This window comes from Peromyscus eremicus, chromosome X (genome assembly GCF_949786415.1).
Source record: "Peromyscus eremicus chromosome X, PerEre_H2_v1, whole genome shotgun sequence".
Lineage (NCBI taxonomy): Eukaryota > Metazoa > Chordata > Mammalia > Rodentia > Cricetidae > Peromyscus > Peromyscus eremicus.
The window spans coordinates 16,107,212-16,177,823 of NC_081439.1; the positions used below are offsets into that span (position 1 = coordinate 16,107,212).

Sequence of the window (70,612 nt, forward strand, 5' to 3'; positions counted from 1 at the left end):
GGCTGGCCTCAATCTCCCTATGTAGCTGAGCACAACCGTGAACTGTCTCTACCTCCTCAGTGCAGATTACAGCATGTGCCACCACACCCAGTTTATGCAGTGCTGGGGTTCAAACCCAGGGCACTGTGCACACTAGGCCAAATACTCTCCCAAGTGAGCTACATCCCTAGTCCCATTTCTCTTTCTTTCTACTGGATCATTCCCAGCATAAAACAACCTGGCATCTCCCGTTCTTAGAAAAAAATCACTCTTGCTGTGCATAATGGCTCATGCTTTTAATTCTAACACTCAGGAGGCAGAAGCAGGCAGAGCAGGCAGAAGTAAGTTCAAGGCTAGCCTTGTCTACATTGAGTTCCTGGATAGCCAAGGTACATAGTGAGACCCTGTCTCAAATATAGATAGATAGATAGATAGATAGATAGATAGATAGATAGATAGATAGACAGACAGATAGATCATTCTTGGGTTGGACATGTTGGAACATTCAGGAGGTTGAGGGTGGGGGATTATGAAATCAAGGCTAGCCTGATCTACATAGTGAGACCCTGTCAGACACAGAAAAAAAAATAATTATTTACCTATCTCCTAATATGACCCTGTTTCTTGACTCTGTTTTCTTTTACAGCCTAGTTTCTCAGGGGGGAGGGGTGTCTACATACCTAGCCCCACTTCAGTGAGGAGGAGGGAAGGGGTTCTGTTTCTTTGACCCCAGTGCTCTCAGTCCTGTTTGTAAAATATAATGCATATTAAACTGGGGTGTGGCAGCTCACACCTTTAATCCCAGCACTTCAAGGCAAAAGCAGACAGATCTCTATAAATTCAAGGCCAGCCTGATGTATATAGTGAAGTGAATTCCAGGCCAGCCGAAGCTACATTTGTTTTTCATGATATACATTATAATGTTTTGAATACTATTATATGTACAGTTTGAATACACAATAAAACAATTACCCTTCCACCAAGCTTCAAAACTAGATTATTTACTAGTGACAAAACCCCCTTTGGAACCTTCCCCGATTGCATCTCTCTCCTACTTGAAAGGTAACTACTGTCCTGGAATTTTCCTTTTTCCTTTCCTCTTCTGTATGCTTTTAGAACATATTGCTGCATTCATGGATGGTTAATTTGCATGTATTTCTTTAAATATATTTCCGGTAACTTTTAAAATTAGCATTAGATTTCCAAATCTTGCCAACATGTAGCTACACTTCATTATTATTTTTTATTTCCTTTCCGTGTTCTAATATATAAAAGTGTCTCACTGTATTCATTTTGTACTTGCCTTTCCAGTTTCTTGCTGTAATAAATAGGCTTTTGTGAACTTATTATGTACTCTCAGTATGTATGTGCAAGGGAATTCTGTAGGGGACAGTTCTCAAACTCTTGGTCCCTAGGTTCACTTTCCATTTTTGAGATAGAGCTTTGCTCTGCTGTCCAAGCTGGCATGGAACTCTCCAGCGCAACTGATCTGCCTGTCTCTGGTTAGCAGGGAAGTGTTGTGTACCACCATGCCTGGTTCCCATTTTAAGAAGATTCATATTTACTTGTGTGAGTATGGGTGTCTGTGTGTGCCACGTGAGTGAAGGTGCTGGAGGTATTGGATCTTCTAGAACCAGAATTACAGGCAGCTGTGAGCTGTCCAAGAGAATTGAATTGAGAGCTGGGAACTGAACTCAGATCCCCTGAAAGAGCAGCAAGCACTCATAACTGCTGAGCCAACTTTCCAGGCTCCTGGTTTACATTTGTTTTTTATAAATATTTTTTCCTTTTTTTAATTTTTTTTTTTTTTGCGATAGAGTTTCTCTGTGTAACAACTCTAGCTCTCCCAGAACTCACTCACTCTGTAGACGAGTTTGAGGTTGGCCTCAGACTCAGAGATCCGCCTGCCTCTACCACAGCTAAACTATTGATCTCCCCTTGAAAGACTGTTCCTCTTTCTGTTTTATTTCAAATACCAAATAATAATAATAATAATAATAATAATAATAATAATAATAACCAGCTGAGTATGGTGGCACATGGGTTTAATCCTAGCACAAGGGAGGCAGAGGCAAGGTGGATCTATTTGAGTTCAATTCCAGCCTGGTCTACATAGTGAATTCTAGGCCAGCCAGGGCTACAGAGTAAGACCCTGTGTCAACAAAACAAAGTAATAAATGAAGATAAATAGTAAAAATTATTTTTTCAATAAAAAAACTATGATATACTACTTCATTTTGGGGGGGCTTTTGTTTGTTTCTTGGTAGTGAGGATTGAACTCAGGGCCTTGTACATACTAGGCAGCCACTACCATCTATTTTTACTTTTTTTATTTTGAGACAAGATTTCACTAAATGGTACAAGCTGGCCTTGAACTGAACATAACCCAGGCAGGCCTTGAACTTGGGATCCTTCTACCTCAGCTTCCCCAGAAGTCGAGATTACAGGCCTGTGCCATCATGCCTAGCTCCACTATATTCTCTACTCATTTCTCAAATTGGCTTTCGTATTTTCCCAAGTTTGATCCACAACTAAAATGACTACTTCATGGGCCAGGGAGATGGCTCAGTTGGTAAAAGTACATGCTTTACACAAGCCTGATGATGAACTCAGTTTGATCCCTAGAACTCAGATAAAGGTAGAAGGAGACCAACTCTCACAAGTTGTCCTCTGACCTCCATATATGTACTATAGAGTACGCCCGCGCGCGCGCGCAGCCCCCCCCCCCCCCCCCCCCGCCACACACACAGCAATAATAATATTACTACTATTAAAAATTAATTAGGGGCTGAGGAGATGGCTCAGTGGTTAAGCGCACTGGCTGCTCTTGCACTAGGACCCAGGTTCAGTTCCCAGCAAGCACATGGCAGCTCACAACTGTCTGTAACTCCATTTCTAGGGAATCCGACATTCTCAGTAGACATACATGCAGGCAAAACACCAATGCACATGAAATAAAAATAATTAAGAAATAGTTTTAGCCGGGCGGTGGTGGCGCACACCTTTAATCCCAGCACTCGGGAGGCAGAGGCAGGCAGATCTCTGTGAGTTTGAGGCCAGCCTGGTCTACAGAGTGAGATTCAGGACAGGCACCAAAACTACGCAGAGAAACCCTGTCTCAAAACAAATTAATTAAAAATAAAATTACTATCTTAATACATTTGCATTGTTTTTAGAATGGAATTCATTGTCCTTAGCATGGTCTAAAAAGCCCTACATAATTCTCTTCTGTCTACTTTGACCTCATGTCCCAATATTCTTCCTTTGACTCACTCACCACACTGTAGCCTTCCCATGGCTCCTAACTAAAGTTGTCCATTAACATCCTTGGGAAATTGATTACAGGACACCCACCCAACGAATAGCAAATTAAAGATATTCAAGTCCCTTATATTAAAATGGCAAAGTCTGTGCAACATAGCATAGATTCATCCTCAAAAAGCAAAACTGTCATAGCATTTGTAACTAAACTATACGTATCATCCTATATGCTTTTTTTTTTTTTTTTTTTGCTTTTTGAGACAAGATTTTTCTGTGTAGTTTTGGAGCCTATCCTAGAACTCACTCTGTAGCCCAGGCTGGCCTAGAACAGAGATCCACCTGGCTCTGTCCCCCAAGTGCTGGAATCAAAGGCATGTGCCACCACTGCCTGGTGGTGCTGCTTCTTCTTCTTCTTCTTCTTCTTCTTCTTCTTCTTCTTCTTTTTTTTTTTTTTTTTTTTTTTTTGATACAGGTTTTCTCTATGTAGCTCTGGCTGTCCTGGAACTTGCTCTGTAGACCAGGCTGGACTTAAACTCAGAGATCTGCTTGCTTCTGACTCCCAAGGACTAGGATTATAGTCATGTGCCACCACACTGAGCCTTTTTCCAAGTCTTTTTGACTTGAGGTTGGTTGAATCAGTGAATGCCAGTTCTCCGAAGGGTCTTTCTACTTACTGAACCCTTTCCCTGGGACATTTTCACCTCCTTTCTTCATATGCTGATTTCCATTCTTGCAGTCTTAATTTCAAGCTTTACCAGACCCCTAAAGCTAAACACCAGAAATCCCCATATTCTTTTCCTATCTCTCTGTTCTGTTCATTCATAGCTTTTGCAGTTTACAATTGTTCGTATTTATGTGTTGTAATCTTGTGTTCATTTATGTCCTATCATCTCCAGTACTGGACTGTTCATTATGAGGGTGGGGTTTGTTCAACACTGTCTGGTTTGTGATTCGTACTGCTGCATAGCTAGAGCCTCACATGAGCCCAGACTACATGCTCAGAAGACACTCACGGAGTCAGCTGAAACGTAGATAAATGAAGTGGAATTAGGGAAAGGTGAAGAGAGTTCTGTGCAAAAGCAACATAACGTGCAAAACCTCAGCTATGATCTAACACTCAGGAGCCTGGAGCAAGAAGATTGATGCAAGCTCCAGGTCAGCCTGGACTGCAGGGTGAGGCTGTCTCCAAAAACCAGACCAGCAAAACGTAGGAACCAGATCCTTCAGAGGCTATGTGCACGTATGAAATCGGCAGAGAATATTTTTAAAAGGAAAAACAAAACAGAACCAAAAACCTCCCTAGGCTCAGTAGGCCAAGCTACAGTCTTAGAATTGTTTCAACTTTGACTCAAGCATGGGGTTTAGAAAGGCTGGTGGAAAGCCAGCTCACAAAGAGCTCCTCTGAACCTCCCATGTTCAGGAAAGTTAATGTTCTTTTGAACCCATGGGGACTTGAAAGATTCCAAACATGTGAATGATGTGATTTAATTTCAAAAGATAGAGACTGGCCAGGTGTGGTGGCACAGGCCTTTAATCTCAGCATTCAGGCCTCAGAAGGATCACAAGTTCAAGGCTTGCCTGGGATACATAGTGAAACCTTGTCTCAATAAGGGGGTGAGGGCTAGAGAGATGGCTCAGCGGTTAAGAGCACTGGCTGCTCTTCCAGAGGTCCTAAGTTCAATTCCCAGCAACCACATAGTGGCTCACAACCATCTGTAATGAGATCTGGTGCCCTCTTCTGGCCTGCAGGCATACATGCAAATAGAACAGTCATACATAAAATACATGAATAAATAAATCATTTTTAAAAATATATTTTATTTTATTTTTATGTGCATTTGTGTTTTTGTCATGCATGTCAGGGTCCCCTGAAACTGGAGTTACAGACAGGTGTGAACTGCCATGTGGGTGCTGGGAATTGAACTCAGGTCCTCTGGAAGAAGAGTCAGCACTCTTAACCTCTGAGCCATCTCTCCAGCCAGAATAAATAAATCTTAAAAAAAATACACACTGCTGTCTTTCTGTGTTTCCTCTCTGCACTCTCTTCCTGTGTTTCCTCTCTCTGTTCCTTCTCTGCTCCCTCCCCCAGGCCTGGCTCTCTCTCCCCTCTTTCTCTTTCAATAAATTCTCTGCATACAGTATAGAGAATAGATTCCAGGACCCACTTGCCTTACAAGTGAGTGCATTTTGCCTAGCTTGCATGAGACCCTGGGTTTGATGCCCAGAGATGAAAAATAATTAAGAATAGATTCCAGAGAACAAGAGTGAAACAGGGAAACTGTGAAGGTAATGCACATTAGAAATTGTGCTGGCCTAAACCGGGGCAGTGGCAATGGAAATCAAGAGACTGTATAAATAGAGTTTGGAGATATTCCTGTAAATGACAGGACTTGGTAATTGCATGGGGGGGTGAGAGAGAGAGAGAGAGAGAGAGAGAGAGAGAGAGAGAGAGAGAGGGAGGGAGGGAGGAGCCAGGGTATGTTAGGGTTTCTACTTTGTCTGGATATGAAGTATTTTAGAGTCATCAGCAAAGAACTGATAACCTAAACCAGGGGAACAAATGAGATATTAAGGGAAAAGACCAGAGAGCCCAAGAGACAAGGAAGAACCTGAAAATGAAGAAAGGAGAAAAATAAACATCGTGTTATGTCATAGGGAAGTAATTTCAGGGGGAGGGAGTGGTCACTACCCAAATGCTACCCCAAAGCCAAGTAGGATGACCTCTGAAAAGATTCTTTTGGATTCCGTGACAATAAGCTATGGCAGACGTTTGGGGGAAGGAGTCAAGGTGAACTGGAGCAAGGTTAAAGATAAGTAGGAGGTAGGAAATGAGGCACTTGAGTGTGAGCAAGTCTTGAGTCATATGTAGAAAGAACATTTTTGGTGATTGTTTTTTTAGATGAAAGATACCTGAGTGTATTTAAAGTCGTTGAGAATGAACACGGGACAAATCCAGAGGTTCGGCGGTAAGAATTCAAGACCTCTTCTCTCGTGTCTTCTGTTTATTCCATGTAGTAAGAGGTAAGGCACAAGTGACTTGCTTCTCTCTCCACAGGACTTGCCTATAATTGGTTCAAAATGGGTTAAGCACTGGGGGACAAATCAAGATGTTGGGGAGACTAGACTTGAAATGGCCACTGTGGGTGAGCGTTAACTAGGGAATGGTGGGAAATGGAAGAGAAAGTTGACTACTAATAGAGCAACAGGTCAGTTCGGAGGGACTTGTAGAAGCTGGAAACTGAGGGTTTATCATGACACAAATCTAGAAAACTGTAGTATTATCCAGTAGTGATCAGCTGCCTGGGCACAAGTATGGGAGAAAAAAAGGCAAACAGTTGGACCGATTCAGAATTGGGTTGCTGCCAGTCGAATAACGGACAAAACAAGGAACTAAGGCTAAAAGACTGGGAAAGTAAAGGACCATGAGATCTGGCCTGAGGAAAAGAAGAGTAGCAAAGGATCACTATGAGCCAAGCCTAGCTTAACTCTTGAAATACGTGGAAAGGCTTCTGGGAAAGAGAGTGATGGGAGAGCGGAAGAAGACACGAAATGCGACGGAAGGGTAGATTTGGGAAACTGAGCCAGGAGATTTGCCTCTGTGGGACCAGGGAAGGATGGGAAGGAAAGCTGAAGGGAAGTTCAGGGCCAGCAGAAGGAGGGCCTTAAGCTCCTGCTAGAGGTGAAACTGGCCCTAGCGAGGGGGCGTGGCCAAGCTCAAATCCCGACGAGGGGGCGGGACTCTAGTAACTGGGTCCCAGCGCCGCGGTGGCTGCGGCTGTCTCAGCAACGGCTCGCGCCTCCCCATCCCCCCGGTTCCCAGGGCTCTTCCCGCCCGCCGCGGTGGAGACCCAGGCCGAAGGCGGGGAAGCCCGGTCTGGCCCGTTCCTCTGCCCGCACGGCTGGAGCATCGTCCTGGAGGACTGCCCGAAGGCAAGCCTCATAGTCGGAGAGCGCGGCGCACACGCGCGCCTCCCGGCCACGGCCGTCCTCTCTTCCCTCCTTCCTCTCCTCTCTCCCCTCCCCTCTCCTCCGCCCCCAGCCTCCGCTGCGGCGGGAGGAAGAACCCTTCCCGACCAGCCCAGAGAACCCAGGTCGATTCTCATTCCGGGCGAAAGGAGAGACCCCCGCACTGGGATCCAGCTGGCCGCTCGCCCCCGGCCACGGAAGTGACTGGCGGTCCATCGGGAGAGCCCGCGCCTAGCGCAGCCCCCGACCCTCGCCCAGCCGCAGCCGCATAGACAGCGCTCCCCCGCGGGCCCCCGGCCCCGCCGAGCCCACTCCCCGCTTGGGGCCAGGGCCGGCGATGCCTGGCGCGGCAACGGCAGTGGCCGCGGCTGCTGCTGCTGCCGCCACGGCTGCTGGCCGGAGCCCGGGTCGGGGGCTCCAGTCTCCGCAGTGGGGCTGAGCCCGCAGCCCCGCCCCCCGAGCCTGAGGCCGCTGCTCCGCCGGGCGCCGGGCCTTCTCCGCCCGCGCCTCCGCCCCAGGAACTGGAGCCAAGCGGGGAGCCCGGGCCCCGCGCCCAGGCCCGGACCATGCATGGCCACCGAGTCCCGGGGGGCCCTGGGCCTTCGGATCCCGAACGCTTGGCGGCGAATACCCCTGGCGCCGCTCCACTGGCCTGTGCCGACTCGGACCCTGGAGCCTTGGAACCCGGACTGCCGGTGCGCAGGGGCTCAGGCTCGGCTCTTGGAGGCCCTTTGGATCCGCAGTTTGTCGGACCCTCGGATGCCAGCCTGGGAGCTCCTCCAAGCTCCCGGGTCTTGCCCTGCGGCCCTAGTCCACAGCACCACCGGGCCCTGCGCTTCTCCTACCACCTGGAGGGCTCGCAGCCTCGGCCTGGTGAGTGATCCAGACAGCATGGGAACCTGGGCCACGGGCCTGGTACTGGGAACGGGGTCTTGTTCCAGGGCTTGGGGCCGACGTGCTCACCCTAGCCCCTTGGGTCCCCTCAAACGCTATTCCTCCCCCTCCGGCAGCCTTCAGTCCGGTTCTTTCAGCCTTTTGCTCTTTGCTCTTGTCTGTCCCTTGCGCCCTCAATCCATAAGACTCCTTTCTCTTCCAACTGCTGAGGCTAACAGGAGAGGAAGCACTCCCAAGGAAAGGGGGCAGGATTTCAAGGCAGCAATGGGGATGTGGTTGGGGGAATAGGAGAAAAGAAGTCTCCCACTAGCTAAGTGCCTACATTTGTGCATGGCACTGAACTGGGTACTTTTACGAGGATTCTTGTTTCAGCTTCAGGAGCCATCTGAAGTGAATATCATCAACCACATTTTTAGGGGTGTAGATAGAGGCTCTGGGAAGTAACTTGTCCAAGGTCACACTGTCATTATGGAATCCGTGGTCTTTTTTGCTTCCCCAAACTGAAGCTGGAGAGTAATGCCAAGCTTTCTACTTAAGTGATTTCCCCCTATACTATTCAGTAGCCCTGAAGTATGAGAAAAAGAGAGAGGGAGATGGTGGACTGACCCTAGATTGTGCTCTTGCTAGGTGTGTGTGGCCAGAGTACAAGGGGGCGGGGGAGAAATAGGAGATACTGATGAGAGAGAAGGGTGGAGATGAGCCTGGAGGAAAGGACTGAAGGGGCAGGTAGGTAGGAGAACAGAAAGGTCAGAAGGGAGAGCTGCAGGGCCAGCAGATTGTTTGGAAAGATAATCAGGATGGTTGCTTGGGTTTGCAGTGGTGGAACAACTCCAGGTCAGGCTGGGGCCACAGACCTGGATGGGCCTTTTCATAGCCCTGAGTATCTGAGCAGCCTAGCAGAGAGAGCCTCTAGGATAGTCTCACGTGGGCCTGAGTCTAGGAGCCTTGAAGGAAGAGCAGTGCATACCCGCCCTGTCTTCACTGCCACTGAAGGAGGTGCTGGGCATCTAGCTGTCTCCAGAGCTCCTATCTCAGCTTCCACAGGTCACTAGGACTGTGGCTCAGTACCAGGTAACCATTAGTGAAGCATAAAACATGGGCAGGATGTGCCTCTCACTGCTGTCTGTTGTTTGGATAGTTATGGAACCTCTGGGAGATTTCAACCCCCACCCACCCCTCCACCCCCCCACATTGTGAACTGGAGATGGCCAGCTGACAACCCTTTTAATGCTCTGCTTGTTGCTTCTGCTGGCTTTCCAAACTCCCCTGGACACATGCTTCGGAGAGGGGGCTGCTCCTGCATACTGACTTTATTTTAGCTCCTCCCTTCAGATCCCTGAACACCCACAACTCACCCAGTGCAGAGCTTTTGCTCTGCCTTGTGCCTGCTAACCCTTCCCTCAGCCCTCCACCTGGCTTGCTCCTCATCTTTCTGGGCTCAGCTCAAATGTCCCCTCTGAGAGACCTTCCCTGACCACTTCTAAGTAGGGCCCCTCTTCTGAATCTCCGTCACAGCTGCCAGTGCGTGTCTATCCTTACATTTAATACCGGCTGAAAGTCCCCTCTTATATATATGTGTCTACTTGGTTATGGCTGTTCTTATGCCACCAGAATGTGAGCTCCTTGAGGGCAAGGGGTTTGTGTCTGTTTTGTTCTGTACTGTATACCTAAGGGACTAGTGTAGTACCTAGTATATGGCAGGCACTCAGTAAATACTTCTTCAACAAACGTCTGAATAGATGGTAAGGAAATACACAGTAGACCCTCTGTAACTGTTGCCTAAGAGGACACTGAGTTCCCACTCAGCAAATACTCTTGGTCTGGGAGTCAGTAGCTAGGAAGGTCTTGACCCTTGGCCTCTGCCCTCTCTAGTCAACATGGAGTTGATACTGAGCTTGCTTTTCTACTCCACCAGTTAGTTCTTCCAAATTCCAAAGCAGAGTGCCCTTCCCAAACCATTCTCTTCTTCTCCCCAAATCAACACAGTGTTTTCAGGATCCTTTGCCCCAGTTAAGTCCTTGCCTCTATAATAGCATGATGGGCGTCTTTTATTTTTTTTAGCTTTTTTAAATTTGGATTTTTGAAACAGGGCTTCTCTGTAGCCCTGGCTGTCCTGGAACTCACTCTGTAGACCAGGCTGGCCTTGAACTCACAGAGATTTGCTTGCCTCTGCCTCCCGAGTGCTGAAACTAAAGGTGTGCGCCACCACTGCCCGGCAGGTGTCATATATATATATATATATATATATATATATATATATATATATATAATGTTTTTTTAATTTTTAGGACAAGAGATTTCTCTGTGTAACAGTCCTGGCTGTCCTGGAACTCACTCTGTAGATCAGGCTGGCCTTGAACTCACAGAGATTTGCTTGCCTCTGCCTCCCGAGTGCTGAAACTAAAGGTGTGCGCCACCACTGCCCGGCAGGTGTCATATATATATATATATATATATATATATATATATATATATATATATAATGTTTTTTTAATTTTTAGGACAAGAGATTTCTCTGTGTAACAGTCCTGGCTGTCCTGGAACTTGCTCTGTAGACCAGGCTAGCCTTGAACTCAACTCATGGAGATTCACCTGCCTCTGCCTCCCAAATGCTGGGATTAAAGGCGTGCACCACCACCACCACCACCACCACCACCACCACCCGGCTAGGTGTCTTTTATTTTAATAAAAGGTAAAGATTGGGAATAAAAAACGGTGTCAGGGAAAGACTTGCTATCCCATCTAGCCATTCCTAACTTACTGTATGACCCTGGATGGATGGCTTCAGTTCTTGGTGCCTCGGTTCCCCTCATCTAGAGAACGATATCTAGGAATCTGTAAGATTCTTGTTTGCAAAGCCCTCAGCCACTGAGGACTTAAGAATAAAGTATGAAGAGAGAAAACCCTTCTGAAGAAGAGGCTGAGGAATTTCTCAAGTCCTGACAAGGCGGGCACTGAGCCATATGATTCACAGTAGCATGGGTTGTGAGAGGCCCGCCTCCCCCTCTGCACAGCCAGCCCAGGGGTAGGCACAAGTGACTTGCTTCTCTCTCCACAGGGCTTGCCTGTAATTGGCTCAACATGGGCAGGATTGGTGTATAAGAGGGAGAGCAGGAAGGAGGGAGAGAGACACAGAGATACAGAGAGAGACAGAGACACAGAGAGACAGAGACCTGAACTTCAATGGAAGGGCTGGAGACATTTTAGTCCACATGTTAAGCTATTCATGTGCCTGCTGACTTCCTCCTTCGTTCTCCTGAGGCTTTTATTGAATCACCAGCCTTTGGTCCCAGTGGCAGATCCCAGAGCAGCAGGGGGTGGGTGGTGTGAAAATAATAATTATGTCTTATCCATTTGAAGAGCTCTGAATTACCTCTGGGCCCTTTCTTTTTGTTATTCTGTCTAGTTTCTGGTGGAAAGTGTTATGCTCATTTCCTAGGCTGATGAAGCCCAAGGCTTCCTTGGGTCACTGGGATAACCAAGTGAGATACCAGACAGGTTGTGGAGAGGGTTAGCGAAGGGCTTCCCAGTGTAGGGTTATGCATAGGGATTTGGAAGAATCCTACTGAATCCTCAGAACTGAGGCCCACAGTGTCTTCCCACATGCTGGGGGTTGGCGAGAGCTTGGGGCCTGACCCTAGGTCAATCAAGGGAGTTGGACTGGATGCTAGGGCCATTTTGTTTGTTTGGTTGGTTTGTTTGGTTTGGTTTTTGGTTTTTCGAGACAGGGTGTAACAGCCCTGGCTGTTTTGGAACTTGCTCTGTAGACCAGGCTGGCCTCGAACTCACAGAGATCCGCCTGCCTCTGCCTCCCCAGTGCTGCGATCAGCTGTTTTGTGGGGGGTGAGAGAACAGCTAATGAAAGTAGCAGAAGGAACTGGTTCGTTCTTGGTTACATCTTTAGAGACTCCAATTGTTCAGTGCTGCAAAGTCCCTAGACACTGGCTGCTTCTGGGCTTTCTACCCTCAGTAAGCAGTAGAATTCTTTGTTGACCTTGAAGAGTAAATGTCATTCTCAGAGCTCCAGAGTCTTGGAGTTAGAATCCAGGAATCTGGTTTCAAAAAAGATTCCCAGATAAGGGACAGGTGGAATGGTGCATACCTTTAATCCCAGGCAGAGGCAGAAGGATCTCTGGGTTCCAGGCCAGCCAGGACTACATAGTGAGACCCTGTCTCAACAACAGCAACAAAAGATTCCCAGGTGATTTTGGTGCATAGCCTAGGGGTAGAAAGAAGCCAGGCTTATTTTCCGATTGAGTCAATGGAGACTCAGAGAGGTGGTGATTCAGCCATGGTCCTGTAGCGAGTGAGCATTGTCTCTGAAGTCTTCTTCCTAGAGTCACATATGAATGTCCTTCAACTCACTCCAAGCTCAGAAAGGAAGCATGGGTTTTAAGAAAGAGACTTAATCCCTTGCCCCCATGTACACAAACACTGGGTGCCTCAGTTTACCTTTCTTTCCTGCTTTTTGTGATGGCTGACATTTGACTATTGTTAAGTTGGAAGACAGTTGAGGTTCTGGAACTTTGGGCATAGGAAATTTGGTATCAGCAGTGCCCAATGCAAGCCTCCATCCTGTCTCAAGGGAAGGGACTTAGAAGTATGTCTATTATGGCTCATAGACCTAGAAAACATGGAGGTCAGTTCAGCTAGAAGGTCTGGTGTCAGCAAAGAAAAGCAAACACGAGGCACTGATTAGAGGCACTGATTAGAGGACCAGTACTGGGGAAGAGTGGAGGGATAAGGCTAGCAAAGGGACTTTGTCCTGAGGGCAAGCAGGCTGGTCGAGGGCTTATTCATGGGGAAGTGATGTGCTTAGGTGCTGATGTTTCAAAGTTTCATTAAGTGCACATGGAAAATGGATGGAAGGGATTAAGAGTAGAAGTGTGTGCTTGCTTTAGCAGCATGTATGCTAAAATTGGAATGATACAGAGAAGAATAACATGGCCCTGTGCAAGGATAACAGGTTAATTCAGGAAGCATTAAGCCAGGCGGTGGGGGCTCACACCTTTAGTCCCAGCGCTGGCCTGGAACTACAGAGCCAATTCCAGGATAGCCAAAGCCACTTAAAGAAACCCTGTCTCTTGCTGGGCGGTGGTGGCGCACGCCTTTAATCCCAGCACTCAGGAGGCAGAGCCAGGCGGATCTCTGTGAGTTTGGAGGCCAGCCTGGTCTACAGAACGAGTTCCAGGAAAGGCGCAAAGCTGCACAGAGAAACCCTGTCTCGAAAAACAAAACAAAACAAAAAGTGGAAGTGTGCGGAGGGGACAAACTTGTGAGTGTCATGTATTTTGTGAAAGGTGATGGTAGCGTAGGTTAAAGTTGTAGCAGGTGGAAGGTGGATTGGAAGAACATTTAAGTTCCAACATGGACAAGCCTTGGTAATGGCTGTAAAGGTCAAGAAAGGAGGAAAAATTCAGGATGGTTTGGGGTAGTTTTCTGAAACCAGCTATAGTGACCTAGTGGATGATAGTGGAGCCATCTACACAAGAGAAGGAGCCAGTTTAGGGGAAAGTAATGGGTTGTGTTTGAGACTCGCCCAGTTTGAGACCTAGGAGGATAGCTAGGTAGTGATGGTCAGCAGACATTTGGATTTAGGGTTATAAATCTCCAGAAAGATTTCTATGTGAGAGATGTTTGGGAGTGTTCACCACCAACATATACCGTAAATCACAAGGTGGCTCTAATGCAGGGTATGAGTCTGAGGTTCTGTTGCATCCTTGAAGACAGATGCTGAGGTCAGTAAAGCCACATTCTGATAAGTCTCTTTGTGTGTGGCAGCTTTAAAAACATTTGCATGGGGGAAGAGACATGGCTCAGCGGTTAAGAGCACTGACTGATGTTCCAGAGGACCTGGGTTCAACTCCCAGGGCGGCTGGTGTCTGATCACATCAGGATTAAAAAAAAAATCCATTTGCATGGAGCTGAGACCTATTGCACACACATTGAGAATAGCTGGCTTTTGCAAAGAACTCCTGAAAGGTATATCACACATTACCAGAAAAGTGTTTGTGTGCCTCCTTCCTTGTTTTCCATGGTGAGGGCATCTGAGAGGCCTCAGGAGGTTTGGTTTGGTTTGGTTTCTTGGAGGAAAACAGAGGGGTCTCAGGCTAGGAACAGTGGTGAGCTAGGTGGTGAGGTTTGCAGGATTTTTGGAGAGCCTAGATTTGGGAAACATCTTAGATTCCGTTCCTAGTCAGCCGGAGCTTTTCAATTAAACAACAAAATGTCAAGACTGGGCAGGTAAGCAAAAGGGCTTCCCCAGATTAAAGGAATTGTAAGTTTCCAGTGTAGCTGCATGGCACTCCGCTCTTCAGCCCTTTCAGATGTCCTATCCAAGGAGGGCCCAGTGAGGGCTCCCTCCTCCCTCCAGAGTGAGTGACAGCTAACAGTACCCTACACAGACATAAGCAGTGGCTTTCTGCAGCCAGTTAACTAAATGCCTTAGGCAGATGTGGTGCTGGCCAGACGCTGGCTGGGTGGGGCTAGGACCTGTCTGGAATGAGGGCAGGAAGCATAGCCTGTCGTTGGCTAGCCTCTTGGATTTCAGTTCCTTAATGCAGAGAGAACAGACACCCCTCGAGCCACAAATCCAGCCCTCCAGGGCTCTAGTGTCCAGTTCCTTCAACCTGGAAGGCATTATACCTCCAGAATACCTGGCGTCACGGTTCTAGGGTGTCCACTGACGGGACCTCAGCACTCCCGGACCTGCCATTGGTTCCTTATCCTCACTTCCCGTCTCCCAGCTTTAGCTTCCCCATCTCTAACATGGCTTATCCCATTTGCCTGGGCTATCACATGACAGCCATAAATACTCGGTGAACCTCTAAGAGAGAAAGGTGGGGAAAGGAGGCTGTTTCCTTAACATGTGTGTCGAGGGCCTACAGTGTGCTCAGCTTTGTGAGGTGTGCTGAGATATGTCCCTGTCCTCATGGAGCTCACATCTAGCAGGAAAGACACGCTGCAAGTCATTCCCAGCACAGGTGTTTCAGGGACACATGGAGAGGAGGCAGGTGACACATTAATGTTCAGACCTGAAGGATAATTAGATGTCCAGAGGTGAGAAGACGTGGGCAAAGAGTTCAGGCTGCAGAACGAACGACGTGCGCCAAAGCCCCGGGCGGAAGAAAGCACTTTCGAGGAATAGACAAGAGGCCATTGTGGCTCAAGGATGGGTGTGGGGCAGTGTTCATGAGCTTAGGCCTTTCTTGTTCCTCTTTTCTGGAGTTCAGAGTTCACCCCAAGGCTAGAAGAAGCCTGGCTGGACTATGGAGAGTGAGGGCCCTGAGGATGGAGGGAAACAGAGACTGGAAGCGGACATCGTATGGACTCTAGAGCTACTAAAGGGCCCCTGTCTGCAGGACTTGGGAGTTGGTTGGTTGTGTGGGTTAAGGAGTGGTGGAAAAAGGTCAGTCTGTGACTTGGACCGCTTGGGTGAATGGAGGTGCTTGCTGTTCCTGGAATGGGAAAGGCAAGAGGAGGAGCTAACTGTTGGCTGGGGTAGGGATGTTTATTGTTTTTAGGATACACTGGGTCTTAGGAGCCCCCGACGTAAGACTTCATCTAGAACAGTGTGCAACAGGCACCAGATGTATCTTCCTGGGCCCCAAAGTAAGGACAGGATGTAAGTCACAGGTGTGTGACTAGAGCTGCCAGGGCACAGTGGGCTATCCCGCTGCCTTTTCCCTTTCGGCTGTCTGCCCCACTTCCTGCCTTATGCTTCACAGTGGCCCTGAAAGGGAAAGGGTTAAGTCGCTGAGCAAAAGTCTGCTCTGGAAAGTGGGAAAGGCGGGACTGGCAGGGCTGGCCCCTGGGAGCTGCAGCTGGCATAGAAGCCCTTCCGCTAGCCCATCAGGCCAGCACTGCCTGCCGCTGCAGCCGCCCACGCTGCGTCCCTTGCTTTGCCTTCACCTTCTCTGCCCCCCCTCCAGCTTCTTCCTGGCTCCCCCAGCCCGGGCCTCCCCACCTAATACATTCCAGGTGTAGGTACAACCCCTCTCACACTGCAGGGCAGCAAGGGAGGGAGTTAGGGAAGGTGGAAGTCTCTCTCGCTGTGCGTCTTTTAGGGTGAGTTTCCCAGTCTCTGGGACTTTCTCTCTCTGGAGAATGCCTTCCGGGATCTTTGAGCCCTGTCTCTTGCAGTGATGGGGAGAGCCCCCCTCCCAGACCCACGTCTGCTACCTTGGAAAGTTTCCTGTGGTCCTGCTTCTCCGTGCCTCAGTTTTCTTAACTATAAAATGCCCTGCATTCCCACCTCTTAGGGCTATCGTATGGATTAAATGCCACAGGCAAAGCCCAGAGGCCCATTGTAGCCATGTTCAACAGATGGCCCTCGCCTGCCATTTTGCCTGCATCCCTCGGTGACTTCCATGCCCCGTGCAGACCACCTTGTGTCCATCTCCATTCTGACTTGTCCCATTTTCTGTCTTTCCTCTTATATCTATCTGGGTTTCTGAAGGTTTCCTGCCTCCTGCTTCCTTGTCTTTTCCCCAGAATCTTTCTTTATTGAGATTTGTTTGTTTGTTTGGGTTTTGAGACAGGGTTTCGTGTAATCCAGGCTGGCCTTAAACTTACTATGTAGTTGGGCTGGTCTTGAACCCTTGGTCCTTCTGCCTCTTGTCTCCCAAGTGCTAGGATTACTGCCATGTACCATCATGCCCAGTTTTCTTTTTATAGCTTTTCCTCTCCTAACTCCTCTGTGTATGCGGTTCTCAGATTGGACCAGGCTTCTAGTGGGTGGGAGGGTGGATGCATTGGTTTTAGGGGGACAACCCTGGGGTCAAGACAGGGGTCAGAGGGATCATCCCTCTAGTGGCTTTGTCCTCATTGGGAGGGTAATTCCAGCCAGCGTGGCAGCCCCAGCACTGGGTAATTACTGTCCCCAGTGCTCCCAGCTGCAGCTCCACTCCCTTCCCTTCCTGTCCTCTGAAGTCCCCAGCTCCTCCCAGGGGTGGAGCTACCCCCTCTGTCCAGAGAAGACCAGAGGAGGTGGCCAGGCCTTAATAGCAATCAAGCAGATAGAAAACGGATGGGCCACGTGTGCTCTTCGGTGGCAGTGGTCGGTTTCTCTCTCTCTCTCTCTCTCTCTCTCTCTCTCTCTCTCTCTCTCTCTCTCTCTCTGTGTGTGTGTGTGTGCTCATGCGTGCCTGTCCTCTTGACAGTCTTTGTCTCCATGGGTTGTTTTCTGTCTTACTGTTCTTTCTGGATGCGTGTGTCTACGTTTGTCTGTGCATCTGTATATGTGCATGTGGGTCTTTGCATCACTGTGTGCTGTGTGCTGTAGATTATGTCATTTGGCTCCGTCTTAGCCCTGGAAGTTTCTGGCTGCTTCTCTGTATGGGTCTGCCTGTTTTATCTGTTTGTGTATCTGCCACTATGCTCCCTTAAGTCAGTGTTCTAAGAGTGTGGCTGGGGTAGCAGATGGGGGTGGCGGCCTGCATCTTTTGGCATTTCCTGCCAGTCCTTCCTATTCTGGAACCTTCTTGCAAACCCAGCACACTCTACCCTTTAGTCATCTGCTTTCATCATCTGTACACCTTTCCGGGTATCTACCCTTTTGTCCACTTTTCTTGTCTGTAGGACCATTCTGAGTCCGTCTGTGTATACAACAAAAACACACCCTATTCAGGACAGCTCAACTTAAACCACCTCCTTTATAAAGTTGTCTTCTTCCTCCTTCCAAGTATGATTTCCTTCCCAGTTCAGCAAAGCCCCACGGACCGTGCTCTGTGACTACACACAGACACACCTAGGATCCAGCTGCAGCTCAGTTACTCCAGCTGTGGAGCTTCAAGTCCACTTTGCTGCTTTATGCCTCCCTTTCATTTCCTTCCTTCCTGTCCTCCCTCTCTCACTCCTTCCTCTCTTCCTTCCTTTTCCTTTTCTGTCATTTTTTTTTTAAATGACACGTTCTCACTGTGTAGGTCTGGCTGTCCTGGAACTCATTATATAGACCGTGCTGACCTTCAACACAGAGAGCCGCCTGCCTCTGCCTCTCCGAGTGCTGGGATTAAAGGTGTGTGTCACCACCGAACCTCGCTGTACCTGTCTCTTTATGTATACAATGGAATTAATAGCTCATAGAGTTATTAGGAGCATGTCAACATGATGCCCGACCTAGAATAAACGTTCACTAAGCATTTGAATTTCCATACCTCATAGCATCTATTAAGTAGCAGCTTAGTGTAGTGCCATTGGTAGTGTGCTTGCTCAGTGTGCTTGATTGGCATGCACAAAGCCCTGTGTTGGGCGCCCCCCCCCCCAGCACCGCATGAACACCCTGCACTGGTATCTATCTGTAATCCCAGCACTCTGGAGGTGGAGGCAAGAGGATCACTAGGAGTCCAAAACCAGCCTGGACTACATAGTGAGTTCCAGGCTAGCCTCGGCTACAAAGTGAGACCTTGCCAGAAGAAGAACAAGAAAAGGAGGAAGAGGCTGAGGAGGCTGAGGAAGAAGAGGTCCCTGCTGCAAGGTCAGACATGTACTCTGTAGATGGAGACGGAGATCATAAGCTCAAGGTCATTCTGGACTACATAGGGATTTTTGAGGTCAGTCTAGGCTAGAGACCCTGTCTTAAAAAAAAATATGACAGCTTAAGTTCTAGAGAATTCTATATATTCTTCAGTCCTCAAAAGCAGATTTCAATTCAGAGACTGCCTGACAAATATTATATGAAATAGCTTCCTTGACATTCTAGGTCCAGAAGAGGCTCGGCCCTTTCAAGAGTTGGGACAAGGAGCCTCTGAGGCTGCTACCCAAGGGCCAGAGCATATCAATATAGGGTAAACAGCAGGGCTGGCAAGGTGTTTTAGTGGGTAAAGACACTTGCCTTGAAAGCCTGTTGACCTGATTTCACCCCCAGAACCCATGTAAAGGGGGAAGGAGAGAACTACCTTCACAAAGTTGTCCTCTGACCCCCTCTATAATAATAATAATAGTAATAATAATAATAATAATAATAATAATAATAGATTAACAAATTTAAAAAGGTAAACACCGCAGGTATAAGAGGCCTAAATAACTACTTAACATGAAAAGCCACAAGTTGCCCTTCCAGTATTTTTGTTTCAATTGGCCTGCTCCCTTTTTTCGGTTTTTCGAGACAAGGTTTCTCTGTGTAGCCCTGGCTGTCCTGGAACTCACTCTGTGGACCAGGCTGGTCTCAAACTCACAGAGATCCGCCTGCCTCTGCCTCCCGAGTGCTGGGATTAAAGGGGTGCCCCACCACTGCCTGGCAGCCTGCTCACTAGGGGATTCCATATAAAACTCTTGAAATATTGGAAGCCCTGACATACAGGGCACTGTTCCTGTGAGGATGGAGGGGATGATGGTGTCTGTTGCATTGTGAGGCATGTGCTCTATAGTTTACCTAGTTCCCACCGCTCCCTATTACTTTATCCTGTCGTCTTCTACAGAAAGCTCCTCACTTCACACAAGGGTGCACCCTTTATAGAAAACCCTTCACAAGAAAAAAGTTCCTCTGTTTTATGGACAAGCTTTCTCCCTTGTCAGTCTTTCATTTACTGACAGGCCATCTGCTTTATAACGGGTTTCTGTAGAACTCGCCTCCCTTACACACTATCCCTCACTTGGAAGAAAGCTCTTCTATTCTACCCAAATTCTTCCTTTTACAGAGGAACCTTAAAAACAACAAAAACAAGGAGGTAGAAGCAGGAAGATCAGGAGTTCGAGTTTGTTCTCGTTTAAGTTTCAGGCCAGCCTGGGCTACATGAGACCCTGTTTCAAAAACAAATAAACGAAAAGTTGAAGGAGGACAGCAATATACAACTGTAAACCAAGTGTTTGGGAGGCTGAGGCAGGGGAATTATCATGAGTTTGAGGTCAGTCTAGGGTACCAAATGAGTTCTATTTTTTTGTTTGTTTTGTTTTTTGTTTTTTCGAGACAGGGTTTCTCTGTGTAGCTTTGGAGCCTGTCCTGGAACTCACTTGGTAGCCCAGGCTGGCCTCGAACTCACAGAGATCCACCTGTCTCTGCCTCCCGAGTGCTGGGACTAAAGGCGTGCGCCACCACCGCCCAGCCCAAATGAGTTCTAATCCAGCCTGGGCTATATTAATGAGACCCTGTCTCATAAAAACAAACCAAAACTAAGAATCAAAGAGACCTTTTACCGAAACCTGTTTTGCAGGAGGGTGCAGTCCTTGGGAAGCTCCTTGCTTGGCAGACAGCTCCCGCTTTCTGAAAGTATCTTTGCACTCCCGAAATTACCCCATTTTATACAGTCCCCTTACGGTCAGGAGACTCGTAGACTTCTGAGAAGGAACTGCTGGACTCCCCTTGGGCTTGTTGCTGTAAAGAACACATTTCACAGAGCTGTGTGCTTGCATTTTTCCGAGGGGACGTCTGCTAGACCAAGCATGGTCTGGATGCGGTGCTACCCTGAAGGTGGCCCAAGACAGTGGAGCTGGAGCCCATTCATGTTCGGGGGTGGCGGCAAGGGTTGGGGCAGCTATGCCTTCAGCCTCTCCTTTCTCCCTCCAGCTGGGACTCTACCTTCTCCTGCAGGCCTGGTTGCCCGAAGAGTGCTTTCCTTTTTGTTACTGCTCTGTCTCCTCCACTCCCTCTGTTCTCTTTCTCTGCCCAGCTCCGACCTCAGAAATTCCAGCTGTCCCCAGGCAGCACCTCTTAGCTGGGAAAGACAAAATTTGGGGAGCTATTAAGAGGAGTTTGCATCATCTCTGAGGAGCCCCAACTGCTGGGGCCATCTATTACTCTCCCTAGTTCTCACCAGTTTCTCAGAAGGGCTGCACACACGCATTGTCCCCAGTTTGCATATGGGAAAATGAGTCCAGAGCTGTGGAGCTGTTCGTCCCAGGTTATCAGAGAGTTAACAGCCAAGGCCCAGTCTGCAGCTCTAATGGTTGTCTTGAGATTAAGCCAAGGCTACAGCTGGGAGAAGGGAGACAGGATGCTGCTGGCCAGGGAAGGAGGGAGAGTTGGCAGCTGAACTTTCCAGAAAGAGATGCGGGAGACGCAGGGTCAGGTTCCAGTGAGAATGGGCCAGAGGAGGAGTCTTTGTCTTCAAATTCAGCTAGAAGGTAGACCTGCTCTGCCATATAAACGCAGAAACATGTCCTAAGGGCACCTGCCAAACAGGCACATGCCAAAATCAAAACCAATATTTGGAATATTTTGCTATTTTTTTCTGTTCTTTGCAGATTTCATACAATGTGTTTTGATCCTACTCATCCCTCTTCCCTGACTCCTCCCAGAGCCACCCCCTTCCCTATCCACCCAGCTTTCTGTCCTTTTTGATTAACCCCATCAAATCCAATTTGTGCTTCCCATATATTCGATCTGTGGCCTTCCACTGGAGTATGGTTGATCTACCAGTGACTACAGTCTAAAAGAAATCAGTCTCTCCCTTTCCTAGCAGCTATCCAGCTCATCACTGCCCAGCTCATCTCTGGCTCTTAAAATATTTTTGCCCCGTCTTTTACAATGATCCCTGAGCCTTCCATCTATCTATCCATCCATCTCATTTAAGGCTGAACACTGCACACTGTCTTGTTCTATGCACCTTGACTAGTTGTGGGTCTCTGTGTTAATCACCATCTATTAAAAACAGAAGCTTTGGCCAGGCCGTGGTGGCGCACGCCTTTAATCCCAGCACTCGGGAGGCAGAGCCAGGCGGATCTCTGTGAGTTCGAGGCCAGCCTGGTCTACAGAGTGAGTTCCAGGAAAGGCGCAAAGCTACACAGAGAAACCTTGTCTCAAAAAACCAAAAAAAAAAAAAACCAAAAAACAAACAACAACAAAAAAAAAAAAACAGAAGCTTTGACAGGGTGGTGGTAACTTACACCTTTAATCCCAACACTTGGGAGGCAGAGGGAAGTGGATCTCTCTGAGTTCAAGGCCAGTCTGGTTTACAGAGCAAGGTCCAGGACAGCTGGGGCTGTAACACAAAGTAACCCTGTCTCAAATATATATATATATTTCTCTGATGAGGGTTGATAGGTACAGTAATCTGTGGGTACATTGACAAGGATTTAGGAATCAGTTTAATATCATGTCCAATTATTCCCTCCTATGCCCTACAGTTCCATCCCCAATCCTAATTTAACCCTTCATCTTCCATTATTCCCCTTTAACCCTTTATATCACTGAGTTCTGTCTCCCTTTGAAAGCCCCCTGCCCTGGCCTCTTATTAATTTCCTGACCACCACAGATATTCCAAGAGAAACACAGATCTGAAGATTCAAAGCTAACACTCAGAAGTAAGAGAAAGCATTTGGTGTTTGTCTTTTGGGTTCTGGGTTATCTTACTCAGAATGTTTATTTCTAGCTCCGTTCATTTACTCATGATTTTCACTTTTCTTAACAACATTCCATTGTGTAAATATACTACATTTTCTTTTTTTTTTTTTTTTTGTTTTTGGTTTTTTTTTGGTTTTTTTGTTTTTTTTTTAAATTTTTATTTTGCAATACAATTAAGTTCTACATACAGGCACAGATTCCCTTGTTCTCCCCCCTCCCGCCCCCCTCACCTTCTTTATTCATTCATCAGTTGATGGACATCTAGGCAGCTTCCATTTCCTGGCTGTTGTGAATAGAGCAGCAATGAGCATGGATGAGCAAGTGTCTCTACAGTAAGATATAGAATCCTTTGGGTATATGTCTGAGAGTGATGTAGCTGTATCGTATGGTTGATCTGTTTCTAGGTTTTTGAGGAACCTCCACAAGGATTTCCATAATGGCCTCACCAGTTTGCTCTCCGACCATCAGTGAATCAGTATTCCCCTTTCCCCACACTCATGCCAGCAGATAAGGATCCAGTTTCACTCTTCTACATGCATCTGTCCAGTTTGACTCTTCTGTCTTTTCTCCAGTGTGTATTGTTGGCCTCTTTGTCAAAAATTCAGGTATCTATAGGAGTGTGGGCTTTTATGTGAGTTCTCAATGCCAGTACCATCCTGTTGTTATTACTATACTTTTGTTGTATAACTTGAAGGGTAAGGGTCAATATTGCTATTTCTTGAGCTGGATCTCAATGGTAAAGCTCTTTGCTAGTGTGTGCTAGGTTACAAACACACACACACACACACACACACACACACACACACACACACACACACGTATATGCATGCACCAAAAAAACAAAAACTAAAAAACAAACAAACAACAAAAAAAAACCCCAAAATCATTGCCCTTATAGCCAGTTGAGGGCCTAGGGGTTGTAGAGGTAAAGTAAGAGTGTATACCCCACTTTCGCAGCTGAGCTTGGGAGTATGCGGGCAACTCCTAGGATGCTCAGGGTATATGCTTCCTGTCATTGCTAAGAGATAGGGTAGTACAGTAGTGGTTGTGTAGTGTATGTTGTGCTGAGCACACTGCACACCGATAGGATACATGGGGTGGCTCTGTGGTTCTCTCTGGGTCTTAGATGGCTGTACATAGTTGGCAGATGGTGTATGGGGTATTGTAAGATTTATGATGACTTTCTGTGTGAGTGAGAAAAAGTGGGGGCTCTGGTAGAAGCAGAGGTGGAAGGAACAGCACTGGTAGAGCCTTAATGGGGGCTTGGATGTGGGTATATGTGTGTTAGCCAATGTTGTCAATTATCAACCATAAGAAAAGTAGTCTGGAGAAAACCAATTTAGGATCTAGGTGGGTGGGATGGATGGGGAAGTGGGAAACACTGTGGTTTTCAGAAAGGAGGAAGTGGGTCCTTCTCTAGCAGCTCCCCTGAGGGCAGGAATGAGATTTTCTCAGTCTCTGCTCGGAGTCTAGCAGCTGTAAAATACAGTTAGTTAGCTTACTTAACCAAACTGAGGGAAGCCAGAGAGTTCAACAGGGCCATGAAAGCCACAGAGATCTAGTGAAGATGGGTAGAAGAGAGTTATGGGAAATTCTGCCAGTAGGTTGTGAAGAAGATGCCACCAAGAAAGAACACGTCTGGGACAAAGCCTACTAAGGGAAAATAGGAGAAACTGAGAAGGAGGAGTCTACAGAAGGAGGAGACAGGGATCTTGAATCTTTTTGCCTTCAGTAGGACCTCACCTTGGCCATACCCAGACTCCGGAACTGAAACCCTGCTGTCCTGTGGAAGGGTTAGGGGTATCCCTTTCAGTAGCCACACTGCTTTTCTATAATACTAGGGTCCTCTCATGTCCCCTGTGGCTTTGGAGAGCACGGTTAGGAAAAGAACCCAGACCAGAAGCAGTCTTCCTGAAAGTCAGCTATTACCTTGTTGTGGGACCTTGAGCTAGTCACCATGTCTTTCTTTGTCTTCATCTCTGCACAAGAAATTGGACATACAATCTCTGCCTCCCTCATCTGGGACTCCAGGGTATCCCTGAGTCTGAATTTCATCTAGCTGTCTATTCTATAGGACTGCTTACAAGGAGGCACAGAATGGAGAGGCAGCCCCTGTAGCTCCCGTGTGAGGGTCGGTTGGATAATGAGAGGAGAGAATGGGTCAGGGCAGAGCCATGGAGAATGATAGGCCACCCCACTCTGAGAAGCAGCAGAGGACATAAGGGCAGAAGCCCCACAAGAGCCCTGCTGCCCACCTGCTGGCCTGGCGGGAAGGGCTTGCCCAGGGCAGCTCACCTGCTTTGAGGTGTTAAGATCCGGGAAGCAGATGGAGAGCCCTTGGGCCCCTGGCACCTGTGTCTGTCTGTGGAGGTCTTTGTGGCAGTGTTGTCGAACTTTTCTTTGGGCTGTCAGCTCACAAATAACAACATGGAGACTTATTAATTATGAAAGCTTGGGCTTTACTTAGGCTCTTTCCAACTAGCTCTTAGAACTTAATTAACCCATTTTAATCTACATTCTGCCATGTGCCTCTTTACCTTTCCTCAAGATGGCATGTCTGACTTCTTCAGAGTTTGCCTGGTGTCTCCTGTGTGCCTAGATTCATCTCCCCTTCCTCTCTCCCCCCAGAAGTCCCATCTATTTTCTCCTGCCTAGCTATTGGCCGTTCAGTTCTTTGCTAAACCCATCAGAAGGCGCCTTTCACACAGTGTGATCATACAGCCCACTGTAACATGGCCGTGTATTTGGCTTTGTGCAGTAGCTCTGGCCATCATCATCGCTTTCTCTGGCCATGTGTCTTGGCAACTGTGTCTACACTTGTGCCACCCTCCAGGTGATTCATCCTCCTCAACCCTGTGCCCAGAGAGAGGACAGGGCAGGGCCAAGCAAGATGTGCTGAGCTGGGCAGGATAAGCCGCTCTACTGGGCCAGAGGTGAGGAGAAGAACACCCTTTCTATAGGCACAGCCTGGGCCCTGCCTGCTCAGGTGGGAAGGCACAGGAGGAAACTTCACCCAAAGCCAGGGACAAGGTAGAAAAAACCCACTGGGACCAGGATCTAGAACACGTGTTCCTTCAGGCTGGGAAGGTTCCATGACTACCTAGCCAGTCTGTAGCTGGGATAAGGTCAGGAGCTCAGGGAAGCTGCTGTAGAATCCCTCGGTTCCCTCCAACAACTAAGAGACCTAAAATCCCCTGCGACTCTGTCTGCATGTGTGACCTTATAAGGGAGGGTATGGATGTCTCAGTGTGTGAAGACAGCATGTGACACTTTGTTTAGAGCAGGAAGAAACAAGTGTCCTGTGTTTTGTGACTATATTTGTGTATATCCCTGAGCTAAGACCCTCAGATACCATGGACATGTTTGTTGCAAGAATGTGACCTATGCCGGGTGGTGGTGGCGGCGGCGCACGCCTTTAGTCCCAGCACTCGGGAGGCAGAACCAGGAGGATCTCTGTGAGTTTGAGGCCACCCTGGGCTACAGAGTGAGTTCCAGGACAGGCTCCAACGCTACACAGAGAAACTCTGTCTCAAAAAACAAACAAACAAACAAAAACCAAAAAAAAAAAAAAGAATGTGACCTAGTAAATTATGAAATGTATCTGATTTGTGTCCATGTTTCTGGGTATGTAGTGGCTTATGACCTTATTCTGTTTTGATGTGGTGTGTAGCTTTTTTCTGACCTGGTATAATGGATCCTATGTGGTTATGATATTTGTTTGTAACTATGTTTGTAGGTATTCAAAGACATGTTAATGATATATTTGAAACTGCATGATCCTGTAATGTAATGTACCTTTGTAACTTGGTGAAACTGTGCTCGAGTAATATAGAGTGCTATATAAAGTTATATGACCGCATGTGGTTAAGTGATTTGGTGTAAGACCATAGGACTGCCATTGTGTCTTCATTATATGTCTTTGTGACTGTGCTTGACCTTATTATTAATGATTCCATAAGGCTGTGTGGTCATATATGGAATTGTAGCTGCTAGTCTATGAAATTGTGTATGTATGCCCAGGCTTTCAGGAGGGTGAGGACATGTGTTTGGATGTTCTGCTTCAGCTTCCCAAGTGCTGAGCTCATAGGCATGTACTACTGTGCCTGGTGCTCCAGGAGCTCTTGACTAGTACTCACTCCTTGTCCTCACACCTGATTGCATGCATCTCTCCTACACAGGGCTTTTCATGACTCCCTTCATTACAGAAAAGATGAGAAGCTCTTCGTTCTGGCACCCAAGACTTTACCATTCATCTCTAGCCCTGCCTGACTTCTCTGTTATCTCGGAGGCAACCGCCACAGCCTCCTACCCAGCTACAACCACACAAATCCTGTACTCTTTCATTTGGGACATGTGAAGTGTGTGTGTGTGTGTGGGGGGGGGGTCCATCATTGTTCCCCAAGCCTAAATCTTCCCTTGTAAGTGTGATCATCATATCCTCTAGGGCCCCAAACTAGGGTTTAGGGGTCCTTATGCTAAGGAAGGAGAAAGTAAGAAAAGGATTCCTCCTTTTCAGAATTTGCTACTTGCTGCTTTAAAGCCGTTCTTGTACCTGCATTCTGGATACTGGTGGGGGGCGTGGGGGGAGGGGAGGTGGATGTGGAAGTAGAGGAAGGTAAAAAAATTGGTAAGACCCTGAGATTTTAAGAAGCAAAATGTTTGCTTATGAAATATAGTTTCACCAGTGTGTGTGTGTGTGTGTGTGTGTGTGTGTGTGTGTGTGTGTGTGTATGCAATGGGATTGGAACCCAGGCCTTATAAATGCTAAGCAAGTGTTCTATCACTGAGCTAACTCCCTAGTTCCCAATTTCATCATTTTAAAGACACTTGGCTCTACAAAACTGTAGACAAGAAAGTTCAGATATTCTCGGGGCTTTAAGAAATGGGATGAAGAAGACAAGAATGGTAGTTTATGCCTATGATTCTGGCACTTGCGAAGCTAAAGCAAGATTGTCATGAGTTTGAGTCCAGCCTGGGCTACACAGTGAGACTCTGTCTCAAAAACAAACAAAATAGCCAGGCAGTGGTGGCCCACGCCTTTAATCCCAGCACTCGGGAGGCAGAGGCAGGTGGATCTCTGTGAGTTCGAGGCCAGCCTGGGCTACAGAGTGAGTCCCAGGATAGGCTCCAAAACTACACAGAGAAACCCTGTCTCGAAAAATCAAAACCAAACAAAAACAAAAACGAAAAAACAAAATAAAATAATTAATAGAATGAAGACTGGCTATATAAACAAGAGATATAGGCACAGACACAAACTTTTGGATATTTACTTCTCCTAACCCAGTCAAATTCCTGAGTTTGGTGTAAGTCCTTAATTATCTACAGACATGCATGGAGTCAATATGCCGATCACAGAGAATAATTATTTCTTGATGAAAATAGCCAGTCTCCACTTTGGGCTTGGTTCTCTGTCTAAAGCCTGGAAGAAGGGCTTCCTGGCAAAACTGTGGCCAGTGAAGGGCTCAGAGGAGCCTAGCCCTAGATACCTGCTAAGATATGCTACTTCCTATTTTCCCTTAGGGTAAAATCAGTCACTTCATGACCAGTTTCTCTCTTTCTACAGGACTGCACCAGGGAAACCGGATCCTGGTTAAAAGTTTGTCCCTTGATCCTGGCCAGAGTCTTGAGCCTCATCCAGAAGGCCCCCAACGACTCCGTTCAGATCCAGGCCCTCCCACTGAAACCCCCGGCCCACGTCCTTCACCACTGAAGCGGGCACCAGGCCCAAAGCCACAGGGTAAGTGCTTCCATTAAGAGCAGAGAAATGTACCAGAGAGGTGTACGAAAGGAAAGGAGAAATTAAAGGTGGCAGAAGAATAGGGAAGTGCCCTTATCTCAAGGGGCAGTGAGTGATACCTATCTGATGGCCAGAAAGGTGTTGCCTGTGGCTTACATATCCTCCTGGGATTTCACCTCAGTCCTGCTCTGTGCCTACCTCAGGTTAAAAAAAAAAAGCGATGGTGGCAGCACCTGCCACTACTCCCAGCATTCAGAAGGTTGAGACAGGATCGCTGTTTTGAGTTTAAGGTCAGTCGGGGCTATGTTTTTAGTGCCATTAGTACCAGGCAAGCTGGGCTGTATAACAAGACTGTCTCAAAAGAGGGATGTAGCTCGATGGAAAAGTGTTTACCTGGCATGCACAAGGTCATGAGTTTGATCTCTAGCACAGAAGAGAAAATTCTGGGGTCTGTGAAATTAGGTCTAGCCTGGCTATGATAACCACGTCTACAACCAGTTCAGTGATAGCTCCCTTTCTTCCCCATCCACCATTGCAGTTCCCCCAAAGCCCAGCTACTTGCAGATGTCCCGGATGCTTCCTCCACCTGAGCCCATTCCTCCACCACCATCGCGCCCTCTGCCTGCAGACCCTAGAGTGGCCAAGGGTCTTGCCCCCCGAGCTGAGGCCAGCCCCAGTTCCGCAGCAGTGTCGTCATTGATTGAGAAGTTTGAAAGGTGAGTCTGATCCCTAGAGGACCCTGGGAGGGAAGGGTGGATCTGGGGCAGGAAGGGAGAGTTGTAGGAGAGGCCTCTTGGTCAAGCTCATACCCTGCCTCCATGTGTGTCCATCACCCACCTCAGAGAGCCTGTGATTGTCGCCTCGGATAGGCCAGCCCCTGGCCCCTGCCCAGTTCCCCCAGAGCCAGCCATGTTGCCACAGCCACCCCCGCAGCCAACAGTGTCCCAGCTCCCTGAGGGAGAGGCTTCACGCTGCCTGTTCCTGCTGGCTCCTGGGCCCCGGGATGGTGAGAAGGTACCTAACCGGGACAGCGGCATTGACAGCATCAGCTCGCCATCCAACAGTGAAGAGACCTGCTTCGTCAGTGATGACGGGCCCCCCAGCCACAGCCTGTGTCCTGGGCCTCCTGCCCTGGCTAGTATGCCGGTTGCTTTGGCCGACCCCCACCGGCCTGGCTCCCAGGAGGTTGACAGTGACCTGGAAGAGGAAGACGAGGAAGAGGAAGAGGAGGAAGAGAAGGAAAGAGAAATTCCAGTGCCCCCACTGGAGAGACAGGAGTCTGTGGAGGTACTGACCTATGTTACCCAAGAGGGAGGACCATGCAGAGAAAGAAGAGCCAGGCATTTGTGCTTGGTTCTTCCCCCAGCCTGGTATTTCTCAAAACAGGGCATTGCTTCCATTTCGTCTACTTAGCACTCCTGGTTTCCCAGTCTCCCAGATGACTGTGACCACCAAGGTGGCCATGCCGCATTCTAAATGCCTGTTAGGAAGGTGGTTTCACTTTCATCAGAGAACCACTAATGGACCTCAGGTTTTTTGTGACCCCGTAGCTGTGTGACACTGGGGATGTCTCTTTCCATGCCTCACCACAGGCCTCAGTTTCCTTGTTTGTATGACAGAAACTCTCTCATGCTGGAGAGACTTCTCAGCAACTGGAGGAGGGGCAGAGAGCCAGAGCCCCAGTGGGGCCTGGAGCCCTCGGTGGTTAGGATCACTTCCCATGCCCTGTCTACCTAATGTTTCTTCACAAGGTGTCCTTGCACTCAAGTAAGGTCTCAGCCAGAATAGCTACCTGCTTGGCCAGAACCAAGCTCGTGTGGGGCCAGGGAGTGCTGAGATGGAGCGACACTCAGCAAGTGTGGAGCCGCAAACCAAGTGAGCCGACAGGCGTAATCTTAGCCATTTTTATATTTCTGTGCCTTTCTCACACCCCACATACTCAGCAAGCCTTTGCTGACAGGGAGCTCAATGAGGAAAGAAATAGCTGATATTTAGAGACTGTAATCTGCAGTCTGTTCTGTTTTTATTTATAGGAAATCTTTTAGGATTGGGAGTGCGGCTTAGTGTAGAGCATTTGCCCAGCATGCATGAGGCCCCAAGTTTAATCCCCAACATTGCAATAATTAAATTAAAATAAATGAAATTGTCTCCATTACAAATGGACATAGGCTCTGTTACTATCTGTCTTTATAATGGGACTCTTAAATACAGAAATAATTAGACAACTCATGCATGCAAGTGAATGATAGACTAGGATTTGAACCCAGGAAGTCGGACTTCCTAGTTCTCATGTTTAACCACCAGACTATGCTCAATGAGTAGAGAAAGCAGAGGAGTGGGTATATGAGTGTCTGCATGAGGGAGTTCATGTCTTCAGAATTACGACTGACTGGGAGCCAAGGATGAAGCTCCAGGAAACTTTATGAATCAGATTGGGGTTATCTCAGGGTGGCACTAAGGTCAGAGCATCATGTGCCCTCTCTGGGGAGCCAGGCATGATGACATTGCCTGGAGTCCAGCTACTGGGGAAACTGATGTAGGAGGGTCATTTCAGTCCAAGAGTTTGAGGGTACCCTGAGATACACAACAATACCTGATAAGAGAATGGGAAGGATGAAGGGGGGAGAAAAAATGGATAGAAGGAGCCGGGGTTAGGGTGGAGATGATGTTTCAAGGGTCACTTCTCCTTTCCAGCTGACTGTGCAACAGAAGGTGTTCCATATTGCCAATGAGCTCCTACAAACCGAGAAGGCCTATGTTTCCAGGCTTCATCTCCTGGATCAGGTAAATGGCCCCTCTGGGGTCCCAGGGTCCTAGGATGTGGTAGGTAGGTTCCACAGAGGAAATGATAGAGCCTGAGCTTAACTCTACCATTAAGAGCAGAATCCAGAAGTGGTAAGGTCTCTGGCTGACCTTGAAGCCAATTCTGATTGTGTTTACAAGTTTAATCCTCACTCCTAACTCTTAACAGATGTGTACCAGTCCTATGATTGTGACCCTGACACTGCTCACTCTTCCCCACATCTTGAATTTAGCCCTCCTCATGGACCTCATTCTGACTCGTGACTCTCTTCTTGACCCTGTATCCACTAGAATCCCTGAGGGTGGGGATCTTTTGTTTTCTCTGTTCCATCCTAGCCTTCAGAACAGTACTTTACACAGTAGACACTCATAAATATTTGTTAAAATAAAGGGATCTAATTCCAGCTTTCTCTCTGAACCTGGATTGGCCTCTGATCTTGCTCCAGGTCCTAACTTGGCATTGTTTCAGTTCCTAACTCCAGGTCCTAATCCTGGTGACCCACAGTTCTCTCCGTTCCCACTCTCCTCAGTCTCAAGACCAGGACTGATCTCAGCAATGCGCAGAGCTGCCCACAAATACTGCCCTTACCTGCAGGCTGCCCCTTTCCCAGCTGAGCTCTAGTCTCAGTTGGGCTGAGCACGCCTGCCTTGCTCCACAGGTGTTCTGTGCCCGGCTGCTGGAAGAAGCTCGGAACCGCAGTTCCTTCCCTGCTGATGTTGTCCACGGCATCTTCTCTAACATCTGCTCCATCTACTGCTTCCACCAGCAGTTCCTGCTGCCTGAGCTAGAGAAGCGCATGGAGGAATGGTGAGGGACTCCAGAGCCAGACTCGGGCTGCTTATTCTGGCATCAACTTGTATGCTAAGCCCAGATGTATACATGGGATTTCATTCCTGGGCTGGGGATGTAGCTCAGTAGCAGAATTCTTGCATAGAATTTGAAAGGCCCTGGAGTCCATCCCTGGCATCATGAAAATAAGTTCATCTTTTTTTTTTGGGGGGGGGGGTGGTATGGGGGTGTGTTTCTATACAGGGTTTCTCTGTGTGTAGTCCTGGCTGTCCTGGCACTCAGTCTGTAGCCCAGGCTGGCCTCAAACTCAGAGATCTGCCTGCCTCTGCCTCCCAAGTGCTAGGATTAAAGGCATGTGCCACCACCACCTGTTGAAAATAAGTTCATTCTTACCTGCCTTCTTTTCTGCAAAAAAAGGCGCCATGTTTGCCTTCTAGGTCATCACAATCTAATGTGGAACATAGACCAGGACCTAGAATGCTCCAACGGAATAGCAGAGTCCTCTAGAGTATGAGAAGACTCGTGAGATGGCTCCATTGGTAGAGGTGCTTGCTGCTGGCAAGCTGAGTCCAATCCCTGGAACCCACAGAAAGCTGAGTCCAATCCCTGGAACCCACAGAAAGCTGAGTCCAATCCCTGGAACCCACAGAAAGATGGAAGGAAAGAAATGGCTCCAGAAAGTTGTCCTTTGACACCCACACATGCTGAGTGTGCCCACATTCCCCCCACTCTCTGTCTGTCACACACACATGCACACACACATACACACACCACATACCCACTCATCATCATCATCAAATTTAAGACAAAAAAAAAGAGTGTTGAGATTTAGCTGTTACAGTATTGTATGCCTATAATCCCAGCTCTATAGAGTCTGTGGCAGATCAATGAATTTGAGGCCAGCCTAGGCTACATAGTGAGACTCCATCTCAAAAACAAAACAAAAAAACAACAACAACAACAAAAACAGCAAAAAGAGTGAGTTTAAGAGCTAAAATGAGCCATGTATGGTGGCGTAAGCCCTTAAGTCCCAGCACTTGGGGAGATAGAAGCAGGTGGATCTCTGAGTTCAAGGCCAGCCTGGTCAATAAAGTGAGTTCCAGGACAGCCAGGGCTACACAGAGAAACCCTGTCTTGAAAAAACAAATAAATAAAAAGAGCTAAAATGGCTAGGTTCAACTTTTGCCTCTGCTGCTTGCTAAATTTAAGCAAGTTTCTTAAGGTGCTATGCTTTGGCTTCTTCATCTTTATTCATTTTTTTGTTTTTGTTTTTGTTTTTGTTTTTATCGAGACAGGGTTTTTCTGTGTAGCTTTAGAGCCTGTCCTGGAACTCACATTGTAGACTAGGCTGGCCTCGAACTCAGAGATCCGCCTGCCTCTGCCTCCCCAGTGCTGGGATTAAAGGCGTGCACCACCACTGCCTTGCACATGCTAGGCAAGTGAGCTATACTCAAGCCTTCCTTGTCTTTAAAATAGGGATGATAATAATGGTAGTAAACCTTGTAGGATTATTTTAAGAATTAAATGTGTTAATACATGTTCAGAGATTACCAAAATTTCTGGCATGTAAGTGTTTGAAGATTGTGAGCTGCTGTTCTTTTGTTCTGTTTTGAGACAGGGTCTCACTATGTAGATCAGGCTGGCCTAGATCTCACAAAATCGCCCTGCCTCTGTCTCCCAAGTGCTAGTATCAAAGGTGTGCACCACCATGTCTGGCCTGAGCTGGTGTTCTTGTCAGTGCCATGGTAAAGGTGAGAATGGGAGACTGGGGATGCAGACAAGTGGCCGAAGCCTAGCCTAAGAGCAAGAGAGTGATTCAAGGAGGTGCGAATGCCCAAGAGCAGGGCAGGGTTAGGGACTGACTGGCCTTCAGCTTCTCCTCTTCCAATCTATAGTGTCTGCACCACCTGCTTGAATGGTCTTCCCAAACAACAACCAAACTACCTGCTTAAAATTGTCTCCATGTTCCCTACACTCACAGGATAAAGTGGGCCTCTCTCTTTTTTTTTTTTTTAAGATTTATTTATTTAGTATACAGTGTTCTGCCTGCATGTATCCCTTCAGGCCAGAAGAGGGCACCAGATCCCATTACAGATGGTTGTGGGCAGCCATGTGGTTGCTGGGAATTGAACTCAGGACCTCTGGAAGAACAGCCAGTGCTCTTAACCTCTGAGCCATCTCTCCAGCCCCCCTCTCTCTTATAAAGCTGTGGCTGCAGAGGGCTAGCATAAAGCCCAGTTCCCATATCTCCCTTACCATCCTGTGACCTGAAATCCACTTGGTCTCTCACATCACACTGTGGCCAAGAAGAGTTCAGCAAAACCTGGTTACTTTTCCTACCCTACAAGGCAGTAAAGTTCTCAGGGCTTGACTGGGTATGGCTCAGCACCATGTCCCTGGCACTACGCAGCTCAAGACTGGCATAAATCAATGATCAGTGTATGAATGGCCCTTACAGTATTGGCAAGAGTGGGTGTTCCAGGGTGGTATAGTTTCTGGTGCTTAAGCAGGGCAGTTGGGCCGGGTGTTACCCAGGCTGCAGCCAAGAATCAAGCTGAGTCTCTCAGCTTCCTTGGCCTGTCATATAAGCAGCATTTCCAAAGAAGTAAGCCAGTTGAAAAATGGCTTTCTTCCTGAGGCTGGAGACTTGTGGGAGGATCGGCGGGACCATGTCAGCCCCTGCTTCTACTCTAGGGACCGCTATCCACGCATTGGTGACATCCTTCAGAAGTTGGCACCTTTTCTCAAGATGTATGGCGAGTATGTGAAAAACTTTGACCGGGCTGTAGAGCTGGTCAACACATGGACAGAGCGCTCTACCCAGTTTAAAGGCATCATCCATGAAGTGCAGGTGAGAGCTGAAACTGGATGAAACACGCTGCAGCAGGGACCTGGGGGAGGTCTTGTAGTGGACCTGAGCTTTTCCGTTTCTGTTGTAGAAGGAGGAAGCCTGTGGCAACCTGACCTTGCAGCACCACATGCTGGAGCCTGTGCAGCGGATCCCCCGCTATGAGCTTCTTCTCAAGGACTATCTGTTAAAGCTGCCTCACGGCTCCCCGGACAGCAAGGATGCCCAGAGTGAGTGTGCGCCCCTAGGCCTTCCCTACTTTCCCCATACTGGTAGCTCTAGGCCAGCCATCTGAGGCAGGACTCCACATTTCATTCACAGGGTTGGCCTTCCAACGTTGTGTAATTAAAATCTCAGAATAGAATCTCTAAACTGAAGGACCTACATTGAGGCTCTGTGGTGAGATTTCAGGATGAACCTCCCAGTTCATTACTCTACCTTATTTCCTAGAAAGAACCCAGTTAGGAACTTCTGGCTGGAACTATACAGTCTAAGGGGCATGCCCAGTATGATCCTCTCAGGAGGCCATGCATTTCTTAGGCTGAACTCAATAGTCATCTCTGGACGAGGTTGTATTGAAGTGCAAAATGAAAGGGAGCTTAAATCTCCAGGGCCAAGCCCGTGTCACGAATTCTCCATATAGTCAGACTTCTGATTTTCCATCCTCCAGAGTTAGAGCTCCACTCGAGGCCTACTGGCCATTCCCAAGAATGAGCCTCCCTAAAGAATTTCAAGCCTGACCGGAAGCCCGATAATTGCCTTTCTAGTACTGAGTGTTCCAGACTTCGTGTCCCCATGTTTTGTGCCTCTCAGGTTTGGATCTCCAGGTCTCCATTCACTGAACCACTAGAAAAGCATTCTGTTTAGATTCCTTCCATATTCACCCCATGTACAGGGCCAGAGCCCAGTTAGAACTCTGGAGTCCAGCCCATTTGCTCTTCCTTAAGTCCATACTTCCATCTCTTCATCGTTAACAAAGCAGCTAAGTGTTTGTGCACTGTTCTAGGCACAGGGAGCTGAGCCAAATAAATGAGGTCCTTGACTCAGGGAGACCCAATAAACCAATGTGACAGGTACACAGCAAAGAATCTGCCCGGTGCTCAGCGTGACTTGGAGAAGTAGAGGAGAGTGATGTAACAGCACCTAGGCAGTCTACTTTAAATGGGTCACTTCTATGCAGGGAAGATGGCTGAACCAAAACCTGAATAACGAGAAAGATGCCACGGGCCAAAGGGAGGGGAATGTTCCAGGCAGCTTCAGTAGCAAATGTAGAGTTCCCAATGGTTCCCAAAGCAGGGGGAGATGGGCAAGCTGGTAGAGGTAGGTGTCTCTCTATGACAACAAGAAGGCCAGCGTGACCTGAGCATGACAGGGGAGGGCAGAATGATAGAAGAGAGGTTGGTGGAGCAAAGCTTTGGAGGCTGAGATGAGGTGATTGATTTATTCTGAGTGCAGTGGATAGTCATAGGAAGGTCATGGTTAGGATTAAGAGTAGAAGAAGGAGCCAGGAAATCTATAAAAAGGGCTTTGCAATGCTCTTGAGTGACAGCAGCTGGTTTGGATGAAGATAGTAGCAGCAGAAGTGATGAGAAGTGGTTCCATTCAGTGTATATTCTATTTGGAAGTGGCTGAAAAGTCTAGGATACCATGGATAGAGAGATAGCTCTGTGGTTAAGAGCGTATACCGCCTTATATACCCAAGTTTAGTTTCCAGCACCCACACCCAAGCAGCTGACAAGCACTGGTAACTCTAGCGCCAGTGGGATCAGATGCCCTCTTCTGGACATCATGGGCACTTCCGTACACACGTGCACACACAATGAAAACATAAATCATTTTAAAAAAGAATGATGGTTCTTGCTGGGTGTGGTGATGCAGCTGGGAGGCAGAGGCAGGAGGCTCGTGAGTTTGAGGCCAACTTAGGCTGCGTCATGAGAGCTGTTTGAATGATAGTTCTTGAGATGGGCTGCTCAGTGAGCTGTCAGGTCAGACAGATGAGTCTAGAATTCCAGGGAGGGATTTGACTGTCATTAGTCCACGGTTTAGTATCCAAAGCCATGGTACAAGTGGGCTTGCCAAAGGGAGTGGAAGATAAATTGAAGGGAAAATGGGAGGCTGAGCTTCAAAGCTCAGGAAGGTGGGATCAGCAAAGGAGATGAAGAAGCAGGCAGAAGGGGCCAGGGAAACAGAAAGTGTGCACGTCACAGGGATGGGGAGCGAACGGTTGGGTCCTATGCTATGCACACTTCCCGAACCCTTTACTGCGGGCACTTCGCTACCCAGCCTGGACCTCTGAGTAGAGCTAGACCTCTAGAAAGTTTGGTAACTAAGCTCCACAAACAGCTGCATACTAAGTACCGTGTCCTTCTCCCAAATAAGAGTACCACTGAGGTGCCATAGTAAGCCATAAATCCTCAACTTCAGGGCTGGAGAGATGGCTTAGTGGTTAAAAGAGCACTGACTGCTCTTCCAGAGGACCTGGGTTCAATTCCCAGCAACTACATGGCAGCTCATAACAGTCTGTAACTCCAAGATCTGACACCCTCACTCAGACATACATGCAGACAAAACACCAATGCACATAAAATAAAAATAAATTATTTAAAAAAAATCCTAATCCTCAAGAAAGTGTTTTCCAGCTGGGCAGTGATGGTGCACACCTTTAATTCCAGCACCCAGGAGGCAGGTGTTGTGAGTTCAAGACCAGCTTGGTCTACAAAGTGAGTTCCAGGACAGCCAGAGCTGTTACACAGAGAAACTCTGTCTCAAAAAACAAAAGAACAAAAACAAAACAAAACAAACAAACAAAAAGTGCCTTCTAGGCCAGGTACTGTGGTGGCACATGTTTGAAATCTTAGCTACTCTGGAGGCCAAGGCAGGGGAATTGACTACCTGGGCTACAAGGTAAATCCAAAGCCAACCTGGAGAGCTAAAATTTAGTAAGGAAAAAAGTAGGGGCAGGCATGTACTTAGCCATGGAGCACTAGCCTAGCATGTGTGAGGCCCCAGGTTAAATCTCCAGTAATTCCAATAAAAAAAAAAACCCTAAACCCAGCTGGATGGGGTGGCACACACTTTTAGTCCCAGCACTTGGAGGCAGAGGTAGGTGGGTACAAGGCCAGCCTGGGCTACAGAGTGAATTCCAGGACAGCCACACTGAGAAAACCTTGTCTTGAAAACAAAAACACCCCCAAACCAAACCAAACAATACAACATAAAACCATGTGTGTTTTCCAGTAAACCTCAGCTTCATTTTTCTCACGATATTGTTGCCTACCTCATAGAATTGATTTGAAGTGCTAAATCGAGTTAAAATTGTGGGCACAGTACCTGGCACATGGCAAAGACTCAATAAACATTAGCTATTTTTTTTTTCTGGAGCTGAGGACCGAACCCAGGGCCTTGTGCTTGCTAAGCAAGCACTCTACCACTGAGCTAAATCCCCACCCGCTTCGTTAGCTATTTTTGATGGTTAATGTCATCCATACTGCATTAGCCACCAGGATGAGTTTATTGACTTCAGTTTCCTGTTCTGTACAGCCTCAATCTTATCTGAGTCTCTAGAACAAATCTCAATGTTCTCTATATTGACTGCAAATGTGAGCCCTCCCCCAACACACACACACACACACACACACACACACACACACACACACACACACACACACGCTTCGTATGATGGCTTTTGGAGCTGTTTTAAGTGAGGACCTCTGACTGAGAGCCAGCTAAGATTTGTCCACTGTGCTGCTCCCCAGCTCTCTATATTTTATGTTTCAAAGTAAAATCCATAAGCTGAGCCCCACTGAGTCGTCTTTCTGGTTCTGCTGATTGACTCCCCTACTTTTATGTCCCAGACTAAACTCGAGAACCTGGACTCAATGCCCAAACTGTCTGCTTGGGACTGCTGCCCTCAACTACCTACTTACACTAAGCCCAAGACTGAACTTCGAGACTGAGACCCCAGGCTTCCAAGCCCAGCCTAGGCCCCACTAAAGCTTCGAACTTCAGACTAACATCCCCACAACCAACTGTACACATGTACAACAGAGACTGTACACATGGGATTCCTGGTTAGGTTGATCTGTTTCCTGCATGGTACATCACTAGACAGGTCCTGATAGCAAACACAGCCTCCAGTCTGAGCCCAGCCACGTATCAGGCCTAGGTTTACGTGCCCCTAACTTGCCAGTCTTATTGTCCCTTTGGGTTCTACTGGGGTACGAAAGATGCAGCATATGTAGGAGAAAAAGCAGCTCTCATGGCACCTGCCACCTTCCAGTTAGATAACGACCTCTCTGAGTCTTGGTTTTGTCCTCAGCTGAATGGGGCATAGTACCACCTGTCTTCTGAGGTTCTTTCTCTTGGAGGAGCTAAGTTATACTAAGCATCTGTTTGGAATCCCTGAGGAAGGCAGTGGGAACTCGGCCCTGTCCTAGGAAGCTTCTGGTGTACTGGGGGATTCAGATACAGTGAGTGATGAGCACAGTATGACTAGTGAGACAGAGGGGCAAGGACAGTGTCCTAACTCATCCTTGGAACTTAGAGAAGGCTGCTAGACACAGTGAGCTGAATCCAGAAGACTGGCAGTTGGCCAGATGAAGCAAGACAGGACATGTTTAGGGAGGTGCATGTGGAGGAAGCCTCGGCGGTCAATAGAAGCCAGTAACTAAGGGCTTTGAATGCTAGACAAAAGGGCCGGGTCTTTGCTCTGCTGGCACAGAGTGAAACATTGGCAGATTTAAGCAGAGGGGAAACAGTAAACTGTGTGCAAGAAAGCGCCTTCTGGCTGCCAGAGTTAAGGAAGAGTTGGAGGAAGGCCCAGCACCTGAAAGGCATATGGAGACCTGAGCTGGAGCAGTGGCCACAGATCTGCTTGAGTACCAGAATGCGCTCATCTTAGGAAACAGGTTTTGGCTTGCCATCCATGTGGACATGTGCTTCTCCAGTCCAGGCATAAATTCTGAGTAGGGAATCCACTGTGTAGAGTGAGCGCCATGAAGCTACAGCCAGACTGTAAGCAGAGGCAGGGTTTGTTTAATATGTGGAGGCTTATGGAAATTCATTTCATTTTTTTCATAACACCTGGTCATGGTAGGAAATATGGAAATTACAGAAAAAAAGACAGAAATAGGGGACTAAGAAGCCACCCGTGACCTGAGCCCCATGATGAATGTTTAGGCATACATTCTTTTCAGATGTATGTATTTTCAAGAATTAGATCATTTTGTAGTATTCAAGTTTGTATCCTTTTCTTAAAACATTTTAAGAATGTTTTAAGCATTTCACATATTAGTAAAAACCTTACATAAGTATTACTGGGAAAGACTGATATCCCATTATATGAGTGTGTTGTAAATTATGTAACTGAGTGCCTATGGTTGGACATTCAGGTATTGTTAAAACACCACTGCAGTGAAAATGTATTTGTGCATAGAACATGTGCCTGTAATCAGAATCAGGAAGACAAACAATAGAATCTCTTCCTTCTTCCCTTACTGGTGCGCTAGAATTGAACGTAGGGCCTCTGACATACAAGGCACGTGCTCTACATCAAGCCACATTCCTAACTCCTTTGTTTTACTGCTGCTGCTGCTGCCTTATCTTTATCATCATCGTCTTTGCGCGCGCGCGCTCATTCGTGTTTGAGATAGGGTCTTATGTATCGTAGGCTTACCTCAAACTTGCTCTGTTCCTAAGGATGACCTTGAATTTCCGATCCTACTACCTCTCCCTCCTGAGTGCTAGGATTATAGGCATATACCATCACACCCTGTTTATGTGATGCTAGGGATGGACCCCAGGGCCTTCACATGCTAGGCAGACTCTCCATCAACTGAGCTGCATCCCCAGCCCTCTTGATTTTTAATCTTTTGTTGCTGTGGTTGTTTTGGTTTGGTTTGAGATCACCCAGGGGAATATGGCAAGATTCTGTCTGAAAACAAAATCAAAACCAAAAACACCAAGCAAACAAAACAAACAAGAACTATCCATAGTCCCAATAGCCAGAAACAACTGTCTAAACACGACCAGGTTTCCTGCCAGTTAAGGGTCATAATCATTTTGCCAAGCTTACGTCTTTTTCAGCTTTTTTTTCCTTTTTTTCTTTTTTCTTTTTTGTTTTTTTATTCCGGAGCTGAGGACCGAACCCAGGGCCTTGTGCTTGCTAGGCAAGCGCTCTACCACTGAGCTTAATCCCCAACCCCCAAGCTTACGTCTTATTGGCTGCCAACTATCCCACATTTCTGCTACTGTGATGTTAGTCTGGACAGTTTCTGATTTGAAATGATGTGACCATGAACATCTTTTGAGACTGGCATTTGCTGGGAAGGGTCGAGATATTCATGGAGGAGAGAAGTCCCCCAGAGCTTCCTCTCTGCCCAACTCCCATCTGATCACACTTCTCTGTGCCATAGAGTCTTTGGAGCTGATAGCCACAGCCGCAGAGCACTCTAATGCTGCCATCCGAAAAATGGTAAGTGGCCCTTCTAGCCCTGCCCTTCCTTGGCCATCCTCTGTGGTACTCTGTCCTGGGATGGGGAGGGCGGGAGCTTGTGACTTAATGACACCCAAGGGGAGGTGTTGCTCACCCCAAGCTTTACCTTTTGCTCACTGCCAGGAACGAATGCACAAGCTGCTGAAGGTCTATGAGCTGCTAGGGGGTGAGGAGGACATAGTCAGTCCCACCAAAGAGCTCATAAAAGAAGGCCATATCCTTAAGCTGTCAGCAAAGAATGGGACCACTCAAGATCGATACCTCATATTAGTAAGTGCCAGGTGTGGGCTTGTGGGTGGGCATGTCCTCCCTTAATACACAGATGACCTGGTAGTCATTCAAGAGTAGACCTCTAGCCAGCTGTCCTTTCTTCCGTTGTATTTTCACTATGTGAGCTAGAATTTTTTTTTCCCGCTTTTTGGATTATGTAACTGCAATTTAGATGTGACTTGGCCAAGGTTCCAAGTCCACTAGGAAGTGACTCCCATGACATTTCTTTGTAACATCCTTTTTCTTTCCTCATTATTGCTGTATCCAATTTGAAATCTTTCCTCCATTTATTGCCTTAGATCCTTAGCAGTTGTACGAGGGTTGGGGGGGGACTCACCAGCCACACTAAGCCCCTGCACATGCATCCCAAATCTTTTCCTTCCTAGTTCAACGACCGCCTCCTCTACTGCGTGCCCAGGCTGCGGCTCCTTGGCCAGAAGTTTAGCGTGCGGGCACGCATTGATGTAGATGGCATGGAGGTGAGCACCATGAAATGAGAAGTGGAAATGTGGGTGGGGCGTTGGCATTGGGAAGAACATGTCTACTTTGACCCCAGTCTGTGTGTGTGTATGTGCAGGGCCCTGTGGAGCTCTGTAGGCTTCACCATGACCCTTCCCTCTTCCATTCAGCTAAAGGAGAGCTCCAACCTCAACATGCCTCGGACCTTCCTGGTGTCAGGAAAGCAGCGTTCTCTGGAACTCCAGGCCAGGTACCTCACTTTTTACTTCAGATATGCTGACACATTCCAGGCCTAGAGATCTTTCCAGAGAGAGAGTGAACACCTTTCCCCAAAGATGTGGACTTGCTCTTCAGCTGTGTGTGTGTGTGGGATCCTGAAGACTACACACTTAGACGCATGGTATGGGAAAAGGTGGCACTTCTGTCAAGAAAGCGTTTGGTGAATGAACAAGCAGCATAGAATGGGTTACTTAACCCTGTCATGAATGACAGAATTGCAAATGGCTTTCACCACACCTGGCTACCATCAGCCCATTTTAAAGCTGAAGAAATTGAAGCACCTTGCTCTAGATCTAGCTAGCAAGGATCAGAGCTGAAATTGGAGCGTAGGCCACCTCAGCTTGTCACATGGGCTCCTAACCACTGTCCATACTGCTTTCGGACAGGTGACAGTGTGTAACAAGGTTGTGATCAGAGCTGGAGGGTGAATGCACATCAGTACATGGCCCTTCTCTGATAGGCTACGTGGAAGTGAGAGGTGACTGATGATTGCATGGAGGGAGAAGGGAGAAGGGTAAAGAAACAGAGTAGTTGGGCCTTGAAGTTCCTTGAACCTCCCTGAGGCCTGCAGTGGGGGAAGCAGGAAGGAGCAACACACTCCCCAAGACAGAAAACAGGACCATCTAGGAAAGGGACGCACCACAGAGACATGGTATCTGCCTAGAGTTCGGGGGCATCAGAATAATGCTGGGTACAGAGGGTCCTACCAAGCAGTGTTTCCTTTCCTCCTAGTCTCAACAGGATGACATGGAGAGGTTACATGTAATCATGTTTACTGTCTGTAATTAGCCCAGGTTGGCCTTGAACTCAATCCTCCTGGCTTAGTCTCTGTAGTGCTCAGATTACTGGTGTGAGCCACATACCAAGTTTCTTAAAACTTTTTGTTGTTTTGTTTTTTCGTGACAGGATTTCTCTGTAGCCTTGGCTGTTCTGGAACTCACTTTGTAGACCAGGCTGGCTTCGAACTCACAGAGATCCGCCTGCCTCTGCCTCCTGAGTGCTGGAATTAAAAGCGTGTGCTGCCACTACCTGGCTCTTAAAACTTTTGAAGGGTTTATTTTATTGTAATTACTTTAAAATGGTGTGTGTGTGTGCAGGGGGATGTGATGGTGAATGCAGGTGACTCTGGAGTCTTTAAGAAGCATCAGGTCCACTGGAACTGACAGGTGTAAACTCAGGACATGGGTGCTAAGACCTGAACTTGGGTTCTCTGCAAGAGCAGTACACACTGAGCCATCTCCAGCCAACTAATTTTTTTTCTTGAGATAGGGTTTTACTATGTGTAAGCTGGCAGGCTTGCTTATGTAGACCAGGCTGGCCTCAAACTCACAGAGATCCACTTGCCTCTGCCTCCAGAGTGCTGAGATTAAAAGTATGCACTACCATACCTGGTTCCATTAATTATTTAAGTTAGTTGATTGTTGTATTTATTAACAATTTTAAATGTTTATGGGTGTTTTGCCTGTGTGTATGTCTGGCAATATGTGTATGCCTGGTGCCTGAGGAGTCCAGAAGATGGTGTCAGATACCCTGGAACTGGAGTTACATATGGTTGTGAAGTAGGTACAGGGAATTGGGTCCTCTAGAAGAACAGCAAGTGCTCTTAACTGCTGAGCCATCTCTCCAGCCACTTAGAATTTTTTTAAATGAAAAATTTCAGCCCGGTGTGGTGGCTTCTGCCTATAATCCCACCACTTGAGAGGCTGAGGCAGGGAGATTGCCAGAAGTTCAAGGCAAGACTGGGATACAATGTGAGACTTTGTCTGGAAAAAAATGAGACTGAGGATTGATTTCAAATATACAAAGAATAGTACAATAAGCACCCATATTCTTAAGACATAGCTTATCTGGTTCTCATCTTGGAATCAGCTGAGAGCTTTTAAAAAAAATACTGATGCCTGGGTTCCATCCCCAAAGATTCTGATTTGTTTGGTCTGCGTGTATTCTGAACAACGCTCCTCAGGTGATTTGATGTGTGTACCATGACCTAGAACCACTGATTTAAGAGCCCATAACTAGGGATAGGAACAGAGAACTTATTAGCATGCATAAGGACCTGGGTTCCATCCTCAGAATCTCTCCCCTTCCACATACAGAAGACAGTTATTGACACTTTACCAGATAGATCCTTTTTGGTTTGGTTTGGTACCATCCTTGGAACTCCTGAGTTCAAATGGTCCTCCAAATGGGTCTAACAAATAAGAACCTCATCCTTATACACTTTATGTATTGGCCACAAATTCCACCATAATTCTTAAAAACCCAAAGCAAAATGTGTTCACTGTCAAGAAATTACAAGTTGAAAACTATAAAAAAGGAATCTTTATATGGATATAGTCAGAATAAACCCCTCTATGCTGGAGTGACAGATATTTAGCACGATTTCTAGCTTTTGTGTGGATACTGGGACCTGATGCATAGCAAGCACTTTACCCACTGAGCCATGTTCCTAGTCCTTGCTGCCACCTTTTATTATGCACATTTTCCAAAATACAGAAAAGTTCAGAGAATCACAGCGAACACTAGTAAACTCACCATTTAGTTGACAAGGGTTAAGATGGTACTGTATTTAGCTTCTCAATATCTATCCTTTTAGCCACCCACCAATCCAATGGCTTTCATTTTTTATTGGCGTATGTCAATTGTACATAGTTATAAGTTTCATAAAGACCCTTTTGTTTTTTGAGACAGAGTTTCTCTGTGTAGCCCTGGTTGTCCTGGAACTCACTCTGTAGACCAGGCTGGCCTTGAACTCAAGAGATCTGCCTGCCTCTGCCTCCCAAGTGCTGGAATTAATGAGTCACCACATCTGGCAAGACATTTTCATACAAGTATGAATATCCTGTACTTTGACCATACTTTCCATTCAGACCCTCCCTTTGCTTTTTCCCATCCTTCCCCCCAACAGTCTTGCTTTTTCTACTTTGATGTCATATATATAAATGATTTTATGTATAGTAAGATCTAGACTCCACAAATGAGATAAAACACGTATTTTTTTTTTGCATCTGCATTATTTCACTTAATGATCTGTAGTTGCATCCATTTTCTGGCAAATGACATAATTTTATTCCTATGGAATAAAAACTCCATAATACCCCTCGCCCCACCCCACCCCCACACACTCATTCACGCGTACACATTTTCTTATCTACTTGTCAGTTGACACAACTCAGAGCAGATTTCATAATGGCTGTTGGGAATAGTGCTATAATAAACACAGATGGGCATATATGTAGTATATACCTAGGAGCTGGGTCAATATCTGAAATATCACCATACCCGATTTCAACTTATACTACAGAGCCATAATTAATAACACGGTGCTAACACAAAAACAGACATGTAGATTGATGGAATAGAATATAGGACCTAGAAAAAAAAACACACACAGCTATACCCAACTAATTTGCTTACTTTTTGTTTTTTTGAGACAGAGTCTTATGTAGCATAAGACAGCCTTGAACTCCTGATCCTGTCTCTACCTCTTAAGTGCTGGGTTAACAGATGTGCCATCATGCTTTACTTAGCCACTTGATTTTTGACAAAGATGCCAAAAACAGACATTGTAGAAAAGACAGCTTCTTCAACAGATGGTGCTGAGAAAACTGAATATCTAGTGACTTCAAAAAATTATTTTTAACTATGTATGAGTGTGTATCTGTGTATGGGTTTGTGCATGTCAGTGCAATTGCCCGCAGAGATCAGAGGCACTGGATCACCTTGGCATTGGAGTTACATGCAGTAGGAAGTACTCAGTGTAGATTCTAGGAACTGAACTCTGCAAGATTACATGCCCTTAACCACTGAGCCCTTTCAATAACTTTCTTTTGTTTTTGTTTTTTCGAGACAGGGTTTCTCTGCGTAGCTTTGGAGCCTGTCCTGGAACTCGCTCTGTAGCCCAGGCTGGCCTCGACCTCACAGAGATCCGCCTGTCTCTGCCTCCTGAGTGCTGGGACTAAAGGCGTGCGCCACCACCGCCTGGCTCAATGACTTTTTAATACATTTCCAGTGAGTTGCAGGCTTTACCATACATCACCCTCCTCAAGAGTCTAGCATGAACATGAACTAGTTTAGTACTTGTTTCAGTACCACCACCATACCCTTTTCTTGGCAGATTCTTCATAGTGAAATGCACAGGTCTTAAGTGTACCACAGATGATGAGTTTTGACAAACATTTGATTGCAATGAGCACTCATTAGGGTGTGTGTGTGTGTGTGTGTGTGTGTGTGTGTGTGTGTGTGTGTGTGTGTTGCAAGTGCTAGAGATAGGACCTCACATGATAGATAAGCATTCAGCCACTAACCTACATCCCCACATCCCTCAGTATTGACTCACATCCTAACTTTTTCACATTCTTTTTTATACGGTGGTCTTGATGATGCAGTCAGATTTTCCTATTAGAAAAATACATTTAAAGCTTCTCAATATAGATGTGGAAGGAAAATAAGAGTCCAGATGGGAGAGAGCAGAGTGTGAAGGGTCCTATTCCTATTGGGTGGTTGATAAGGTTGCACTAGGGCAGAGGCCTTGGAGAACACAAGGCTGAGGAAGAACCAGGGAAGAAGAGCAGAGGAAGTCAAAGCATGTTTTATAGCAGACATCATGCTGGGCACTTAAGTATCATGTTAGCAATGCTCAGAACAGAGTGAGAAGCACTATCTTCATGGAAGGAAAGAAAACCCTGCCCTTTGCAAAGCTGACATGTTAGCAGTCATTGATATAGTTTCGTGTGTTCCATACTCACATACACTTCACCATTACCCTCTGTCTGAGGCCTAGCACCTCCCTTTGGAACCCTTTCTTAAAAGCCCCACTCAGACTCAGGCTGAGGCAGGTCCCCTTCTATGGACTCCTCAGTCTTTGTTTCATCTAGTCTCAGCACAGATCCCCCTGGGTTGTCCCCATGTGACTCGTCTAGTACACCATGAGCTCCTTGAGGGCAGGGACTTCTCTGAGGCCCAAGTTCCTAGTACTGGGATCTGGAAGACATTGTTGAATTTAAAAAATGTTATGTGACTTGTCCAAGGTTACATATTTTTTATTTTCAAGTATTTTATTTTTTTGTAATTTTATTTTTAATTTTTTTTTATTCATTTTACATACCAACCACAGATCCCCCTCTTCCCTCCTCCTGCCCACCCCCCAGACTTCCCCTCCAACCCACCCTCCATTCCCTCCTCCGACAAGGTAAGGCCTCCCATGGGGCGTCAGCAGAGCCTGGTACATTCAGTTGAGGCAGGTCTAAGCCCCTCTCCACTGCATCAAGACTATGCAAGGTGTCCCACCATAGGTAATGGACTCCAAAAAGTCAGCTCATGCACCAGGGATGGATCCTGATTCTACTGCCAGGGGCTCCTCAAACAGAACAAGCTACACAATGGTCTCGCCTATGCAGAGGGCCTAGTCCAGGCCCATGGAGGCTCCACAGCTATTGGTCTAAAGTTCATGAGAGGTTAATCTTAAGTGAAGAAGTGGAGTGGAACCTAGGTCCTGTAATTCTAAAACACCATTCCAATTGCCTTTTGTTGACCTGCCTAACCCAACACCTTTCTTTTCTCCCCTACAAGGACTGAGGAGGAGAAGAAAGACTGGGTCCAGGTAACACCCATGGTTTTGTGGTAGGGGTCTGGAAGGGTATTAACAGGCCTCTTAGGGGCTGATATACTTTCCCTTAAAACAGAATGGGCTTGGACACCAGCCTTCCAGCAGATGCTATTATTGCCCTCTTACAGAGAAGCAAGCCCAAGTCTGAGGTCAAATAGAAGCATTCTTTTCAAAGCCAGCTCCCGTGAATCAGGCTTTCCAAAAGCTTGCACCTGACCAGCTGTCAGGAAGGCGGTCTGAGGAGGTTTTCTAGCCACCACTCCCCCTTCCACATTTTATAATTACCAGATGGAGACCTGGACTTAGGGAGGGATTTTCTCAGTCTCGAGTGTGTCAAGGGCAGAGCTGGGTCTAGAACTCCAGGCTAGGACATATGAAGGTGTGAGGGTAGAGATAAGTGTCTTGTGGTGTGATCTGACCTCTCATTTCTCACACCTCTTCACCAGGCCATCAACTCCACCCTCCTGAAGCATGAACAGACCCTGGAGACTTTCAAACTGTTGAATTCTACAAACAGGGATGATGAAGATACTCCCCCTAACTCTCCAGTAAGAGTTCTAATCTCCCCCCCCTCCTCCCAGTACTGGGATCCCTTTGAGGCTGCATGTTCCCACCTTCCCTTGAGGTGATCTTTTTCTCAGAAAATAGGGACTAGAGAGCAGGGCAGGCCCCTAGGAGCAGTCTTCTGCTGGTAGGGCTGCAGACTGTACTCCAGAAAGTAAAAATGACTTACCTCCAATAACAGTGCGGTAGGGTAGAGCCAGGCCTTCTGTATGTGTGTGCTCCCCAACCCTGTGATTCAAGCCTTGGAGAAGAAGCAAGGAGGGCCGGGCTGAGGAGCTGTCTGTGACCAAGACCTAACCCTCCCCCTAGAACGTGGACCTTGGGAAGAGGGCACCTACGCCTATCCGGGAAAAGGAAGTCACCATGTGCATGCGCTGCCAGGAGCCCTTCAATTCCATCACCAAGCGCAGGCATCACTGCAAGGCCTGTGGGCATGTGAGTGTTGGGAGGCAGGGGCAGAGCTAAAGTGGGGGCAGGCTGACAGCCTAGAAGCCCACTTCTGATTGGGTACCCTCCGAGTAGGAGGAGGCTGCAAGTTGGCTGTGGTAGTTGATACACTGAAGGGAAAGGCCCAAGACAATTAGGCTGTTCTTGCCCACTTGCTGTCCCAGGTGGTTTGTGGAAAATGCTCTGAGTTCCGGGCCCGCCTCATCTATGACAACAACCGTTCCAACCGTGTGTGCACTGATTGCTATGTGGCCTTGCATGGAGCACCTGGGAGCAGTCCAGCCTGTAGCCAGCATACACCCCAGCGCAGGAGGTCCATCTTAGAGGTAAGAGTTCCTAACCACAATCCCCAAAGTGTGTCCCGGTTACTGAGCAGGTGTGGTTGAGGTCTGAACATCTCTTAGACAGTAGGGTGCTGTGTGCACTCACTAATCAGGTGATCCAGGCTTGAGACAAGGAAAATGAGTGTAAGGGTTAAGAGAGTCATTTTTATTAAAGTACTTTACACATTTCACCCTCACAGTAACTAATCAACCCATACTCTAATGTTTAATTTACATGTGAGGAAAAACTAAAACTCAGAGAGGGTATTTGGCTAGGTTGCAAGGCAGAAAAACTGCTAGGTTTTGTTTTATCTGAGACATAGTCTCACTGCATAGCCTAGGCTGGCTTTGAATTTCCTATTCTCCTGCCTCAGCCTATAGGATTTTTTTTTAAAGAACCAATTGCCTTTTTTATTATGAAATAGGATAAGTAATACAACATAAAAAAGACATATCCCTTTACCCAGAAGCTGCCACTGTTAATATTGATGCTTCCTATCTTTCTAGGACAATTTGGGGTGATTGTTTCTTAAATAAATCAAGGTATCCCAAATGTAAGGGAGCTTACTCTGCACCAGGACTATTTTAAATGCCTTGTTTATGCTAATTTAAATCTCATAAACACGCTCTGTGCTCTTCTCACAGTCCTGCATTTTCATCTATTGTTAGGATTGTGGGACAGATGGTGTTAACCACCCACTCATCCCTTTAATCACAATGTTAGAAGGACTTTCTCAGAGCAGGCAATGAGTGTATAATGAAAGATGAAAAAAGGTGAGTTGTGAATGTCACTTAGACTGTAGAGTGCCTGACCAGCATTTCAGTGTTCCCACTGAGGTCTAGCTGTTAGAGGCAGCAGCCAAGCCTAGCTTTGCTACCTTTGTCTGAGACATAATCCATACACTACGGGCCTATTTAAGCCAAGAGAAGAAGCCTTCTGTCAACACTGATGTACCCTGTGTCTCTCTGATCACAGAAACAGGCCTCGGTGGCTGCTGAGAACAGCGTCATCTGCAGCTTCCTGCACTACATGGAGAAGGGTGGGAAAGGATGGCACAAGGCATGGTTTGTGGTTCCTGAGAATGAACCCTTGGTGCTGTACATCTATGGAGCCCCTCAGGTGTGCATCCCATTCCTTCAGGTTTTTCCAACCATCTGACAAAGCCAGGCTTGTCACTTCCTCGTATGCCTTGCCCTTTGGGGACAGGGTGAGCCTAACAAAGGGAAAAATCAAAACCCTCATCATTTTGTGACAGAGTATGTAGAGACAAGTGTTTGGAGGCCAAGGTATGGAGGGAAAATGAGGGTGAAGTGGGAAGTCTAGCTTTGTGGAGAAAACAGGAGCGGAGACAGGCACCTCTAGGTCTGACTTTAAGAATGTGCGCATAGAGGAAACTGTCAAAAGACCTGAATCTGTAATAATAGTAAAGACTAGCAGTTGGTTTGGGCATGGGGGGAGACAGATATGTAAACCAGCCTGCCTTCTAGTCCTAGTTCAGACATCTTCCTGTTCATTACAGTGAAGGCAAGGGTCTTCAGCAGAGGAAACAAAACCAAGTTGTTCCACTGGGTAGAGGGCACGGTCCAGCCCCTAGATGACACTAGCTCTGTCCCTCTTCCCCAGGATGTGAAAGCCCAGCGCAGCCTGCCCCTCATTGGCTTTGAGGTGGGGCCTCCTGAGGCAGGAGAGCGGCCTGACAGGAGACACGTCTTCAAGATCACACAGAGCCACCTAAGCTGGTACTTCAGCCCAGAGACAGAAGAACTCCAGCGGCGCTGGATGGCTGTGCTCGGCAGGGCGGGCCGTGGGGACACATTCTGCCCAGGGCCCACACTGTCTGAGGACAGGGAGACAGAGGAGACACCAGTGGCAGCCACAGGAGCCACTGCTGAACCTCCTGAAGCCTCCCAGACCCGAGACAAGACCTAGAGGGTTTGGGGGGGGAACTAGAAACTCCTGCCCCACACTCCAGCTGCCCATGTTCAATTGGGGGCTCCAGCCCACTCCCAATGCAGTCAATACTTGAATTCCCATCACGGGCACTTTCAATCCCGAATGCTGGGTCTTGGGTTTTTTAATTCATCTTTTCACAAAATGTGGGCTTTTTAAAAACTATTCCTACATTGATGTTAATTTTTTAAATCCCTGTCCCCAGGGAGGGCAGGAGCTAATTGCTAGACTCACTTGAATTAGGCTGTTTCCTCCCAGTACCCCACAGATCCTACTTCCACCCAGTTCCCCACAAAAGCACCAGAGGCAGGAGACCTGGATTCAAGTGCCAGCTCTGTTACTGACCCTGGAACCCCAACCTACCCTTGTCTCCTCAGCCAGTGTCTTCACATGTATGACTTTACATGGGGCGGTGACTAGACCCTTCTTGCCTTTCCCATGGCTTATAGCTTCTACCTAGCCCCAAAGCAATCCAGTATTTTATCGTCCGGACCCATGGCAGGGCCACTGGGGCAGGACGGGAATGGGAGGGGGGGAGGACAATGGATACTGTTTTTTAAAGAAAAATACAGTTTATTTCAGGCTTACAGTAACTTTCAGAACACTGATATGGTCCGTCCGTTTGTCCAAAGTCCAAGGCTACTGGGGGTGGGTGGGTGGGGTGCAGAAACTACTCTTTCACTGAACTCTGAAGCTCAGCTCTCAGAAGGCTGATTCCAAGGTTAAATCATGGATTAAACAAGAAGGTGTTATGTTATTAAGGTCTTAAGCCTCATCCCTGGACTTAAAACAGCCCAACTTTCCCAAGTTCACCATTTAGTCAAGTCCTTCGAACTCTCAAGAGTATTCAGGGTGGGAGCATTCACAGGAGGATGCAAGTTCCGGGCAGGGGAAGAGTTGCTCTGTGGGAGGCTGGGGTGGGGACATTGGGGAGGTACCACACTTACATCTACTCTCTTCCAACTGCATGTTGATCTCACCATTCCCAATCCAGCCGGCCTCCCACCACTGTGCAATTCTCGTCCTTTCCACAAATTTACCTGCCTGCTGTCCACAAGTCTGGCCTCTACTCCAACCACAGCCACACTCATCGTCCATGTTCACATTCACTGCACCTAGGAGGCACTATGCTGGGAAACCTGGTCTTATCTCTCATATGGTACCTAAGGTTCGAGGGGCTGGAATAGGTCCCATCAACACAACCAAGGATCCTAGGGCTTTTCTTCCCCTGGAGGGAAGGACAGGGGAACAAGGTAGGAATATGGTTATCAGGACAGAGGTGTATATAGCCCTCTAAAACCGCCCCTATAACTCTCCTAACACTTAACAAGGGCCCAAACCATTTACTGCCCTACTCATTTCTTTCTCCGGACAATGGTCCACCCATCTTCTACTATATCCTCTTCCTTAATAGTCTGCGGGTCTGGATCAGAGGGCTGAGGCTGGGGGCAGACCACATCTGTTGTGGCCCCATCATTTGTAGCTGTCACCTAGAGGGAAAATATAAGAGAGAGCACTAAGTAATTACCCATGCTCTGCTCCCAACTTTTCCATGACTATATGAGCTATCTTTTTTGATAACACCACCACCACCACCACCACCTACAACCATCATCACTTCCCTGGGAACCTAGCTACTCTTCTAAAAAATTAACATTTGCAACACCCCCACCCCCACGCTGCGCACCACACACAGGCACCTCTTTCACCTCCATTTCTTCCACGCTGTCCACATCATCTTCAGCCACATCAGTTTTTTCGGCTGTCTTAAGTGGAGTAGCCGTGACCTTGCACTTTTTTTGGTTGATCTGAGCAGTCATCTCCTGCAGAGCAGCCCCATCACCCTTCTGGAAGTGGTGGAACATGGCCTGTAGCTGCTGACTCACCTACCAAGGAAACATCCAAACAGCTTGGAGTTTTCAGACAGTCTATCATAAAACCAGCCTCGGTTTACAGCAGATTATAGGGGGTTGGAATTTTACAGAAAAAAGTGGGGCTCTCTTCTCCCTAAGAAGTTCATCCAAGCAGTTAGGAACAGTGGTAGATGCATATAATGGGGAGGCCTCTGAGGCAGGATGGTGAGTTTGAGGTAGACATTGTCAAAATCAATTAACAGCTGAGAGTGCTGGCACACGTCTTTAATCCCAGCACTTGGGAGGCAGAGGCAGGCAGATCTCCTTGAGGTCAAGGCCAGCCTGGGCTACATAGCAAGTTCTAGGCAAGCCAGGGCAACATAGTGAGACCTTGTCTCAAAAAATAAAGCAACAACAAAGTCCAGTGGAGCAACCACAAATCAAGAGCTTGGGTGAGGGTGTGAAGCCTTGAGTGAGGGTCTCCCAGAAGAGAAGGTATTAGAATTGCACACTTATAATCCCAGTACTTGGGAGGCTGAGGCAGGATGACTGCTATGAATTTGAGGTTGGCCTGGGCTACATAGTATTTCAGGCTGCCTAGGCTGGAGAGTAAAAAAAAAAAAAAAAAAAAACTGCCTCAAAAAAAGAAAAAGGGAGAGAAGATGCAAATGAAAGATAATCTCACCAGGGTGAGCAGTGTTAATCAGAACAGGAATGGAATTTGATCTGGCCCAGCTTGTGGCATGTGGGGGAAATCGTTGGTTGAGAATGATCTCAAGAGAAATAAAGGTAATATTTGAAAAGGCAATAGGGAATCTTGTCTATGCCTCAAGAAAAGAATGGTTACAACCAAGAATCTTGTCCCAAACAGTGGGAGAAGAGTGAGCAGGCAGGGGGCTGACAACAGTTTCCATATGCTCACCTGGGGCAGGCTCCCATCTTCCACAACTGTATCAAACTCAGTGGTCATCAGCTCCCCAAGGAAATCTTCCACCTCTTCCAGATCCAAGTCAGCTAAACAGGAAAGGATAGGACCCTTTAGACAAAGATCAGCTTCATCAGCCCTGCCCACTATTCTTCAATACGTATCTGCTACATCTGGGTGGGAGGTAAAGATGCAGTGAGCCTTTAGTCACTAAAACACCCTCTTTCACTTGGCCCATTCTAACTGACCTACCTCAGCTTAAGGTGACTTTGAAATAGCCTCAGAGCCTCCAATTTCTCATTTCTAAAGAGAGGCTAATAGGGCCCCCTGGAGGGTCTGTTAGGAGGACTCATCTAACACAATGCTTGGCACAAGGGAGATGAGATCTCTACTATTAATTTGCATCACTTCAGAGTGGAAATATTGAAGTATAGAGACCCTTCACAGCTGTGGCTCCACTAATACAGGAGTCCAGAGACTCAAGGGTAGTGGGTAAGAAGAAATGGATATGGTACTCATTGGTTTTTTTGGTGCTGGGGATCAACCCCAGGGTCTGGCACATGCTGGGCAAACACTCAACCACTGAACTACACCCTCAGTTGGATGCACTACTTTTAAAAATGAAATCATAACCGTAACAACCACCTTCTGGCTAAGCCCTGTTCACTGGACCTCAGTTATCTTACAGGTCTTTTCTGAATGAAAGACTAGCTTTCTCTTCCCTACATGCCGCCTTCTCCCAGACATAACTCTTCTACACTTGTGCTTTTACAAGCCATTGAAATTTAACAGCCTCCAAATTTCTTTTCCACTCAGGCTAATTATGTATCCAGATGTTAAACAGGTGCCTCAAGTCCTCATTTCCAAAGCCAGATTTATTATCCTGCCTTCCAAACCAGCATCTCATCTTCCAAGGTCCCTCTATCCAAAGGAAGTTTCTTAATCTACCCTGCCACTCACCACAAATTTGTCTCTTTCCCCAACCCCCTGTATGGACAAGTATTCTCTTTTTCCTGACCATTGCCACTGCCCTATTTTAGACCTTATTTTCTAGACCCAAATAGCCTTCTCATGAGTGTTTCCTTCTCATAATCTACACAAATTACTTTCTGAATTTTCTAGCAAACACCATCCTATTACTTACTTTAGAACCTGCTCATGAATTTTATTACCTATTGTGAAGTTTGTCTTTGATAAATATTCTGCTGAGTTTAAGGAGTTGTTTTGTTTTTGTTACAGGTATCATGTAGCCCAGGCTAGCATCAAACTGTGTAGTCCAAGGCTAGCCTAGAACTCCTGATGATTGGTGATCCCTCTGCCTTCACCTCCTCATTGCTAAGATTACAAGCATGAATCACCATGCCTGATTAATGTGGCTCTGGGGATTGAAACCAAGGCCTCTTACATGTTATGCAAGTACTCTTCCAATTGAACTATTTCCCCAGCTCAATTTTGCTGAGTTTTAACAAGGATTTCCATAGAAAGCTAATGGCAAACAAAGCCAGGATTGATAACACACACCAATAATCCCTGTACTCTCAGGAAAAGGAAGCAAGAGGAACATCAATTCCACAACAGCTGGACTATAAAAGGAGATACTGTTCCCAATTACCACCACCACCACCACCAGTATTAATAAAATATCAGCTGGGGGGGGGAAGCTTATGTAATTTGACTGGAGAAACTTTTTCTGCATTCAACATCTAACTGGACAAGTCTTCTATAGCTTGAATTGTACAAACACTGGCCTAAAGGATATAATCAAAGGCACATAAGGCCTTGCATCTCTTACCCTTTAGGGTAAGGGTTATCTCGGTATATGCACATGCACACATACTCTACCACTCTTCCATTCCCTTACTACATGGGGGGGGGGCTTTCAAAATACAACACTTAATTCCTTTGAGTGTGCTTTATGATTCTACCTACTTCACCCCTTTTCATTCATTAAGACCAAGCCCAATCACTAAAGGCTAAAGACAAAAAAAAAAAAAGGCTGCCAGCCTGGTCTACAGAGACAGTTCTAGGACAGCCAGGGCCACACAAAGAAATCCTGTCTTGAAAAACCAAAAAAGGGCTTCTCCTCAGGCTCAGATAACTCAAGAACTCTAAGCACCTCTTTATCACGACACTTATCATCCAGTATTTTAACTATCCACTTTCTTATCTGAAGTCACTCACGAGATACACCCTCGAAACTACTGCATGTAATACTCCTACTGGGTCCTCGTGTTCTTTTATCCCCACAAAGACAAAACGAAGGGAGGGCGTACATCTTTGCTGTAGAAGTAGCCATATGTGGTTACCAAGCACAAGCACTTGAAATGGTGCTAGTCTCAATTAAGAAACCCCCATTAGGACCTTTAAAACTCCAGAGTGTAAAAATTTAATTCTAAAAATGTATAAAATGGAGCCGGGTGGTGGTGGCGCACGCCTTTAGTCCCAGCACTCGGGAGGCAGAGCCAGGCGGATCTCTGTGAGTTCGAGGCCAGCCTGGGCTACCAAGTGAGTTCCAGGAAAGGTGTAAAGCTACACAGAGAAACCCTGTCTCGAAAAAACAAAAACAAAAAACAAAAATGTATAAAATGCTTAATTCTTATGACACACCAAAATACTCTGGAAGAGGATTTTGTGTTATTTATTTTATGTATATGGTGTTTTGCTTGCATGTATGTCTGCACTCTCTATGTACATGCCTGGTGCCCAGAGGACAGAAGATGGTGTCAGATCACCTGGAACTGGAGTTACAGACAGTTATGAGTTACCATGTAGACTCACTCAAGTCATCTGTAAAAGACAAATACTCTTAAATGCTGAGCCATCTTTTCAGCTGTGTTTTACTTACTTGTCAATTATATGTATATGTACATGTGTGCAAATGAAGAAGACTGCATCCTCTGGAGCTGGAGTTACAGGTGGTTGTGAGCTACCAGACACAGGTACTGGGAACCTAACTCATGTCCTCTGGAAGAGCAGGAAGCTAAGCATCTCTACAGCCCTTTCCTTTTAAGGACAAGTTCTGGCTATGTAGCCAAGGCTGGCTTCAAACTCAGAGGAGTTGTCCTACCTCAGTCTCCTTAGTGCTAGAATTACAGACATGGCCCATATGTTAGGCTTTGGATGTGAATTTAATACTATATTTGCTTCTTTCATTCATTTATTCATTCATTCGTGGTAGCAGGGGTTTGACCCTAGCGTCTCACATGTAGTAGGTAAGCACTTCCATAGAGCTATATCCCAAACTATTTATTTTTCATTATGAGACAAGGTCATGGTAATGTTGTTCAGGCTAGTCTTGAACTTGAGGTCCTTTTGCCTCAGGAGCAACAGATTATAGAACTGTACCACAGGGCTTGCCTGCCTTTTATTAGAGGCACTACTTTTACTTTTGGTGGTACTAGAGGTGGAACTCAGAAACATGAGCATGCTAGGAAAGTGCTCTACCACTGGGCTACACGCTTCACCCAACAATCTTAAGATTCGGATCATTATGCTTGTTGGCCTTTGCCCACGGAGCCATCTTTCCCTCCCCTGACCCAGCAATTTTACAATATGGCTCACAAAGTTCTATTAGTCGGATCTTTTCATAACCATTTTAGGAATTAAGAGACTCTCTGGAAGGTAAAATGTCTTGTCCAGGATCATAGCACTATATAGTGTTACTGCCTGCAAAGCACCCGAAAGGCACGATTCTAATTCCAAAGTCACCATTCATTCGACAAGACAAGCGCGGAGGCGGTTATGGCGCATGCCTTTAATCCCAGCACTCGAGAGGCAGGCGGATCTCTTGAGTTCGAGGCCAGTCTAGTCTACAGAGCGAGTTTCAGGGCAGCCAGGACGGTTACACAGAGAAACCCTGTCTCGAAAAAATTAAAAATAATAATTTAAAAAAGAGAGAGCGAGAGAGAGAGAAAGCGCGGGCTCTCTAGGACGAGGCTCCGCCGCTCCAAAACCCGACAGACAGACAACGTCTCACACTCACTCACCATTGGCGATGAAGTAATCCTCCACTGCACCCCCCAGCCACTCGGCCTTCTCCTGGCTGTGCACGCCCCCGAAGCCATTCTCCACAGCGATCTGTGAACACAGGCCCAAGCCAACCATGACAGCATGGAAACCGGAGTGGCGTGGCGTGGCGTGGCACGGCCTGCCCTGCGAGTCTGCCGCCTACACCGCCCAGACGAGGCTCTGGCGCCTTGCCTGGCCAGCTCCTATTTTGCCCCAGCCCTAATTGTGACCCCCGCCGTGGTCTCACTCACCTGTAAAGCAGGCCAAGCATCCAAAGCCGCGCGGACAGCAGCTCCGAAGAGCACTCGCACGTCTTCTCCAGCGCCCGCCATCATCCGTTTAGATCACGTGGCTCCCAGGAAGCCCAATCGCGCGGCAGATCTCGCCAGGCGAAATGAGCCAAAAGCCGATTCTCAGAACGCAGATTCGTTTTCTGCTGACCTGGCAGCAAGACCAGAAAAGTTGAAAATTTTCAGTGGTAGATGATGCCACTTACCACAGTAAATCTTAATAATTAAAGTTGAACCTGGAGCCGAGGAGGGTAGCCGAAAGAAAGAGGAAGGGAGAAATGGGGAGGGGAGAAGGGAGGAGGAGGAGGGGGGAGGGAGAGAGAGAGAAGCTACAGTTGAAGGCCCGTAAGAGGCTCAATTAATAAAGGCAATTGCCGCCATGCCTGATGACCTGAGTTAGAGCCCTAAGCCCCACATGATGGAATTAGAGAACTGACTCCTGCAGTTTCCCCGTTCCCCTCCAAATCCTTCGTTGCATGAACAGGTACATGCGCTCACATACAATAAATAAATGTAATTTTTAAAATTTAATGCTACATTTCAAACAGCATCATAACACCTGTATAGAACATTGCCACCAACAGAAGCAGAATACATTTTTTGTATTATTAATACACTATTTGTCTTCTCTGAAACAACTACTTTCCCCAGACTTCCTGGGAAGATACAGGAAACAGAACTGTTTATCCTAAAGATGGGAGGAGAAAGACCACTGACTCAAATCATCATGGCCAAATTAATTAAAGCAAGCAATTAATTAAAACAAGCTTTTTTTTTTTCAGTTGTGCACACGGGCTGCCTCCCTGTAAGGTGGGGTTTGAGAGGTCAGCATTGGATGTGAAGAAGACAAGGTTTTTGTAGTTCAGGGGTAAAGAGTTTCTAAATGGGAGAAAATAGGTGGGGTTACAGGAGCAGAATAAGCATAACAAGTTAGTCATAGCAAGCTCCTGAAACATACCTGATTGCAGGGTGGTCATAAAGTAGCCATAACAACAGGTAGTCATAACAACCTTTTGAAACAAAGGTAGGGTTGCAAGATGGTTATAAACAGCTATTTGAAACAAAGACATGGTTGCCACTTCCTGGAACAGGCAGTACAGAACCATTTGTAGTTAAGGTGACAGGTGGGGCATAGCCCAATCCTTGAGAAACAGGTTTAATCATATACAGGAATGAACCTAGTTCGTCTTTACTATAAGATAGCTTTTAAAAGCCGGGCAGTGGTGTCGCACACCTTTAGTCCCAACACTCAGGAGGCAGAATCAGGCGGATCTCTGTGAGTTCACGGCCAGCCTGGGCTACAGAGTGAGTTCCAGCAAAGGTGCAAAGCTACACAGAGAAGCCCTGTCTCGAAAAACAAACAAACAAACAACAACAACAACAACAAAAAAGAATGGCTTTTAAGCCTAAGATGGAGGCAGGCTGGTTCTTCAGAACACACAGGACAGAGGAGGCATGCAAGGTCAAACTAGGGAAAGTCGAAGAGGATATGGCTACTTTTGCTTTGCAAGGCAAAGAGAATGAGAAAGGGCAAAAGAATGCCATAGCTTCTGAGAGGGCAAAGCCTGGAATCATAGAACTGAGGGATTAGGACTTAGATAGATTTCCTGACAGGCAGACAGATTGGGAGAGATGCCATGACAAGGTAATAAAGATGGTGAATTTCCAAGACAGCAGCTTGCTTCTTCACCTTCCAACATGACTGGCTTCCTCCTCACCCTAACCGGAAAGAAAAGCCTGACCACTTAGAGGCCTTGTAGGCTTTTTCTCCTGCTAGTAGGACCCCTGCTTGATGGACTGGCTCAACAAAGTCAAGGCCAGATCAGAACATGTTACACTACAGTTGTGGGCCAATCAGCCAGCCACCCTGTCTTTCTTCAAACTGACCAACCCTAAGTTAGGGGAGAAAGACCCTTCAAAGATGTAAACAACACCAACACCAACAAAAAGCCGGCAAGAAGCTGGACTTCTCTTTTCCCATCAGCCTTGCTCTGGTGCTTGCTGTATATGTATGTTTCCTCACTCCTAACCAAAGCTTCTCTTCACCAGGCTGGTTTGGCCTGCTGTGTTTGAGAATTTCCTAGAGGTTACCCTTCGAGCTTGAGATGTTTCCTACTTTTTACTTCTTTAAGTGACAGAGAAAAACAAACCCAATCAAAACCCCAGATGGTAACACAACAGCTGTTGTTTCAGAAAAGGGTTCTCAGCATAACCAATGATAAAGCTTCTCAAATACAGATCCAATTCCAGCCCCAGAGCCAACCACTCAACTATGTCCCTTCTCAAAACAGATCCTATGTCCTAGCCCATAATGTTGACTTGCCTCCTGTGTGGATGTCCTTTGAAATGGCTCCACTTTGGAAGTGTTGCATACAGAGAAATAAGGTCAAGGGATGTGAGATGGTCAAGCTGCCAAGGTTCTCACTTGTCATGGTCTCTGGTCAGTAGCTAAGAAGGTGCTCCTCAGCAAGGAGCTGGTGGGAATGAACTTGGAGCAGGCATGTTTTCAGAGGTGAGGGGTTGAGGTAAGAGGTGCTCCCAGCCAGAGAACTAGGATGCACATTTTAACAGCAGAACACACATACAAACATATTTTTCATTTGTGTGTGTGTGTGTGTGTGTGTGTGTGTGTGTGTGTGTGTGTGTGTGTGTTTCTCTCCTTTCACCAAATGGGTTCCACAATAGAACCCAGGTCCGGTCTCAAGCTTGTGGCAGATGGCTGTACTCCCTGAGTCTTTCTCGTCCTCCTCCTTCTCCTCCTCCTCCTCCTGCTCCCCCTTCTTCCAGAGGCTTGCTATTATCAACACAAAAACACTATTCTCACCTCAGAGGCAACAAGAGACAGTTCATTCTTGTGTAAAATATGAGTTACCACAGCCAGGATTCAGGTTGCCCAGAAAGATATTTTCTTTTGTGTAGGTGTTTAAATGACATTTTAGTAGTTACAGAACAAAGAAAGTCATAAGTCAAAGCATTTACTAAATCCTTTGATAGGGATTGTAAGTAGTGAGGTGAAGGAAATTCTGCATAGGTTTCAGAAACTATCTGATGACATTCTTAGCTTTTGGATTTGTGGATGCTCACTGTCTGCTAAGTATGTATTTTATTTTATTTTTTAATTTATTTTATTTGCATTGGTGCTTTGTCTGCATGTATGTCTATGTGAGGGTGTCAGATCTTGGAGTTATAGACAATTGTTAGCGGCCATGTGGGTGCTGGGAATTGAACCCAGGTCCTCCGGAAAAGCAGTCAGTGTTCTTAACTGCTGAGCCATCTCTCCAGCCCCCAAGCATATATTTTTAAAGTTTTAATAGTCACAAGGCTTTTAGTTCAGACACAAGGGAAGACAAAGGATGCTTTTCAAAGGCACCAAAAGTAGCTCAAGGTGATTTGTCTCTTGACTGCAACATTTTAACTGTCCATAATCACAAGGTTCAGTCATTTGGCCTTGTAGAACCTTCTATACAGACGTAGTTTTTCTTCTCTGGGAACTTCAGTTTACACTGTGTAGCCATGACTGGTATTGCATGCTGATCCTAAGCTCACCCTCCTAAATCCTAGCACTAGTGATGCACCACCACACTTAACACAGAATATACATTTCCTGAAGTTCGCAAGAACATTCTCCAAGACACACCATACATATGGGAACTTGGAAAACACACGGAAACGAATTTGAAAAACACAGCATACCAAAATTTATGCGATGCAGCTGAAGTACTTAGAGGGCAAATTTTTAGCTTGAAACAAGAAAGTTCAAGCTGTAACCCCCCCCCCCCCGTCCTGTCCCGTCCCCCCCCCCCCCCCGTCCCATCCCCCGCCCCAGGTAAAGTCAGACCCTTGACTACACTGCAGGAAAGAGATTCAGGATGGGCCAGCATTATGATATAATTATCCAGTTTTATATGATTGTTATGACATGGTCATTATGATATATGATAAGCAAAGTTAGGGCTTATTTAACTACAAGCATTTAGAGGAGGAACACTTAGGAGAGGAAGGGTTTGTTCTGCTGAACATAAAAATATAATGATCCCTAATGACATTCTGCTGGCCCCATAGATCAGTGTCTCTCTCATTCGGCCATCATCAGAGAAGTTTCCTCTTGCAGTAGACAGGAATTAATATAGAGACCCCCATCTGGACAATGTGAAGAGAGTGGGGAAGTTTTGAACACTCAGTCTTTTTATTATTTTTTATTTTATTTTATTTTATTTTTTCAGACAGGGTTTCTCTGTGTAACAGTCCTGGCTGTCCTGGAACTCACTCTGTAGACCAGGCTGGCTTCGAACTCACAGAGATCCACCTGCCTCTGCCTCCCGAGTGCTGGGATGAAAGGTGTGCGCCACCATTCCTAGCTTGGAACACTCAGTCTTAAATGGGATGTCCTCATCAAACCCCTCTTCAAAACTCTGCAGAAAAGGAGGCAAAAGGGTTATAAGAGCCAGAAGAGATGGAGGACATCACGGAGATAAGGCCTTCTAAACACAACAGGACTGATGCCGATATGAACTCAAAGAAACTGGCGTAGCATCCACAGGGCCTACAGAAGTCTAAGCCAGATGGGATTCCAGTGCTTAGAGGGGAAATAGATACAAGCCCCCATCCCTAATCCAGAAGGTATCTCCAACTGATAACTAACTGCTCAGAAAGGAAAAACTACTTTTCTCAGACCACACTTAAGGGCAGGCTCCACACCCAGCAGTAGACAGCCAATAAAAAAAAAAGGAATTCAATGGTATTTTTTGTAGTCTTTTTTTCTCATATCGATTTGTTTGGGCTTTTTTTTTTTTTTTTTTTTTTGTCTTTCTAGCCTTTTGCTTGTATATTATGGTTTCTGATTTTGTGTTTTTTGAGTTTTGTTTTTGTGTCGGGGTTGTCTGTATGTGTTTCTTGTGCTTTTTCTTTGTTGTTTTTTGTTTGTTTTTTAATTCTGGTTTGTTTACCTGTTTGTTTTCTAAACAGAAAGAAAAAGAAAGAAAGGAAGAAGAGTTGGGTGGGTGGGTGAGGAGGAAAGGAGTATCTGGGTGAAGCTGGGGGAAGGGAGGCTGTGATCAGAATGTATCGTATGAAAATTATTTTCAATTATATATATATGTGCATACACACATATGTATGTATGTATGTATGTATGTATGTATGTATGTATATGATGTAAGGGCCTGGCCAGATAGCTCAGTGAGTTAAGTCACTTGCTGCCAAGCCTGACAACCTACCACCAATTGTTCTCTCATCTCCACACATGTGCTGTGACATGTACGTGTGTGCACATATACAGACACACACATACACACACTCACACACCACTGAATAAATAAAAATGCAAGAAAAAGTTTTTAAATAGGTGAGCTGAGGCATGGTGATACATGCCTGGATACATATCACAGCACCCATAAAGCAGAGGCAGAGGCAAGAGGATTAAGGCCACTCTCAGCTACATAACTGTCTAGTGGGTTTGAGGGCGACCGGATCCACATGAGACTGTCAAGAAAAAAAGAAAGGAAGACAGAAAAAGGAAAAGAAAGCAGAGAATGGAAGGTTAACCAAAGTAAAGAAGATGGGGCTATGTATGGTGGTGCCTGCCTCAGCACTCGGGAAGCAGAGGCAGGCGGCTCTCTGTGAGTTCGAGGCCAGCCTGGGCTACAGAGCGAGATCCAGGACAGTCAGGACTACATAAACCCTGTCTCAAAACAAAAACAAACAAACACAAGGGCTAGAGGGATGGCTTGGTACTTGCTCCTCTTGCAAAGGACCCAGGTACAGTTCCCAGCACCCGCATGGCAGCTCACAACCGTCGGTAACTCCAGTTCCAGAGGATCCACTGCCCTCTCCTGACCTCTGAGGGCACCAGGCACATATTCAGTGCACAGGCACAGGTATACACTTGGGCAAAACACTCACACACATAAAATCAAAATAAATAAACCTTAAACAGATGTCAGCTCTGAGTAGCAGTCTAAGCCAGAGCGCAGGCTCACAGCTGACACCGAGTTACAATCTCCCGCTACTGCTTGTAGGATGAGCAGAGTAAAGCACCCACCATATTTGGTCATATGGAGTTGGCTGAAGGGGAAATGGAGGATGAAGAAGCAATAAGATGTACCTTGTAGTTGGAAGAGCTTGGCTGTGAAAGAAAATGGGCAGTTTTCAGAGGAGGTTCTTCATTTTATTTTATATTTTTCTTTTTTTGTTTTGTTTTGTTTGGTTTTTGTTTTGTTTTTCAAGACAGGGTTTCTCTGTGTAGTTTTGGTGCCTGTCCTGGATCTCACACTGTAGACCAGGCTAGCCTCAAACTAACAGAGATCTGCCTGGCCCTGCCTCCCGAGTGCTGGGGTTAAAGATATGTGCCACCACCGCCCGGCTATTATATTTTTCTTGAGACAAGGTTTCATATTGCCCAGTCCAGTCTTACACTTGTGAAGTAGTGAAGGATGACTTTGAACTCCTGATCCTCCTGCCTCTGCCTCCCAAGTACTGGGATTACAGGTGTGCACCATTAGCCCAACTGGGATCTTAATGGTGGGAGATAACAGAGGATGTGCTGGTGGTCCCAGGGAGGAGAAACTGGCGGCAATAGAGTTCTGAAGGAACTAAGTCCTTCAGTGGTTAAGAAATAGACATGGAAGCCTGGCATCACAGCTCACTCCTACAATCCGTGAACCTAAGAGGCAGAATCAAGAGGGTTGGGAGTGCAGAGATGCAGAAGTGGAGGGGTAGTCTTTGACATGAGGTGGCACAGCTCTTCATTCGTGTGATGAGTCAGAGAAAAAGGAAGTTAGGTGGTAGAAGCATTGTAGACTGGTGAGATAAGGAAATTCTCTTTTGAGTGTGTCTATTTGTTCTTGTTCTTTGTGTCTTCTGAGACAAGATCTAAGCGCAGACGAGTAGGAACTCTGATCCTCCTGCTTTGGTTTTGCAAGTGCTGGGATTATAGGTATGGGTCCCAATACCTAACAGAATGTGTCTATTTCCTTTTAATTAATTAATTAATTTAATTATTTATTATTATTATTATTTGTTTTTTGAGACAGGGTTTCTCTTTACATAGACCTGGCTGTCCTGGAACTCACTCTGTAAACTAGGCTGGCCTCAAACTCTGAGATTCACCTGCCTCTGCCTCCCGACTGCTAGAAATAAATGTGTGCACCATCACCACCCGGCTCTTTTATTTATTTTTAAAGCTATATTTTTATCCCCATCCCTCTCTCTCCACTTACTATGACTATGTGGGTGTTGGGAACTCACATCCTCTGGAAGAGCTGTAAGTACTCAACCATTGAGTCATCTCGCTGGCTCCTCTTTTATTTTTAATTTTAAAAATTTAAATGTATTCATTTATTTATTTATTTTTGTATGTAGTTGATGAATGTGTGTGGAGGTCAGAGGATTCTTGGGGGGACAGGGGGAATCTGTTATCTCTTTCTACCCTGTGGGTTCTGAGGATCAAACTCAGATCATCAGGTTTAGCAAGTGCTCTCACTGGCTGAACCACCTCCCCAGCCTCCAGTTTTTCCCCTGTAGACTCTTGAATTCATCATTCTTCTCAGTCCAAATAATTGTTTCCACTGTCTTCTGTAGAGCTGGCTTAGTGGTCATAAATTCTTTAAGCCTTTTTTGATCGTGGAAAATCTCCCTTCAGAACTTGATGCACTTTATCCCAAGTCCTACTGGCTTTTAAATGTCTATTCAGAAGTCAGCTGTTGTTCTGATAAGCCTGCCTCCCTTTATGACTTGGTATTTCTCTCCCTCTCTTTTTACTTTTACTCTTCTCTCACACATTACATCTGGACAGCAGTATCCCTTTCCTTTCCTCCTCTCCTCCCAGTACTCCCTTCCCCCGCCATTTGCCTCCCTCAGATCAACAATTCCTGTTTTCCTTAAAAAAAAAAAAAAAAAAAAAAGATCAAGCCTCCCAGGGATATCCACCAAACATGGCCTAACAAGATACAGTAAGACTGGACACAAACCCTCATATCAAGGCTGGATGTGGCAATACAGTAGGAGGAAAAGGGTCGAAAACACAGGCAAAAGAGTCAGAGACACCCCCACTCCCATTTTCGGGAGTTCCACAAGAACAGCAAGCTATACAACCATAAGGTATATGCAGAGGACCTAGCTCAGACCCATACAGGGTCTACGTTTTTTGCGTCCGTCTCTGTGAGCCCCTGTGAGCCCTGTTTAGTTGATTCTGTTGCCCTAGTTCTTGTAATGTCCTTGACCCCTCTGGCTCCTACAATCCTTCCTTCCCCTCTGGTAGTTCTCTCTTGCAGCTTTTAATACACTACTTTTTTGTATAGCTAGTGTTTTAATTATAATATGATGTGGGAAGTTTCTTTTCTAGTCCTATTTGTCAATTTTGTGTTCTATAGTCGGTTAAGGTATAATTTTCCTCTGTTACACTGGTATTTAACACATCAGGCTCTATCTCCCCCCACCCACGAGTGGAATACTGTCTCTGACAACAGTTACTATCCAGAGATAGACCCACTTAAAAATAGAGGAATAGTCAACTACAAAACAAACACTCTTTAAGTGCCATTCATTGTAGGGGGAGTAAGGAACACTGGTAGTACTGTGTGTGCTAACATATTGGTTATTGTGGGTAAGGTTCTAAAGAAAATATAAAAAGAAGACAATATGACAAGTGATTAGTACTGAGTTGATAAAAGTAGAGAGGAATGTAGAAAGGAGAACTGTAGGGGCAAGGGGAGGAAGAGATGAGGATGTTTTGGCTAAAGGTAGACTGAAAAGAGACAACTAAAGCTATGTTGTCCCCATCTCTCAGGAGGCTGAGCCGCAGAAATCCTGCAAACCATGCCAATCTTTGTTCTTTGGGAGAGGAAAGAGTAGAAGGAAATATTAAGGAGGTGGGGAGAAATATGGGGCAAGAACAGAGCGGGACCATACCGGTGTGCTGATTTGACACTGAGTTAAATAAAGCAAGAATATATGTGAAGTGAAATATATAGAATATACAAATTCATAGAGACAGAAAGATTAGACGTTATCTCAAGATGGAGAAGAAAGGAATATAGAGCAATGATTTCCTAAGTACAGAATTTCTGTTTTATATGATGGAAAAGCCCCACAAATGGACAGTAGTATCAGGACATAATATCATGAATGTAATAAATCATATCATAAATATAGTTATTGAATGAATACTGCAAATGTAATCAATGAATACCACAAATGTAATTAATATCATGAGTGTAATTAATGAATATCATGAGTGTAATTAATATCTTGAATGTAATTCATGCCACTGAATTGTGAACTTAAAAATGGTTACGATTGTAATTATTATGTTCATTTAAAAAATAAGGTGGCTGCCGGGCGGTGGTGGCGCACGCCTTTAATCCCAGCACTCGGGAGGCAGAGCCAGGCGGATCTCTGTGAGTTCGAGGCCAGCCTGGGCTACCAAGTGAGTTCCAGGAAAGGCGCAAAGCTACACAGAGAAACCCTGTCTCGAAAAACCGAAAAAAAAAAAAAAAAAAAAATAAGGTGGAATGTGATCACCATACGTTATATGTGTGTATGAAATTGAAGACAGCAATGTTCTAAAATAGAAAGTGGTGATGGTGTCATGGGCCTCTGAGGATGCTGGACTAAAGTCTATCAAATTGTGCAAACAGGCAAATTGTGTACTATGTGAATTATTTGTCAATAAAGATTTTATTAAAAAAAAGAATTTTTATTTATGTAAAAAAAAGAATATATGTGAAGGACAGGGAGAGCTATGTGGAGATACAGGACTGCCTGGCCTGATAACTGCATTCTTTTTCTTTTTCTTTTTTTGATTTTTAGAGACAGGGTTTCTCTGTGTAACAGTCCTAGCTGTCCTGGAACTCGCTTTGTAGACCAGGATGTCCTCAAACTCGCAAAGATCCGCCTGTCTCTGCCTCCAAGTCCTGGGATTAAAGGCATGTGCTGCCACCACCACCCGGCCCTGATGACTGGATTCTATCTGTATTTTCTTGTGTTCCTTTCCTGGCTCCTAGAATCCTGTCTTACTGTTCTGAGCCCCTTTGCAATGGGCAGTCCCATTTTCCTCTCTAAAATCTTGCTTTGGATGATGGAATTACACTGCTGTCCCAGCCTGTGAGCAGTGCTCTACTGGCATAGTTTCAGATGGTGGGAACACCTCCACAAGTGCCACCATGGTCCCGGTGGCAAATGCTGGCATTACCCCATGAAGTTTTTCCCAGTGTCCCATGAACTGATTGGACTCTGTGCAATAGTCCTACTGTTGTCTTTAGTTCCCACGAAGTGGTCAGCTCGCTGAATATTATGTGGATCTGATTCAATGCTTCTTTTCCACAGCCCCATGACTCTTGGTCTAAATTTCTCACAGAAGGCCTTGGGCTGCCGAGCTGCCGACACAGCAGAAGTCTTTTTGCGATGGCATCTTGTTTCTCTCCGTCAGTTGCCTAGTGCCAGGCACTCAGTGCCAAGGGGAGGAGTCCCCCCTACCCCAGTGTCTCCTTCTGCTAATGCTGCTGCTGCCCTGGGAATGGCCTTTTGTCCAGCTGCAGAGTGTCTGTTAACTCTTATGACAGCTATTTTTCAGCTTTTCCCAGATTATTCCATGGGGACACTGGCAGACCATGACTGAGTATCACTGCTATTTCAATTTTTTTCTTTCTCTGTTTTATTCAGGCTGGAACCCAAGCCCGTGGAATGGCTCTGCCCACATTTAGGGCATGTCTTTCCTCAATTAACCCGATGTAGAAAATTCCTCATAGACCGGCCGAAAGGTCTGTCCCCAAGGTGATTCTATACACTGCCAAGCTGACAATATTAATCATCACAAAGTCACCACTTGCCAATTTGACACCTAAACATGTTGTTTTTAGGCTACAACTCCCACCCATTGTTCCTTATATACTTATGGTTATCTCTAAATGCAAAATGCATCCAATCCAACTTCAGAAATCACCATAGTCATTAACAGCTTCAGGACTGTTCAAAAGTGCAAGGACAGAGTCTCTTCTAAGACTCAGGTAGCCTCTTAACTGTGAGCTCCAACAACATTAAAAATTTGCATGGGCTAGGGAGGTGGCTTAGTAGAGTGCTTGCCTTATAAACAGGAAGACCTGAGTTTGGGCCCAAGAGCCCACAATAAAAAACAAACAAATGCCAGACAGTGGTGGCGCATGCCTTTAATCCCAGCACTTGGGAGGCAGAGGCAGACGGATCTCTGTGAGTTCGAGGCCAGCCTTGTCTACAAAGCGACTTCCAGGTCAGCCAGGACTGTTCCACAGAGAAACCCTGTCTCAGAAAAAAAAAAACAAACCAAACCAAAACCCAAACAAACCAAACCAAACCAAAACCAAACAACCCCCCCCCCAAAAAAAAAAAACTGAAACAAAACCAACCAAAGAAATCCCAGGTATGGTGGCCCATGCTTGTACTCCCAGCCATGGGGAGGCAGATCCTTGGGGCTCTCTGGCCAGCCAGCCTACCTTACTTGGAGAGTTTCAGACTAATATGAAGCCTTGTTTCAAGAAAAGTAGGTAGCTTCTAAGGAGGGACACCCAAGGCTGACCTCTGAGCACCAGCATGCACACACATACACACACGTGCATGTGCAGGTACACACATACCAAGTTACATATTTTCAACATAAAATGACACAGAGTAAACATTTCTCTTCTAAAAAGAAATGGGAAAATATGCAAGGAAATATCAAACAAGTAAGACAGAACCCAGGAGGGAAACTCCAAGTCCTGTAGCTCCATGTTGGGCATCTGGGGCTGGCTCTGGTATTATCTGGGCTACTAAGGGAGCGCTGCACATTCAGCCCTGGTACCTGCAACACACATGGCCTCTGTCTTAAGCCAGCTCTACTCCGTGCCTGCCGTTTCCCTCAGTAGATACCCCACAGTCCTGGCATCTCTAATACTCTGGGATCTCCATTGAAATCTAGGCTTTACCTTCACAACTTTACACAATGACCTCTGAGGGCCTCCTTGAAGGCAATCCAATCCTGAGTTACATTGCTTGGCCTCTGTGGTCTTCCGGAACTTTGAAACAAGCCTCCACGAACATCCTTACTCTTGCATCTATCATGCCTATAAAACCAACAAGTACCATGTGGATGGAGCTGCCAAATTCTGCTGCCAATTTGAGACATAGCCTGCCCCCGCCCGCCACTTTGGACCACAGCCTCTAAGGCTGACCCTGGGCAACACTTTCCTATGTGGTTGTTTTTCCAGCAGGGAACCCCTTGACAGCATTTGCTATTCAAATTTCACCAGTTTCATAAGATGGAGCTTCAGAGCATCTTTCTTATTATCTCCGTTTTAAAAATCTCTTCCTCCCCACATGGTGTGTGTGTGTGTGTGTGTGTGTGTGTGTGTGTGTGTGTGTGTGTGCATGTGCGCGCACGAGTGCAGGTGCCTGTGGAGTAGAGAAGAAGGCATGTCAGATCCCTTGCAGCTGGAGTTACAAGTGGCTGTGAGCCACCTGACATGGGTGCTGAGAACTGAGGTCCCATCCTTCACAAGAGCAACATGGGCTCTTAACCACTGACTCATTTCTCCAGCCTCCAGAGGGTTTCTGTTAATGGCGCTAACCTTTTT

At 46.5% G+C, this 70,612-nt stretch overlaps 2 protein-coding genes and 1 pseudogene across 3 annotated transcripts; 2 read left to right on the forward strand and 1 right to left on the reverse strand.

The window, feature by feature from the left end:
* The first annotated feature begins 7,751 nt into the window (after nt 1-7,751).
* On the forward strand, nt 7,752-51,842 carry Fgd1 (FYVE, RhoGEF and PH domain containing 1). Its single transcript, XM_059250430.1, has 18 exons — nt 7,752-8,079; nt 27,945-28,118; nt 28,657-28,834; nt 28,961-29,405; nt 30,813-30,902; nt 31,580-31,728; nt 34,405-34,561; nt 34,650-34,788; nt 40,972-41,030; nt 41,175-41,321; nt 41,708-41,800; nt 41,951-42,030; nt 47,631-47,661; nt 48,114-48,215; nt 48,541-48,666; nt 48,843-49,004; nt 49,978-50,121; nt 50,626-51,842. The coding sequence occupies exons 1-18, from the start codon at nt 7,773-7,775 to the stop codon at nt 50,929-50,931; spliced, it is 2,889 nt and encodes a 962-aa protein (XP_059106413.1). The 5' UTR covers nt 7,752-7,772; the 3' UTR covers nt 50,932-51,842.
* LOC131900267 (U6 spliceosomal RNA) lies at nt 12,993-13,086 on the forward strand (annotated as a pseudogene).
* Nucleotides 51,543-58,121, reverse strand: Tsr2 (TSR2 ribosome maturation factor). Of its 2 annotated transcripts, none has more exons than XM_059250431.1 (5): nt 57,990-58,121; nt 57,717-57,807; nt 53,728-53,819; nt 52,653-52,838; nt 51,543-52,442 (listed from the first exon to the last, which is right to left on the reverse strand). In XM_059250431.1, exons 1-5 carry the CDS (start codon nt 58,071-58,073, stop codon nt 52,308-52,310), a joined length of 588 nt encoding a protein of 195 aa, XP_059106414.1. In that variant the 5' UTR covers nt 58,074-58,121; the 3' UTR covers nt 51,543-52,307. The 2 variants fall into 2 exon arrangements, with proteins under 2 accessions (XP_059106414.1, XP_059106415.1); XM_059250432.1 differs by having other exon boundaries at nt 51,548-52,442; nt 52,662-52,838.
* Between the last annotated feature and the right edge of the window lie 12,491 nt (nt 58,122-70,612).

Bases quoted from the DNA above. Each gene is read 5' to 3' on its own strand.
- Tsr2 (XM_059250431.1), bottom strand. From the start codon at position 58,073: ATGATGGCGGGCGCTGGAGAAGACGTGCGAGTGCTCTTCGGAGCTGCT. The intron at 57,808-57,989 runs GTGAGTGAGACC...CTGTGTTCACAG, and splicing joins ATGCTTGGCCTGCTTTACAG to ATCGCTGTGGAGAATGGCTT. The intron at 53,820-57,716 runs GTGAGTGAGTGT...TTTCCTGTTTAG, and splicing joins GGATTACTTCATCGCCAATG to CTGACTTGGATCTGGAAGAG.
- Fgd1 (XM_059250430.1), top strand. From the start codon at position 7,773: ATGCATGGCCACCGAGTCCCGGGGGGCCCTGGGCCTTCGGATCCCGAA. The intron at 31,729-34,404 runs GTGAGGGACTCC...CTTCTACTCTAG, and splicing joins GAGAAGCGCATGGAGGAATG to GGACCGCTATCCACGCATTG. The intron at 41,031-41,174 runs GTAAGTGGCCCT...GCTCACTGCCAG, and splicing joins ATGCTGCCATCCGAAAAATG to GAACGAATGCACAAGCTGCT.